This window comes from Bubalus kerabau, chromosome X (assembly GCF_029407905.1).
Source record: "Bubalus kerabau isolate K-KA32 ecotype Philippines breed swamp buffalo chromosome X, PCC_UOA_SB_1v2, whole genome shotgun sequence".
In the NCBI taxonomy this organism is placed as follows: Eukaryota; Metazoa; Chordata; class Mammalia; order Artiodactyla; family Bovidae; genus Bubalus; species Bubalus kerabau.
The window spans coordinates 60,512,267-60,584,355 of record NC_073647.1 but is presented as its reverse complement, the minus strand read 5'-3'; the positions used below and the strand labels follow the sequence as shown (position 1 = coordinate 60,584,355).

Sequence of the window (72,089 nt, the reverse complement as noted above, 5' to 3'; positions counted from 1 at the left end):
TAGAATTACAATACTGTGTTGAATATAAGTGGCAAAAATGAGCATCTATACCTTGTTACTGATATAAAAGGAAAAGTTTTCACCCTTTAACCATTCAGTATTATGTTAACTGTGGGGAATTTCATATATGGCCTTTATTATGTTGAGGTCGCTTCTTTCAATTTCTAGTATACTGAGCGTTTTTGTCATGAAAAGTTCTTAAAATTTGCAGTGTTTTTTTTTTTTAATTAACTAAGATAATCATGATTTTTTTCCTCCATTCTGTAAACATCTTATATTGCAGAGGTTTATTATCTTATGTCCCTTTGGTATCTCTAATTTTCTTGAAGAGATCTCTAGTCTTTCCCATTCTATTGTTTTCCTATATTTCTTTGCTTTGATCGCTGAGGAAGGCTTTCTTATCTCTCCTTGCTATTCTTTGGGACTCTGCATTCGGATGCTTATATCTTTCCTTTTCTCCTTTGCTTTTCTCTTCTCTTCTTTTCATAGCTATTTATAAGGCCTCCTCAGACAGCCATTTTGATTTTCTTCATTTCTTTTTCTTGGGAATGGTCTTGCTCCCTCTCTCCTGTACAATGTCACAAACCTCTGTCCATAGTGCATCAGGCACTCTGTCTATCAGATCTAGTCCCTTAAATCTGTTTCTCACTTCCATTGTATAGTCATAAAGGATTTGATTTAAGTCATACCAGAATGGTCTAGTGGTTTTTCCTACTTTCTTCAATTTAAGTCTGAATTTGACAATAAGGAGTTCATGATCTGAGCCACAATCAGCTTCTGGTCTTGTTTTTGCTGACTGTACAAAGCTTCTCCATCATTGACTGCAAAGGATATAATCAATCTGATTTCAGTGTTGAACATCTGGTGATGTCCATATGTAGAGTCTTCTCCAGTGTTGTTGAAAGAGGATGTTTGCTATGACCAGTGTGTTCTCTTGAAAAAACTCTGTTAGCCTTTGTCCTGCTTCATTCTGTACTCCAAGGCCAAATTTGCCTGTTACCCCAGGTGTTTCTTGGCTTCCTACTTCTGCATGCCAGTCCCCTATAATGAAAAGGACATCATTTTGGGGTGTTAGTTCTAGCAGGTCTTGTAGGTCTTCATAGAACTGCTCCACTTCAGCTTCTTCAGCATTACTGGTTGGGGCATAGGCTTGGATTACTGTGATAATGAATGGTTTGCCTTGGAAATGAGCAGAGATCGTTCTGTCGTTTTTGAGATTGCATCCAAGTACTGAATTTCAGACTCTTTTCTTGACTATGTTGGCTACTCCATTTCTTCTAAGAAATTCCTGCCCACAGTAGGAGATATAATGGTCATCTGAGTTAAATTCACCCATTCCAGGCCATCTTAGTTCGCTGATTCCTAGAATGTCGATGTTCAATCTTGCCATCTCCTGTTTGACCACTTCCAATTTGCCTTGAATCATGGACCTAACATTCTAGGTTCCTATGCAATATTGCAAAAGAAAACAGTGATCAACACAAAGATATAGAGGAGAACAATAGAATGGGAAAGACTAGAGGTCACTTCAAGAAAATTAGAGACAGCAAGGGAACATTTCATGCAAAGATGGGCTCAATAAAGGACAGAAATGGTATGGACCTAACAGAAGCAGAAGATATTAAGAAGTGGCAAAAATACACTGGAGAACTGTACAAAAAAGATCTTCACGACCCATATAATCACGAAAGTGTGATCACTCACAGTCACCTAGAGCCAGATATCCTGAAATGTGAAGTCAGGTGGGCCTTAGGAAACATCACTACAAGCAAAGTTAGTGGAGGTGATGGAATTCCAGTTGAGCTATTTCAAATTCTAAAAGATACTACTGTGAAAGGGCTGCACTCAATATGTCAGCAAATTTGAAAAACTCAACAGTGGCCACAGGACTGGAAAAGGTCAGTTTTCATTCCAATCCAAAGAAAGGTAATGCCAAAGAATGCTCAAACTACCACACAATTGCACTCAATTCACAGGCTAATAAAGTAATGCTCAAAATTATCCAAGCCAGGCTTCAGCAATATGTGAACCATGAACATCCAGATGTTCAAACTGGTTTTAGAAAAGGCAGAGGAACCAGAGATCAAATTGCCAACATCCTCTGGATCATGGAAAAAGCAAAAGACTTCAAGAAAAACATCTACTTTTGCTTTATTGACTATGCCAAAGCCTTTGACTGTGTGGATCACAATAAACAGTGGAAAATTCTGTTTTTTAAGGAATCTCCACACTGTTCTCCATAGTGGCTGTACTAGTCTGCATTCTCACCAACAGTGTAAGAGGATTCCCTTTTCTCCACACCCTCTCCAGCATTTATTGCTTGTAGACTTTCAGATTGCAGCCATTCTGACTGGTGTGAAATTGTACCTCGTTGTGGTTTTTATTTGCATTTCTCTGATAATGAGTGATGTTTCATATGTTTGTTAGCCATCTGTATGTCTTCTTTGGAGAAATATCTATTTAGTTCTTTGGCCCATTTTTTGATTGGGTCGTTTATTTTTCTGGAATTGAGCTGCAGGAGTTGCTTGTATATTTTTGAGATTAGTTATACATGTTTTAAAAATACATTTTCTCTATCCATCTCTTGAAATAATTAAAGTGATCTCGTTTTCTTTTGTATTTACAAGCATCTAGCACAACAGTTGGTATTAAATAAATATTTTCTGAAGGAATAAATGAGTAGGCAGATATTTATTAATATCTGTATTATTTGCACTTATGTTTTTTATTTCTTCTTCTTCCCCAACTTGAAGTTGAGCAATGAATCATCTCAGATCACTACAAAGCACTAGAGGATTCAGACTGACATTTATTTCTGCTTGCTTTATCTTTGATTAATCTTTCTATCTACTGAAAGTATTTGTAAAAGGAATTTATTAACTTCAACATTTTCTTCAAGCAATATTTTTAATTAAAGCAAGTGCCATTTTCTGCCATTATGCACTAAGCGTTATACTCTAGGGGCAATATTATTGCTCTCTAGATCTTGGTTTAAATTTTATGTAAGATTTCACATGTATGATATAATAAATAATAGCTAAGTAATGTACACATAATATGATCCTAAATTGGTAGACAGGGGAATTAGAAAGAAAGTACATATCTGAGAAAACCTTCCTTCCTTCTTCTGTCCTTTCTTTCTTTTTTTCCTTCCCTTATTTTATGCCTACTAATCCCCAAACTCTAGATGCACAACTAAGAATAAGAAACACTCTTTTCTTTGGAGAATTTCACGTTTTATGGAGGGAGGGATACATATAAATACAAATAATTTCAATGCATTCTGATGTGTTTTTCTATGGAATTATAAAGATAGAGTGATTATTCCGCCTAAGGCAGTAGCAGAATTGCTCACAGAGGAAATAAAATTTGGGATAAAACTTCAATAATGACACAGATGTTTAAGATTTATTGGAAAGGTAGACAAGAAAAAGGGTTTTCTGTTAGGAGAACAGTGAGTAATTCAGTATTACTAGATTAGATTTGCTTTGGAGGTAATGGTGAGATATAATGGTGGAGAGGAAGTTAGGGACCTTGTGAAGCAATTTGGATCTTAGCGATAAAGATAAATTAATTGTGATTTGATGGAATTTGAACAGAAAGATGATAAAGTACAATTTCTGCTTTAGGAATGTAATTCTGGAGAAAATGTGGAAAGTGAATTAAAGGGTCCAAAATACAAATTAAAATGCAAGTTGTAACTGTTGAAGTTAGGGATTAATTAGGTCCTCAATTTAGACACAGTGTTAGTGATAGTGAATTGTAACTGAATGCCAGTCAGACACATTTCTGATGCAAAGTTAAAAATTATTGTGGCCTATTATAAATGATTTATACACAGACACGAATGAGAGAAGGAATAAGCTAGGGTTAAAGACTGGGTAGCATACTAGTCAGTTAATTGAGTTAGGAAGAGAAGGAAAAGTTTTGTGTAGGAAATTTAGGGTGCTTCTATAAACCAAATTTATAATTCAGTAAGAGGTCTCTTTTGGAGATAGATTTGGAATCATCAGAATATAAGCTTTTTGAAGTTGGTATTCTTGGATAAGTTTACTAAATGAGAGAGTTTTAAAAAAGACTAAGATCAAAGATATAAAGAATATTGAGCATTTAGGAGACTAACAAAAACAGAGACATCTAGAAAGCCATTTGAGAAAAATTAAAGTGAGAGGAAAGAGGAGAACCAATAGAAATGTTGTGAAATCCCAGTGAATCTGAGAGTGAAGAATATGAAAGACATTTTATTGAGGATAGATAAAGGGTTAAGATGTGGGAAATCCAAGAGACTTACAGTTTATGAAACTCATATGCTGGAGTAATTGTGTAACCACTGACCAGAACAGAAAAATTAGAAAGGAGAAAAGGTCTTGAAAGAAAGTTAGTGGTGTTTTACATAAAGAGAATTGAAGTGACATGCAAACAATCTATTCTGGTTGACAGTGATAGATGCAGGACAGACTAAAAAAGGACCTATTACTTGAGGAGTTCTGGGGATGGGTGCTAGTGCTAATTGGATTAAATAATGAGTCTTTGTTACATCTGATTTAAGCTTAGGGACATAGCCAGGGATGGTAATTAGGCTTTTTGTGAATAACTTCTATTACTGTGCTTTTACACTTTCTGATTTAGCCTATGGTTAAAACTCCGAAGTGTGTAAATACAAAAATGAAAATAAGTGTGTGTTATAGATAAACTTGAATTTATAGCTGAGTATATAATTATTGCTGTGCATATACCAAATAATAAATTATAAATATATGCATATGTAGTTGCAGATGGAAGTGAAAATGTTAGTCTCTTAGTTGTGTCCGACTCTTTGCAACCCCATGGACTATAGATCGCTAGACTCCTCTGTCCATGGGATTTTCCAGGCATGAATACTTGAGTGGGTAGCCATTGCCTTCTCCAAGGGATCTTTCTGACCCAGGGATCAAGCCCAGGTCTCCTGTATTTTAGACAGATTCTTTACTGTCTGAGCCACCAGGGAAGACCTAGGGGCATATATAAGTGAGTTTTGAAAATATTGGGACTTCCTGGTAGTCCAGTGGTTAAGACTCTCTGCTTCCACTGTAGGGCATGGGTTCAATCCCTGGTTGAGGAACTAAAGTCCCACATGCTTTGCAGTGTGGCCAAAAAAAAAAAAAAAATAGTGCAATAATAATTTGCAATTATTTGAGACTTTGAGAATATTTTCTCTGAAATGGTTCATTCACACAAAGGTACCCTTGATCTTAAAGGTAACTACAGAGCCATGCAATGTAGAGATCAATAGTTATTGATTCACGGATATTTGCAAACAAACTGTCCTATATCTACAATGTTCATGACCCAGATTGTCAACTTTTGTTTTATGTTTTATGTCACAAATCAACTAAACTCAACGTCCCTTACATTTCTTGTTACCCAGAAGACTTAAAGGTCCTTAAAGCTGTTTGGGGATTCATAAAATTCTCTTCTAAAAAAGCATATATTTTATATGTCAAGTTTCTCTCTACTATACCCATAAACTTTAGAATGTGAGAATATTCTAAATAAGACACTTTGTGTGTGTGTGTTGAGGGGTTATGTGGAATGAGGAGGGGTATTTATCTTCTTCCTTATCAAAAAAAATATATATCTTAACAATATCCAAATTGAATTTCACTTAATTTCTGCTTTAGCCCTCAAAATGGTACCATTAGGGATTTCCTATAGAATATATTAGCTGGACAATGTAGTTTAACCTTTGATCTTATTTTGGCATTATAATTTATTTTACTTGTATTTTTTGTCTTCTCAATGAAGACTATATCATTTTTATGTAAAAGATAATGTAATTAACTTTTTCATCTGTTCTATAAACACATTTTAATGAATATCTTAGATGAGAAATTAATATGTCAACAAGTAATGTGTTCAGTTGTTCACTTTGTCTTTTTTTTTATTGAAATGTAGCTGGTTTATAGTGTTATATTAGTTTTAGGAGTACAGCATAGTGATCCAATTTTTTTCAGATTATAATATGTTATTAGAAGATAATGTCTATAATTCCCCATGCTATAAAATAGATCTTTGTTGCTTTTCCATTTCACACATAGTAGTATGTATCTGTTAATCCCGTATTCCCAATTTTTCACTCCCACCATTCTTTTCTCATTTGGTAACTACAGGTTTGTTTTTTATGTCTGGGAATCTGTTTCGTGTTTTTTTTTTTTTTTTTTTTTTTTTAAACTTTACATAATTGTATTAGTTTTGCCAAATATCAAAATGAATCCACCACAGGTATACATGTGTTCCCCATCACACACATTCATTTGTATCATTTTTAGATTCCACATGTAAGTGAAATCATAGAGTATTTGTCATTGTCTCTCTAACTTATTTCACTAAGTATAATATTCTCTTACGTCCATCCATGTTGTTATAAATGGTAGAATTACTTTTGTTTTTATGGCTGAGTAATACTCCATTGTATATATAAACCACATCTTCTTTAACCATTTGTCCTTTGGTGGGCACTTGAGTTTCTTCCATGTCTCAGATATTGAAAATAATGCTCCTATGAACATTGGGGTACACATATCTTTTCAAATTAGTGTTTTCATTTTTTACAGCTATATTCCCTGGAGTGGAATTGCTGGATCATGCGATAGTTCTATTTTTTGAGGAAACTCCATACAGTTTTTGAGTAACCTCCATACATTTTTCTATTGTGACTGCACGAACTTACATTCCCATCAGCAGTGTACAAGAGCTGCCTTTTCACCACATCCTGCTCAAAATTTGTGATTTCTAGGCCTTTTGATGACAACCATTCTGACAATTGTGATGTTATATCTGATTTTTTTTAATGTTTTTCTAACAATTAACAATGTTGAGAATCTTTTCATGTGTTTGTTAACCATCTGTGTGCCTTCTTTGGAAAAATACCTATTCAAGTCTTCTGCAGGAAATGGCAACCCACTCCAGTATTATTGCCTGGAGAGTCCCAGGGACAGGGAAGCCTGGTGGGCTGCTGTCTATGGAGTCGCACAGAGTTGGACACGACTGAAGTGACTTAGCAGCAGCAGCAGCAAGTCTTCTGCACATTTTGTAATTGAATTATTTCATTTTTGATATTGAATTTTAAGAGCTGTTTATATGATTTGGACGTTAACTACTTTTTGGTAACATCATTTGCAAATATTTTCTCCCATTATGTAAATTGTCTTATTTTGTCTGTGCTATGCATTACTTTTCTATGCAAATACTTCAAGTTTAATTAAGCCCTATTAGCTTATTTTGTTTTTATTTCTTTTGCCTAAGAGATAGATCCAAACAATATTGCTACAATTTATATCAAGTATTGTAATGTCTATGTTCCCTTCTAGGAATTTTTTATGGTTTCAGGGCTTACACTTAGGTCTTGAATCATTTTAAGTTTATTTTTGTATATTGTATGAAAGGATGTTCTAATCTCATTATTTTATATGTAGCTTTCCAGTTTTTCCAGTAGCACTTGTTGAAGATATTGTCATTTCTCGACTGTATATTCTTCTGTAGTTTGCCATAGATTAACTAATCATATTTATATAAGATTATTTCTGGGTTCTATACTGTTTTGCATGATCTATGACCTTTTTTTGTTTGTTTGTTTTTGAGAAGCATAATATTTTGGCTACTGTAGCTTTTTAGTATAGTCTGAAGCCTGAGATTTTATACTTCTAGTTTTCCTATTTTTTCCCACAGTATTTCTTTTCCAATTTGGGATCTTTTGTAGTTTTATATGAATTTTATGAATATTTTTTCTACTTATGTGAAAAGTGTCATTGGTATTTTGATAGAAGCTGCATTAAATCTATATAGAATGCTTTGGATAGTATGCTGCTACTGCTGCTAAGTCACTTCAGTTATGTCCGACTCTGTGCGACCCCATAGATGGCAGCCCACCGGGCTCCCCCGTCCTTGGGATTCTCCAGGCAAGAACACTGGAGTGGGTTGCCATTTCCTTCTCCAATGCGTGAAAGTGAAAAATGAAAGTGAAGTCACTCAGTCGTGTCCGACCCTCAGTGATCCCATGGAGTGCATCCTTCCAGGGTCCTCCTTTCATGGGATTTTCCAGGCAAGAGGACTGGAGTGGGGTACCATTGCCTTCTCTGTAGTATGCTGCTGCTGTTGCTAAGTTGCTTCAGTCGTGTCCGACTTTGTGTGACCCCATAGATGGCAGCCCACCAGGCTCCCCCGTCCCTGGGATTCTCCAGGCAAGAACACTGGAGTGGGTTGCCATTTCCTTCTCCAATGCATGAAAGTGAAAAGTGAAAGTGAAGTCACTGAATCGTGCCCAACCCTCAGCGACCCCATGGACTGCGGCCTTCCAGGCTCCTCCATCCATGGGATTTTCCAGGCAAGAGGACTGGAGTGGGGGGCCATTGCCTTCTCTGTCTCCATAGTATAGACACTTAAAAATATTCATTCTTTCAGATCAGAAACAGAAATTCAAGGAGCAATTCCATTTACCATCACATCAAAAAGAATAAAACACTTAGGAATAAACTTGCCTAAGGAGACAAAATACCTATACTCTGAAAACTATAAAATACCAAAGAAAGAAACAAAAAAAAAGGATGTAAACAAATATAAAGATATACCATGTTTTTGAATTGGAAGCATCAATATTGTCAAAATGACTATACTCTCCAAGGCAGTCTACAGATTCAGTGCAATCCCTATCAAATTACCAATGGCATTTTTCACAGAACTAGAACAAAAAAATCTCAAAATTTGTATGGAGACACAAAAGATCCAGAATAGCCAAAGCAATCTTGAAAGAGAAAAACGGAGCTGGAGGAATCAACCTCCCTGACTTCGAACTATACTACAAAGCTACAGTCATCAAAACAGTATGATATTGACACAAAAATAGAAATATAGATCAATAAAACAGGATAGAAAACCCAGAAAGAAGCCCATGCACCTATGATCAATCAATCTATGACAAAGGAGACAAGATTACACAATGTTGGAAAGACAGTCTCTTCATTAAATGGCATGGGGAAAACTGAACAGTGACATGTAAAAAAATAGAATCAGATCATTCTTTAGCTCCGTGTACAAAATAGACCCAAAATCCATTAAAGACTTACATGTGAGACCAGATACTATAAGACTCCTAGAAGTAAATATTGGCAGAACACTATCTGATATAAATCACAGCAGCATCTTTTACAGTCCATCTCCCAGAATAATGGAAATAAAAACAAACACAAATGGGATTTACTAAAACTCAAAAGCCTTTGTAAAGCAAAATAAACAATAAACAAAATGAAAAGACAACCCACAGATTGGGAGAATATATTTGCAAATGATGTGACAGATATGGGATTAGTCTCCAAAATTTAAAAACAGCCTATGATGCATCAAAACAAACAGCCCACTCAAAAAATAGGCAGAAGACCTGAACGGACATTTCTCCAAAGAGGACATACAGATGACCAAAAGGCATGTGAAAAGTTGTTCACCATCGCTAGTTATTAGAGAAATGCAAATCAAAACTACAATGAGGTATCACTTCACACTGGTCAGAAAGGATATCATCAAAAAATCCATAAACAGCAAATGCTGGAGAGGGTGTGGAGAGAGGGGAACCTCTTACACTATTGGTGGGAATGTAAATTGGCACAGCCACTAAGGAGAACAGTATGGAGGTTCCTTAAAAATCTAAAACTAGAGCTACCATATGACTCTGCAATCTCACTCCTGGGCATATATCCAGAGAAAAACATCCAAAAGTATACAAGTGCCTTGATATTCATTGCAGCACTGTTTACCATAGCTAAGTCTTGGAATCAACATAAATGTCCATTGACAGAGGAATGGATAAAGAAGATGTGGTACATATATACAATGGAATATTACTCATCCATTAAAAAGAATGAAACAATGCCATTTGAAACAATATGGATGGACAGAGAGACCATCATCCTGAGTGAAGTATGTCAGACAGAGGAGAAATATTTTATGACATCCCTTACATGTGGAATGTAAAATGAAATGATACAAGTGAACTTACAAAACAGAAAGAGCCTCACAGACAGAAAATTAATTTATGGTTGCCGGGGGAAGGGACAGTTAGGGAATTTGAGAAGTTCATGTACACATTGCTATATTCAAAATTGATAACTGTAAGGACCTATTGTATAGCACATGGATTTCTACTCAAAGCTATGTTCCTGCCTGGATGAGAGGGGAGTTTGGGAGAGAATGGATTCATGTATATGTATGACTGAGTCACTTTGCTGTTCACCTGAAACTACCACAATCTTGTTAATTGGCTCTATGCCTATACAAAATAAAAGGTTTAGTTTGAAAAAATAAAAATAACAAATATTCATTCTTTCAACCCAAAAGCACAGTTTATCTTTCTGTTACTTTGTATCAGATTTAATTTCCCTCATCAATGCTTTATACTTTTCAGAGCACAAGTCTTTCACCTCCTTGGTTAAGTTTATTCCTAGTTGCTAATTTTACTCTTTTGATGTGATTTTAAATGGGATTTTTTTAAGCATTCTCTTTGTGATAGTTCATTATTCATGCACAGAAGAACAGACTTCTGTATATTTACATTATATCCTGAAGCTTTAGGAGAAGGCAATGGCACCCCACTCCAGTACTCTTGCCTGGAAAATCCCATGGACAGAGGAGCCTGGTGGGCTGCAGTGCATGGGGTCGCGAAGAGTCGGACACGACTGAGCGATTTCACTTTCACTTTTCACTTTCACGCATTGGAGAAGGAAATGGCAACCCACTCCAGTGTTCTTGCCTGGAGAATCCCAGGGATGGGGGAGTCTGGTGGGCTGCCCTCTATGGGGTCGCACAGAGTCGGACACTACTGAAGCGACTTAGCAGCAGCAGCAACTGCAGCTTTACTTAATTCATTTTAGCTCCAAGAGTATAGGGAGACTTTAAAGTTTTCTATAAAAAGTATGTCACTTGCCCATAGTGACAGTTTTACTCCTTCACTTGCAATTTGTATGCCTTCTCTTTGTATTTATTTATATTTTTGGGGGGTGGGGGTTGGGAGTTTGATTGCTGTGGCTAGGTCTTCCAAAACTGTGTTAAATAGAAGTGATGAGAGGGGATATCCTTATTTCTGAATTTAGAAGAAAATCTTTCAGCTTTTTATCAGTGAGCATGATGTTAGCTGTTTTTTTTTTTTTTGTCATAAATGGCCTTTATTATGTTGAGATATATTCCTTCTATATCTTCTAAGAGTTTTTATCATGAATTGTTGACTTTTGTCAAATGCATTTTCTGTATCTATTTAGATGACTTTTATTCTTATTTTTGTTAATGTGATGTACCACATTGATTTTTTGGTGAATGTTGTACCATCCTTGGGTCTCTGTAATAAATTCAACCTGATAATGGTGTGTGGTTCCTTTTATATATTATTGGATTTGGTTTGCACATATTTTGTTTATTAGTGATATTGGCCTGCAATTTTCCTTTCTGTGATCTTTTTTGAGTTTTGATATCAGTGTGATGCTGTCCTTGTAGGATGATTTCAGATATGTTCCTTCCTCTGCAATTTTTTGGAGTAGTCTGAAAAAGACTAGTATTTGACTTTTGTTTACATTTTTGGTAGAATTCACCTATGAAGTTCCTGGACTTTTGTTCATTGGGAGTTTGCTTTTATGATGTTTGTTGTAGTTTTTGACTGATTCAACTTCATTACAGTTAGCTGGTCAGTTCATATTTTCTCCTTCTTGGGTCATTTTTGGAAATAGTCTATTTCTAGGAAGTTGTCTATTTCTTGTGGATTGTCCATTTTATTGGTGTATAATTGTTCATAGTAATTTTTTATGATCATTTGTATTTCTGTGGTGTCATTTGTAACTTTTTTTTTCATTTCTAATTTTATTGATTTGAGCCTTCTTTTTTATTGATGAGTCTGGCTATTTATCAATAGTGTTTATTTTTTCAAAGAATAAACTCAATTTCATTGATTTTTTTCTATTAATTTTTTTGGTCTCCATTTCATTTATATATGCTCTTTATGACTTCTTTTCTTCTATTAACTTTGGGAATTTTTTTCTTCTTTTCTAGTTCTTCTAGGTTTAAGGTTAGATTGTTTATTTGGTATTTCTTGTTTGCTAAGTTAAGCTTGTATCACTTGCCTCTTAGAACTACTTTTGCTTCATCTCATAGATTTTGGATTGTTGTGTGCATGTGTTTTTTTTTTTTTTTTTTTTTTTTTTTGTCTCCAGGTATTTTTAAAATTTCTTTTTTGATTTCTCAGTGATCATTTGTCATTCAGTAGCTTATGTATTAGCTGTTACATCCTTGTGTTTTTAGCGGTTTTTCTCTTGTAATTGATTTCTAGTCTCATAGTGCTGTAGTAGGAAAACATTATATGGTTTCAGTTTTCTTAAATTTACTGAGGCTTGTTTTGTGGCTTAGCAGATAAACTATCTTGGAGAATGTTACCTGTGAGCCTGAATAGAATGTGTATTCTACTTTTGAGTGGAATGTTATATATATGCATATATCTATTAAGTTCATCAGGTGTAATGTGTCTTTCAAGGCTAGTGTTTCTTTTCTCATTATCTGCCTAGATGATACATCTTCCGGTATAAGTGGGGTGTTAGAGTCCAGTACTATTATTGTGTTGCTGTCAATTTACCCCTTTATATCTGCTAATATTTGCTATATATATATATATATATATATATCCCTTTGTTGGACATGTGCATATTTGCAATTGTATTTTTTTTTTGGATTGATCCCTTGAGCATTATTTAATATCTTTGTTTATTGCTATACTTTCTTTGCTTTAAGTCTATTTTGTCTGATGTAAACATTGCTATCTCACTGTTCTTTTGATTTCTATTTGCATAGAATATCTTTTCGGATCACCCTACATCCAATCTGTGTGTGTATTTAGCTCTGAATTGACTCTCTTGTTGTGTGGCATATAGATCGGCCTTGTGTTTGTACACATTCAGACACTCTGTCTTTTGATTGCAGCATTTACTTCATTTCTATTTAAAGTAATTACCAATAGTTGGGTACTTATTGTCATTTTGTTAATTGGCTTTGGGTTATTTTGTAATTCTTTTTTGTTCCTTAGTCCTTTTGTTCTGTTTCCTTGTGATTTGCTGTCTATCTGTTGTGTTATTTTGAATTACTCTCTCTTATCCATTCGTCTGCTGATGGACATCTAGGTTGCTTCCATGTCCTGGCTATTATAAACAGTGCTGCGATGAACATTGGGGTACTCGTGTCTCTTTCCCTTCTGGTTTTCTCAGTGTGTATGCCCAGCAGTGGGATTGCTGGATCATAAGGCATGTCTATTTCCAGTTTTTTAAGGAATCTCCACACTGTTCTCCATAGTGGCTGTACTAGTTTGCATTCCCACCAACAGTGTAAGAGATACAGTTATGTAAAGTTTAAAAATAAAATAAAATTAAAAAAAAAAAAAAAAAAAAAAAATGAATTACTCTCTCTTTTTTTGAGGGTGAATCTATTATAGATTTTTGGTTTTTGGTTGTCATAAGCTTTATATGTAGTTATCTATCTATCTGGGTATTTTAAGGTACTGATCTTTTAATTTCAAGTACATTTTAGCAAACTTGTATTTTTACTCCCTTCCCTCTTGTGTATGTTAGTCACTCAGTCACATCTGACTCTAGTCACTCAGTCACATCTGACTCTTTGCAACCCCATGGACTGTAGCCTACTAGACTCCTCTACCCATGAAATTCTCCAGCAAGAATACTGAAGTGGGTTTGGTTGCCATTCCCTTCTCCAGGGGATCTTCCTGACCCAGGGATCAAACCTGGCTCTCCTGCATTGCAGTCAAATTCTCTAACATCTGAGCCATCAGGGAAGCCCTCTTCCCCCTTACAATTACTGTTTTTGACTTCATAATTAATATCTTTTTATTTTGTGTATCACTTTATTAATTGTGGATACAGATGATTTTACTACTTTTGTGTTTTAACTTTCTTACTAGCTTTCTGTGTGGGTGATTTATCATCTTACTGTATCTTTGCCTTTACTGATGAGTTTTTTCCTTCAGTAACTTTTATATTTCTAATACTGAAATTTTTTTCTCTTGGAGATATCCCTTTATTATTTATTATAAAGCAGTTTTGGTGGTGTTGAACTATTTTGGCTTTTTGTTGTCTGTAAAACTTTTGATCTCTTCATCAAACCTTCATGAAAGTATTACTGGGTTGAATATTCTTTGTTGTATGTTTTCACCTTTCATCAATTTAGATATATCACACCACTCTCTTCTGGCCTGCAGAGTTTCTGTTGAAAAGCCAGTTCATAGCTTTATGAGAGTTTCCTTTTATGTAATTTGTTGTCTATCCCATAATGCTTTTAATATTCTTTATCTTTAATGTTTTCCATTTAAATTACAATGCATCTTGGCATGGTTATCTTTTAGTTGATCCTGTTTTGGACTTTCTAGGATTCCTGGACCATGATTTCTGTTTTCTTTCCCAAGTTAGGAAAATTTTCAGGTATTATGTCTTCAAATATTTTTTCTGACCTCCTCTCTCTCCTATTTCTGGAACCCTTATAATGTTATATTAGAATGCTTGATGTTGACTCAGAGGTCCTTTAAAGTATACTCACTTATTTTTATTCATTTTTTTTTCTGTTCAGCTTCAGTGTTTTCCATTACTCTGTCTTTTAACTCCCTGATCCATTCCTCTGTATCATTTAATCTCCTGTTGATTGTTTCTAGTGTATTTTTCATTTCATTTCATTGTATGCTTCATCTCAGGTTCTTTATATTTTCTAATTTTTGTTAAAAAACTTCAAACTTCTTACTCTTTTAATCCATTCTTCTGAGAAATTTGCTCATTTTTGTGATCATTACCTTAAGATGTTTCTTGTATAAATTGCCTATCTCCATTTCACTTAGTTTTTTTGGGTATTTATCTTGTTCCTTCATTTGGAAAAGGTTCATGTTTTTATTTCTTTGTATCTCACAGATTGGTTATGTTTATTGAGCTTGGAGAAGTGGCCTTTTATAGGAAACATTTTACACGTCCTGTCAGTGCACTCCCCTCTGGTAACCAGAGATATATGTTCTAGTGATGTCCTCTATGTATGGTCATGGACCCTTCTGCTGTAGTAACTTGACTACTGTGGGTGGTCCAAAAGGCCTGACTGGTCCATGCTCTGGCATGTTGCCAAGCTCTGCCTTGGGAAAAGGCTATTACCTGCTCTTTTCAGGTTGAACTCAGTAATCATGAGACTGGCTGAAGAACCACATGTGTCCTGGACCTAGTTCTGATCAACTAGCAAACAGAGTTGGGTTCTAGTATGGGTGATTATGGGGCCAGTGGTCTTGGATATAGTGTTGTTCTGTTGATGATTGGGTTCTTGGGTGTTCTAAAGCTGGTTGTGGCATTTTGATGAGTGGGGCTAGATCCTGGGACAGTTGGCTGAGGGGTACAAAGGATATGAGTTGACATTGGTCTGCTAGTGGGCAGGTCTGGAGCTCAGGTGGTCCCAGGCCTGATGCTGAACTTCTACTCGGTGAACTGTGTACTTCTTTAGCTAGCTGCAGTGGCCCTAGAGCTTGTGCCTGTCCACTGGTGTGTGAGAATGGCCCTGGGAATTGTGTTAGCCTTCTGCTGGGTAAAATGAGGTCCTGGGGTCTCTGCCTCCAAGACCCAGAAGTTTGGGATCTGGTGTTGGTCATCTAGTGGGTGGAATGCAGCTTAGGTTCTCCTGGGGTTAATGGTGCATCACAGGAGAGCAGAGTTGGGTCTCAGAGTCTGGCCTGTTGGTTGGTGGGGCTTGGGCCCAGATAATCCTGGAGCTGTTGACTGTTCACACATGGTTGAGACTGGTTCTTAAGTTAGCGCTGGCTCACTAGAGCCCAAGGAGTCCTGGGGCTTGTTCCTGCCTACTAGTGGGTAAAGCTGGATCCTCAGGTTTCTGAGTGCATGGCCTTTGGGGTCCTGGTATTAGTGTCTGCACACTAGTGTGTGGGACCAGGTCCCAGGCCCTCTGGTAGACATTGCTATGCCCATGGGTGGGTTTGCTCTCAGGGAATCTTAAGGCAGCTTGCTTGCTGGTGGGTGCAGCTGTGTCTCTGCCTGGCTAGTTGCTTGGCCTGAGTTATCTGTCCCAGGACTTGTATTAAAAGGATGTTGGGAATAGCCAGGTTCCAGTTCCAATAATCTAGAAGAGGGTTTCAAAATGAGCTTGTTAGCACCAGTGTCCAGGTAGTAGAAGGAGATTACAGAAATAGTTGCCACAAATATATTTGCTCCCAGGTTGAGCTCCAGTTTCCTATTGCTTCTTTGGGAGGCTCTCCAACATCAACAAGTGGTCTGGCCAGACTCCTTTCAAATGACTTGTTCTACCTTGGATCACAGAGCATGTGAGCTTTTGTGTGTGCTCATCAAGAATGGAGTCTCACAGAAGCAGAGAATGGATTTATGGACCGACCAGGGGAAGGAGAGAGTGGTATGAATTGACAGAGTAGCATTGAAATATATCTAACCATATGTAAAATAGCTAGAGGGAAGTTGTTGTATAACACAGAGAGCTCAACCCAGTGCTCTGTGACAACCTGGAGGGGTTAGATTGGGTGAGTGGTGGAAGGGAAGTTCAAGAAGGGAGGGGATATATGTATACTTATGGCTGATTAAAATTGTATGGTAGAAACCAAGACAGCATTGTAAAGCAATTATCCTTTAATTAAGAAAAAAAAAAAAAAAAAGAATGGAGTCTCTAAATCTCGCAGCCCTCTATGTCTCCCAAATAAAGCCCCATGGCCTTCAAAGCCAAACATTCTGGGGGCTTACCGTCCTGGTGTAGAACTACCAGGCTAAGGAACCTGATATCAGACTCAGATCCATTGTTCTCTAAGGAGAACCTCTGTAATTATAATTTTTCTCCCATTTGTGGGTTGCCCACTTGGGGATAATGGTCTTAACTACATCTCAATTCTACCCCCTCTTGTACTCCTGGTTGTCTTCCTTCCTTTCATTCTTTCTTTAATTAATAAATTTATTTATTTATTGGCTGTACCATGTGGCTCACAGGATCTTAGTTCCCTGAATAGTGATTTAATCCTGGGCCTTCAACACTGAGTACATTAAGTCCTTACCACTGGACCACCAGGGAATTCCCTGTGGTTCTTTCTTTATATCCTTAGTCTTAGAAAATACTTTATGTTAGATTCCTATCTTTCTCATTAACAATTTCTTGTAAATAGCTGTAATTTTGATGTGCTTATGTAGAGGTAAACTCCAAGTCTTTCTACTTTTGTCATCTTGGCCAAAGTCTCTGGAGCTTACCTTCACTAAAATTATTTAAGGTTTAGGTTTGACATATCCGACTTTAGTGCCTAGCATAGTGGTTCCCATATAATGGTCTATCATTAAATATTTATTACAAAATACAATTCTGAGTTTATTTTAAAAAGCTGAAGTTTTATAATTTTACACAAGCTCATATTTTGGGTCAGGACACTGGATGATCACTTCTCTTAACTCTCTGTGTTATCCTTTCCTTCAATTTCCAAACTCTCCCATTTTTAAGAGAATGTAAGTGCTCTAATAGATCCTCCCCCCCAAAAAAAGCAGTATTTAGCAATTACAAAGTTTTAGTGACTGAAGAGCTGTCACTTTTGTCATTCTTAAATGAGAGTTACATATCTTTTCATAAATTGCAAGTGGTGGGGAATATCAGTCATGGAACTGAGTCTTATGATTTTCCATCTATTTTTAAAAAATATTGCTTAATGACACAAGGACATGTGAAAAAAATTAAATAAGATTAAAGAGCATATTACAAAAAAGGAGTCTTCCCATCCCAGGCAACTCCTGTTACTCCTGCAACAATTTCTTAGATATTCTTACAGAAATATCCCATGTATGCATGCAATCATCCTGTATGTGTTGATCTGTAAATCAATATGTTCACTTAACAATGTCAGAGGTCTTTCCATGGCAATACAGAGCAACTTCATTCTTTTTACTGACTGATTACCATTTCACTGTAAATGTGTCTCTGTGTGTATTTTAAAAGCAATCTATTGATGAATAGGAATCTGAGAAGGGGAGGTGATATATCATTGCTGTTTTGACACATTGTATTCTTTTAAAAAAGGGAGGCTTCCCTGGTGGCTCATATGTTAAAGAATATGCCTGCAATGTGGGAGAACTGGGTTCAATCCCTGCGTTGGGAAAGTCCCCTGGAGGAGGGCATGGCAAGCCATTCCAGTATTCCCGCCTGGGGAATCCCCATGGACAGAGGAGCCTGGTAGGCTACAGTCCATGTGGTCACAAAGAGCTGGAGATGACTGAGCGACTAAGCACAGCACAGCAAAACACATTCTTTAAAGAAAAGTTTTAAACCAGTCTAAGTCTTGTAATAAGCCATAGTTTATTGTAATGAAATTGGAGATCACCTTACCTACTATAACTTTGGCAGAAAAGAGTGCATAATGGTATAGTACTTCACCAACATTACTTAAAGTCAGGTTTGACACACATAGCTTTAGTATCTAACAGGGTGCCTGGCATATAGTAGACCATCAGTAAATACTTACTGCATAAATGAACTTGAAGCGTATTTTTAAATGGCAGTTTTAAAACCTGTGGTGGATTCATGTTGATGTATGGCAAAACCAATACAATAATGTAAAGTAATTAGCCTCCAATTAAAATAAATACATTAAAAAAAAACAAAAAAATAAAATATTATTTTATTTTTTTTTTAATGTATTTATTTTAATTGGATAAAATTCAACATAAAATTATAGTTTAAACCTAGATAGTTGGTTGACTGCATATATGGTTAGTGTAGTGTTTAGGAGTCAGAGAAGGCCTTGAAAGTATTTTGTTTTGTGTGCTTATAAGCTTTGTATTATAAGAAGTGTCTTACTCATCATGCAAAACAAGTCAGGAAAGAGTAGTCCCTTTGTTTACAATATGAAATATTTTCAGCAGTTTAAGTTCATTTTCAATCGATTTCCTTTCTTTGTCTTTTTGTTTCATTAACATAGTTTTACTAAAATAAGATAACCAAAAAAGACCTACTGTCATACTGTATAGAACAAGGAACTATACTCAATATTCTATGATAAGCGATAATGAAAAATAAACTGAAAAACAATATATATATGTAACTGTGCTGTACTCCAGAAACATTGTAAATCTGCTATACTACAAATAAAAATAAAATAAAACAAAAATAATTTCTTTTTATTTTTATTTTAAATAAATATCCATATCCATAGTGAGGTTCCACACAGGTGTCAGTCTACTAACTGTAATTAGTGTTCAATGAACTAAGTATAGAATTTGAAAATTTTAGAAAGTTTTGTGGATATTTGATGGGACAAATTTATGTTCATTGAATCAATAATGTAAAAAATGTGAGCATGTATTTTGTATATCTTTATTATTTCTCTTTCATTTTCTTAATTATTTTTATTGTACTTCACAAAATGATCTGGAACAAATTGATGATTTAGAAAATCAACTGCTCTTGTACCATAGGTAGTTTGAGAAATGCTGATTTAGATGATGTTTACAAAATGCTCTAGCTGTCTTCATATTTTGTAGCTGATTTTCTGATAAAATTCCCATTTCCTTTACTCTCCCAGAGATGCATATTCAAAGAAACAAAAGTTACAAGTAATTTTTTTCTGATCATGTTAATTTATTAGTGGATCTTAACTTTTGACAAGATTTAATGCTTAAAGTTCCTGTGATGTTGCTATTTCAGTTTTATTTAACATCAGGTCCTCTTAAATTCGAAACACTCTATGTAAGACAAAAATATTTAAAGATAATTATAATTTTTAATTGCAGAATGATGATCCAACTTAAACATCAATCTGTTTAAAAATAACATAAATTCTCAAAGTGCTTGACACTCATGTTAGCGCTATCATATTTAAGTACAGTGATTTCCATCATTTGTACCACTTACTTTTCAAAACACCTAAAAGTAGTTTTAACTTTCCTTCTATTTTTTTGCATTGAAATGCCTGAATGCCTTACTTTAATCTCTTTCTTCTTTATTACTCTTCTTCTATCAGCTACATTGTTGTTGTTGTTTTAATATCAAGTTTTTCCATGTATCCTTTTTTTTCTTTTTGTAGTTTGGCAAGAGTAAGGCTTTATTGTATGTATTTATTGTCCTTTCCCCTCTCTTTCCATAAACAGGCACTCTGGAACCATTGGATAACTTGTTCTGTGTTAAAAACTGAGCATATTAATCAGGTGTTTTTTTGTTTTTTTTTTTTTTGCCATTTTAATGGTGTTCATCTTAAAGTATGAATGACAGTTTGACACTAAGCTTCTCTTATAATAAAAATAAGTTTTAGTTAGGTAGTAGCTCTTGACCAAAGATCTCAAACTTTGATAGAGAATTAAATTTTAATTGCCCAGCACTGATGTAATAGTTAAGGTTTATTATGGCCATATGTGCATTGCTACTCAATGGAAGAGCTGCCAAAACAATCCTGGGGTATTTATTTCCAGGCTAAGTACCAAGCTCTGTCTTCTTTAAGGATTCATTTTATCCTTTAAAACATAAATCTAGACTTAGATTTTAAATTATTCCATGACTTAGGAAATTAAAACTTAGTAGGTATTTATTGAATATTGTTTATATTTCAGTCATTGTAATAGGTATGGCATAATGGCAGAAAATTCAAATCTGAATAAGTTACTTTGCAAAGGTACTCGCTTTTAATGCTCAGGAAAAAACAACCCATAACATACCAAAAATTGACCACATGTTTTTATTTGTAAACCAAATGCTGAGCCTGTTTTAAAACTTTTGGTCATAAGTTAAATATAGTTAGATATAGAAAAATAAACTCTAAAAAAACTAAAGATTACATGCTATTGTTCCTGAGCATTCTAGTTGGCAGAATTTATTGGGAGAAATGAACTGACTCACACAGTGTGAAGTGAAATAAAGAGGTAAGAAATCTGTTCTTATTACCAGGAAATTATATATGGAAAAAAATGTAAGAGGTAGAATGCTAGTTTCTATATTTTGTTGTATTGAATGATATTTTAAATATAATATTTGGGAAAAGAAAGAAAAAAGTAAGATTTATAAGAAGCTTGCAGAACTATGAATAATAGAGAACAGTGATTAGAGCAATATTTTTCAAAATATTTTTGAAATAAATAAATTTATCTGCAACAAAGTGTTGTAGATAGAAATTAGATAAATATTAATTTTAGTCATGAAAAACGTGTTAAATGCAAGTGCAGTCTAAAATTTATTTGTTTTCAAAATTCCCAATTAGTTATTTTGTTTCAATGATGACTATTTAAACATGAGCACTTAGGGCTTTTCTGGTGGCTCAGTGGTAAAGAATGTGGCTGCCAATGCAGAAGACATGGGTTTGATCCCTGGTCTGAGAAGATCCCACATGCCTCGGAGCAACTAAGCCCATGCACCACAACTACTGAGCCTGTGCTCTGGATCCAGGGAGCTGCAACTACTGAGCCCATATGCCACAATTACTGAAGAACCTAAAGCCCATGCTCAACAATAAAAGAAGTTACTACAATAAGAAGCCCATGTACCACAGCCAGAGAGCAGCCCTCACTTGCCACAACTAGAGAAAAGCACATACAGCAACAAAGACCCAGAACAGCCAAATATTAACAAATAAATTATTGTAAAAAATGAACTCTTAAAATATATTATGTTTAATTATAATTATAAGGCATATAAAAGTGTTTTGTAAACTATAAGGTACTATATAAACATGTGACATTTTGTATATTAAGTCCTATAAATTTATGAGAGGTATATTATTGGACATTCAACAAAATCAAACATAAATAATGAGAGAGAGAATGATTTGTAACCACCAGCTTGATTTTTGTAGACATCTTATGAAAATAATAAAGTGAAAAAAATATTATTTTCTGTAATGGCTAGATATTAGTAAAATCTTACTGAGCCAGGGTCACTAGGTTTAAATCAGATTAAACATTAAGGTTCAATTGATCATTTTTTATTTTGAATCTATAGAATTACACAATCTGTATTTTATAATGGCAATAAAACATATTTTCATTCTTCATTATTTCAAGATTTGCTTTAGGAGAAATAGCTGTGCCTGAAAAAAAGGGAGTTTCAATGCTTTAGAAATTCTATATAGCAATGGTTCAAAGATGTTGTTGTTGTTGTTGTTCAGTTCTTCAGTTGTGTCTGACTCTTTACAACCCATGGGCTGCAGTACAGCAGGCTTCAATGTCCATCACTATTTTCCAGAGTTTGTTCAAACTCATGTCCATTGAGACGATGATGCCATCCAGCCATCTCATTCTGTGTTGCCCCCTTCTCCACCTGCCCTCACTCTTTCCCAGGATCAGGGTCTTTTCCAATGAGTCATGTCTTTGCATCAGGGGGTCAAAGTATTGGAATTTCAGGTTCATCATCAGTCCTTTCAATGAATATTCAGGGTTGATTTCCCTGAGGATTTGCTGGTATGATCTCCTTGCAGTCCAAGGGACTCTCAAGAGTCTTCTCCAACACCACAGTTCAAAGGCATCAATTCTTCAGTGCTCAGTCTTCTTTATGGTCCAACTGTCACATCCATACATGACCTTGGGTAAAACCATAACTTTGACTAAACAGATCTTTATTGGAAAAGTGATGTCTCTGCTTTTTAATATGCTGCCTAGGTTGGTCATAGTTTTTCCTCCAAGGAGCAAGTATCTTTTAATTTCATGGCTGAGGTCACCATCCACAGTGACTTTGGAGCTCAAGAAAATAAAATCTGTCACTGTTTATATTGTTTCCCCATCTATTTGCCACGAAGTGATAGGACAGGATGCCATAATCTTAGTTTTTTGAATGTTGAGTTTTAAGCCAGCTTTTTCACTCTTCTCTTTCACCTTCATCAAAAGGCTCTTTAGTTCCTCTTCACTCTCTGCCATTAGGGTGCTGTCATCTCATATCTGAGGTTATTGATATTTCTCAAAGATGTTAATTCTACATTTTGGGTTTTAATAGTACAGGAAAAGTAATTTTTTTCTCCTATTTTCCTTGGATCATATTATCCTTTTTCTATTAACAGAACATTACCAAAATGAATATTCTCATTTCATTGGGCATGTTTCTAATGTCTATGGGGTTACATTAAAGCAATTCAATGGCTTCAAAGGAAGAGAAAGGATTAGAATCACTAATTCTCTGGCCTTCAGACTTCTCCATTATAACCTGCTTTATATTTGAAAATTTAGAAGCAGGAAGAGGATGGAAGTCTTTTTCCTTAGGAATAAAAGATGACTGACTTTTCTCTATGTGATATATAATAAAAAACAGGGAGGATAAAAGTAGCTTTGACACACAAATATTAAAATTAGACTCTGTTACACTTAGGGCTAATCAATATGATTTTCTTTGTTTTCAGGCGTGTTTCATATGAACATTTGTGACTTAGAGTTCGAGGTTTACTAGTTTATTTTTGTGTATCATGAAGCATGATAAACATTATTATAGACAATTATAGCTCTCTAAGCTGTTGGAATCAGTATAAATATGATGCTTTACCTTCATATTGTGCTTCAGAGTATGCAGAACAGTTTCTTACAATTGTTATATCCAGAATCTTTGCAAAAGTAATGGGAGGCATAGTACAGTCAAATAGTATTAATAGTCCTTTGAAATCATAGATCACTCACCTAGAGCAAGACATCCTGGGATGTGAAGGCAAGAGGGTTGTAGAAAGCATCACTATGAACAAAGCTAGTGGAGGTGATGGAATTCCAGTTGAGCTCTTTCAAATCCTGAAAGATGATGCTGTGAAAGTGCTGCACTCAATATGCCAGCAAATTTGGAAAACTCAGCAGTGGCCACAGGACTGGAAAAGGTCAGTTTTCATTCCAATCCCAAAGAAAGGCAATGCCAAAGAATGCTCAAACTAATGCACAATTGCACTCATCTCACATGCTAGTAAAGTAATGCTCAAAATTTTCCAAGACAGGCTTCAGCAATACATGAACTGTGAACTTCCAAATGTTCAAGCTGGTTTTAGAAAAGGCAGGGGAACCAGAGATCAAATTGCCAACATCTGCTGAATGACTGAAAAAGCAAGAGAGTTCAAGAAAAAAACCTATTTCTACTTTATTGACTATGACAAAACCTTTGACTGTGTGGATCACAATAAACTGTGGAAAATTCTTCAAGAGATGGGACTACCAGACCACCTGACCTGACTCTTTAGAAACCTATATGCAGGTCAGGAAGCAACAGTTAGAACTAGAAATGAAACAACAGACTGGTTCCAAATAGGAAAAGGAGTACATCAAGGCTGTATATTGTCACCCTGCTTATTTAACTTATATGCAGAGTACATCATGAGAAATGCTGGGCTGGAAGAAGCACAAGCTGGAATCAAGATTGCTGGGAGAAATATCAATAACCTCAGATATGCAGATGACACCACCCTTATGGCAGAAAGTGAAGAGGAACTAAAGAGCCTCTTGATGAAAGTGAAAGAGGAGAGTGAAAAAGTTTGCTTAAAGCTCAACATTCAGAAGACGAAGATCATGGCATCTGGTCCCATCACTTCATGGGAAATAGATGGGGAAACAGTACAAACTTTATTTTTTTGGGCTCCAAAACCACTGCAGATGGTGACTACAGCCATGAAATTAAAAGACGCTTACTCCTTGGAAGAAAAGTTACAACCAATCTAGATAGCATATTGAAAAGCAAAGACATTACTTTGCCAACAGAGGTCCATCTAGTCAAGGCTATGGTTTTTCCAGTGGTCATGTATGGATGTGAGAGTTGGACTGTGAAGAAAGCTGAGCACTGAAGAATTGATGCTTTTGAACTTGAGAGTCCCTCGGACTGCAAAGAGATCCAACCAGTCCATTCTGAAGCAGATCAGCCCTGGGATTTCCTTGGAAGGAATGATGCTAAAGCTGAAACTCCAATACTTTGGCCACCTCATGCGAAGTGTTGACTCATTGGAAAATACTCTGATGCTGGGAGGGATTGAGGGCAGGAGGAGAAGGGGATGACAGAGGATGGGATGGCTGGATGGTATCACTGACTCGATGGACTTGAGTCTGAGTGAACTCCGGGAGTTGGTGATGGACAGTGCTGCAATTCATGGGGTCACAAAGAGTTGGACATGACTGAGCGCCTGAACTGAACTGAACTGAAATCATAGATCTAGTAATGAACATTTGTTCTACTACTTACTTGTTTTAGGTTTGAGCAAGTTATTTAATCTCTTTGAAACGTAGTTTATTTTGTAAAAATAGGAATGATAATTAAAAATACATCTAGCACAATTATGAGGAACCCATGATTACATATGATTATAGAAGTTGATTCCAAGGAGTTGAGATGTATTGTTGTGTAACCAGAGTGAATTTTATTTAATTTCCATCTACAAATGAAGCACTAGAGCTTCTCAGAGCCTAATGTTCAAGCAGGACTTAAAATTATATTTGTAATTTAATTCCAAAACTTTACATTATACCATCCTCCTGTAGAGGCTCTGCAGTTGAGAATATAGTCCAATATAGTCAATATAGCCCAATATCATCAATGAAACATTGAAATTAATTCATTTAATGTGATTTGCATTTTTAATACTACATTGTATGGTTAAAGTCAGCTGTCTGTGAGGTTTTTCTTATACTTTGTGTATCATGGTGGAATATCTTACAGTCCTAAACAGCCAGTAGAATGTGCTGGAAGTGGTACCATCTGCTTTCTGAGCATGGGTGGTAAAAGGCAATGAGGTTTTAGCTTTATTTGCTGGAATACTTGTACTTAGATCCCTGAGCTGCCATCTAAGTTATTTGGTTAGTCTCATATCCCATGTTGTATGGCTTATGCCACATACAAATGTATGTGGTAGTTTTGTTGAAAGCTACTGTTGAGGCCAACATTTCAGCCATTTCTGCCAAGGTACTAAACATGTTAGTTAAGCCATCTTGAATCCTCCAGGCCAGACCATCTGCCCTCTGGAGTATAAGTGAACAACTAAGGTTGAGGTCAAAAAAGGGCAGAAAAATTGTTCAACTGGGCCTTTCCAGAATTTCTGACTCAGAATATCTGTGAGATATAATAAAATGTTTGTTGTTTAAGCCACTTGATTTGGGGGTAGTTACAAAGAAATAGATCACTGGAGCAGTCTGTTTACATAAGCAAATTTATCTTCATAATCAAATTTATCTTCACTTTTCCTGTCTTTCTGTCACTTTGACCACTTTCCTTTTCTCTCTTTTACAGTGATAAAAGATAAATTCATAGTCAGATACATATTATCTTAAAGGAAAACAAAACAGATGAAGAAATGTTTAATCAGAAGTGTAAAGGAATGGGGATATTGTTGTAGGACATGACAGATGCTATAAATGTTGTATTATATAACAGGAGGAAATAAAATATGACAAGTAAAGAAAAGGTTTGAATTACACATTTAGTTGGAAGCAATACTCCGATAAAAATTGGAAATGATACATTAAAACAGTAGGTTAAGTAAAACTGTATTTTATTTATTATTATTATTATTTTTACTTTACAATATTGTATTGGTTTTGCCATACATCAACATGCATCCGCCACGGGTGTACACGTGTTCCCCATCCAGAATCCCCCTCCCGCCTCCCTCCCCATACCATCCCTCTGGGTCATCTCAGTGCACCAGCCCCTAACTTCCTGTATCCTGCATTGAAATTGGACTGGCGATTCATTTCTTATATGATATTCAGTCAGTTCAGTTCAGTCGCTCAGTCATGGCCGACTCCTTGCAACCCCATGAACCGCAGCACACCAGGCCTCCCTGTGCATCACCAACACCCGGAGTTCACTCAGACTCAAATCCATCGAGTCAGTGATGTCATCCAGCCATCTCATCCTCTGTCGTCCCCTTCTCCTCCTGCCCTCAATCCCTCCCAGCATCAGAGTCTTTTCCAATGAGTCAACTCTTCGCATGAGGTGGCCAAAGTATTGGAGTTTCAGCGTTAGCATCATTCCTTCCAAAATAATCACAGGGCTGATCTCCTTCAGAATGGACTGGTTGGATTTCCTTGTAGTCCAAGGGACTCTCAAGAGTCTTCTCCAACACCACAGTTCAAAAGCATCAATTCTTCAGTGCTCAGCCTTCTTCACAGTCCAACTCTCACATCCATACATGACCACAGGAAAAACCATAGCCTTGACTAGACGGACCTTTGTTGGCAAAGTAATGTCTCTGGTTTTGAATATGCTATCTAGGTTGGTCATAACTTTCCTTCCAAGGAGTAAGCATCTTTTAATTTCATGGCTGCAGTCACCATCCACAGTGATTTTGGAGACCCCAAAAATAAAGTCTGACACTGTTTCCCTATCTATTTCCCATGAAGTAATGGGACCAGATGCCATGATCTTCGTCTTCTGAATGTTGAGCTTTAAGCTAACTTTTTTTACTCTCCACTTTCACTTTCATCAGGAGGCTTTTGAGTTCCTCTTCACTTTCTGCCATAAGGGTGGTTTCATCTGCATATCTGAGGTTATTGATATTTCTCCCAGCAATCTTGATTCTACCTTGTGTTTGTTCCAGTCCAGAGTTTTTCATGATGTACACTGCGTATAAGTTAAATAAGCAGGGTGACTATATACAGCCTTGACATACTCCTTTTCCTATTTGGAACCAGTCTGTTGTTCCATGTCCAGTTCTAAGTGTTGCTTCCTGACCTGCATACAGATTTCTCAAGAGGCAAGTCAGGTGGTCTGATATTCCCATCTCTTTCAGAATTTTCCAGTTTATTGTGATCCGCGTAGTCAAAGGCTTTTACGTAGTCAATAAAGCAGAAATAGATGTTTTTCTTGAACTCGCTTGCTTTTTCCATGATCCAGCAGATGTTGGCAATTTGATCTATGGTTCTTCTGCCTTTTCTAAAACCAGCTTGAACATCAGGAAGTTCATGGTTCACGTATTGCTGAAGTCTGGCTTGGAGAATTTTGAGCATTACTTTACTAGCGTTTGAGATGAGTGCAATTGTGCGGTTGTTTGAGCATTCTTTGCCATCGCCTTTCTTTGGGATTTGAATGAAAACTGACCTTTTCCAGTCCTGTGGCCACTGCTGAGTTTTCCAAATTTGCTGGCATACTGAGTGCAGCACTTTCACAGCATGATCTTTCAGGATTTGGAATAGCTCAACTGGAATTCCATCACCTCTACTAGCTTTGTTCGTAGTGATGCTTTCTAAGGCCAACTTGCCTTCACATTCCAGGATGTCTGGCTATAGGTCAGTGATATTATATTATACATGTTTTAATGCAATTATCCCAAATCATCACCCCCCCCCACAGAGTCCAAAAGACTGTTCTATACATCTGTGTCTGTTTTGCTGTCTTGCATACAGGGTTGTCATTACCATCTTTCTAAATTCCATATATATGTGTTAGTATACTGTATTGGTGTTTTTCTTTCTGGCTTACTTCAATCTGTATAATAGGCTCCAGTTTCATCCACCTCATTAGAACTGATTCAAAAGTATTCTTTTTATTGGCTGAGTAATATTCCATTGTGTATATGTACCACTGCTTTCTTATCCATTCGTCTGCTGATGGACATCTAGGTTTCTTCCATATCTTGGCTATTATAAACAGTGCTGCGATGAACATTGGGGTACTCATCAGTCTCTTTCAATTCTCGTTTCCTTGGTGTGTATGCCCAGCAGTGGGATTGCTGGGTCGTATGGCAGTTCTATTTCCAGTTTTTTAAGGAATCTCCTCACTGTTCTCCATAGTGGCTGTACTAGTTTGCATTCCCAACAACAGTGTAAGAGGGTTCCCTTTTCTCCACATCCTCTCCACCATTTATTGCTTGTAGACTTTTGGATCGCAGCCATTCTGACTGGTGTGAAATGGTACCTCACTGTGGTTTTGATTTGCATTTCTCTGATAATGAGTGATGTTGAGCATCTTTTCATGTGTATGTAAGCCATATGTATGTCTTCTTTGGAGAAATGTCTATTTAGTTCTTTGTCCCATTTTTTGATTGGGTCGTTTATTTTTCTGGAATTGAGCTGCAGGAGTTGCTTGTATATTTTTGAGATTAGTTGTTTGTCAGTTGCTTCATTTGCTATTATTTTCTCCCGTTCTGAAGGCTGTCTTTTCACCTTGCTCATAGTTTCTTTTGTTGTGCAGGAGCTTTTAATTTTAATTAGATCTCATTTGTTTATTTTTGCTTTTATTTCCAATATTCTGGGAGGTGGGTCATAGAGGATCCTGCTGTGATGTATGTCAGAGAGTGTTTTGCCTATGTTCTCCTCTAAGAGTTTTATAGTTTCTGGTCTTATGTTTAGAATTTTAATCCATTTTGAGTTTATTTTTGTGTATGGTGTTAGAAAGTGTTCTAGTTTCATTCTTTTACAAGTGGTTGACCAGTTTTCCAAGCACCACTTGTTAAAGAGATTGTCCTTTCTCCATTGTATATTCTTGCCTCCTTTGTCAAAGATAAGGTGTCCGTAGGTGCATGGATTTATCTCTGGGCTTTCTATTTTGTTCCATTGATCTATATTTCTGTCTTTGTGCCAGTACCATACTGTCTTGATAACTTTGGCTTTGTAGTAGAGCCTGAAGTCAGGCAGGTTGATTCCTCCAGTTCCATTCTTTTTTCTCAAGATTTCTTTGGCTATTTGAGGTTTTTTTGTATTTCCATACAAATTGTGAAGTTATTTGTTCTAGCTCTGTGAAAAATACCGTTGGTGGCTGACAGCGATTACATTGAATCTATAGATTGCTTTGGGTAGTATACTCATTTTCACTATATTGATTCTTCCAATCCATGAACATGGTATATTTCTCCATCTCTTAGTGTCCTCTTTGATTTCTTTCATCAGTGTTTTATAGTTTTCTATATATAGGTCTTTATTTTCTTTAGGTAGATATATTCCAAAGTATTTTATTCTTTTCATTGCAATGGTGAATGGAATTGTTTCCTTAATTTCTCTATTTTCTCATTATTAGTGTATAGGAATTCAAGGGATTTCTGTGTGTTGATTTTATATCCTGCCACTTTACTATATTCATTGATTAGCTCTAGTAATTTTCTGGTGGAGTCTTTAGGGTTTTCTATGTAGAGGATCATGTCATCTGCAAACAGTGAGAGTTTTACTTCTTCTTTTGCAATTTAGATTTATTTTATTTCTTTTTCTGCTCTGATTGCTGTGGCCAAAACTTCCAAAACTATGTTGAATAGTAGTGGTGAGAGTGGGCACCCTTGTCTTGTTCCTGACTTTAGGGGAAATGCTTTCAATTTTTCACCATTGAGGATAATGTTTGCTGTGGGTTTGTCATATATAGCTTTTACTATGTTGAGGTATGTTCCTTCTATTCCTGCTTTCTGGAGAGTTTTTATCATAAATGGATGTTGAATTTTATCAAAGGCTTTCTCTGCATCTATTGAGATAATCATATGGCTTTTATTTTTCAATTTGTTAATGTGGTGTATTACATTGATTGATTTGTGGTAATTGAAGAATCCTTGCATCCCTGGGATAAAGCCCACTTGGTCATGGTATATGATCTTTTTAATGTGTTGTTGGATTCTAATTGCTAGAATTTTATTAAGGATTTTTGCCTCTATGTTCATCAGTGATATTGGCCTGTAGTTTTCTTTTTTTGTGGGATCTTTGTCAGGTTTTGGTATTAGGGTGATGGTGGCCTCATAGAATGAGTTTGGAAGTTTACCTTCCTCTGCTATTTTCTGGAAGAGTTTGAGTAAAATAGGTGTAAGCTCTTTTCTAAATTTTTGGTGGAATTCAGCTGTGAAGCGGTCTAGACCTGGGCTTTTATTTGCTGGAAGATTTCTGATTACAGTTTCGATTTCCATGCTTGTGATGGGTCTGTTAAGATTTTCTATTTCTTCCTGGTCGAGTTTTGGAAAGTTGTACTTTTCTAAGGATTTGTCCATTTCTTCCACGTTTTCCATTTTATAGGCATATATTGCTGATAGTAGTCTCTTATGATCTTTTGTATTTGTGTGTTGTTGTTGTGATCTCTCCATTTTCATTTCGAATTTTATTGATTTGATTTTTCTCCCTTTGTTTCTTGTTGAGTCTGGCTAATGGTTTGTCATTTTTATTTATCCTTTCAAATAACCAGCTTTTGGTTTTGTTGATTTTTGCTATGATCTCTTTTGTTTCTTTTGCATTTGTTTCTGCCCTAATTTTTAAGATTTTTTTCCTTCTACTAACCCTGGGGTTCTTCCTTTCTTCCTTTTCTAGTTGCTTTAGGCGTCGAGTTAGGTTATTTATTTGACTTTTTTCTTGTTTCTTGAGGTATGCCTGTATGAACTTTCCCCTTAGCACTGCTTTTACAGTGTCCCATAGGTTTTGGGTTGTTGTGTTTTAATTTTCATTCGTTTCTATGCATATTTTGATTTCTTTTTTGATTTCTTCTGTGATTTGTTTGTTATTCAGAAGCGTGTTGTTCAGCCTCCATATGTTGGAATTTTTAATATTTTTTCTCCTGTAATGGAGATCTAATCTTACTGCACTGTGGTCAGAAAAGATGCTTGGAATGATTTCAATTTTTTTGAATTTACCAAGGCTATATTTATGGCCCAGGATGTGATCTATCCTGGAGAAGGTTCCATGTGTGCTTGAGAAAATGGTGAAATTCATTGTTTTTGGGTGAAATGGCCTACAGATATCAATTAGGTCTAACTGGTCTATTGTATCATTTTAAGTTTGCATTTCTTTGTTAACTTTCTGTTTAGTTGATCTATCCATAGGTGTGAGAGGGGTATTAAAGTCTCCGACTATTAATGTGTTATTGTTAATTTCCCCTTTTATACTTGTTAGCATTTTTCTTATATATTGTGGTGCTCCTATGTTGGATGTGTATATATTTATAATTGTTATATCTTCTTCTTGGATTGATCCTTTGATCATTATGTAGTGCCGTTCTTTGTCTCCTTTCACAGCCTTTGTTTTAAAGCCTATTTTATCTGATATGAGTATCGCTACTCCTGCTTTCTTTTGATCTCTGTTTGCATGGAATATCTTTTTCCAGCCCTTCACTTTCAGTCTGTATGTGTCCCCTGTTTTGAGGTGGGTCTCTTGTAGACAACATATATAGGGGTCTTGTTTTTGTATTCATTCAGTCCGTCTTTGTCTTTTGATTGGGGCATTCAACCCATTTATGTTTAATGTAATTATTGATAAGTATGATCCCATTGCCATTTTTTATTTATTTTTTTATTTTTTTAAATTTTATTTTATTTTCAAACTTTATATAATTGTATTAGTTTTGCCAAATAACAAAATGACTTTATTGTTTTGGGTTCGAGTTTATACACCGTTTTTGTGTCTCCTGTCTAGAGAATATCCTTTAGCATTTGTTGGAGAGCTGATTTGGTGGTGCTGAATTCTCTCAGCTTTTGCTTGTCTGTAAAGCTTTTGATTTCTCCTTCATATTTGAATGAGATCCTTGCTGCTGCTGCTAAGTCGCTTCAGTCGTGTCCGACTCTGTGCAACCCCATAGACGGCAGCCCACCAGGATCCTCTGTCCCTGGGATTCTCCAGGCAAGAATACTGGAGTGGGTTGCCATTTCCTTCTCCAATGCATGAAAGTGAAAAGTGAAAGAGAAGTCGCTCAGTCGTGTCCGACTCCTAGCGACCCCATGGACTGCAGCCTACCAGGCTCCTCCATTCATGGGATTTTCCAAGCAAGAGTACTGGAGTGGGGTGCCATTGCATTCTCCGAGATCCTTTCTAGGTACAGTAATCTGGGCTGTAGTTATTTTCTTTCGTCACTTAGTATGTCTTGCCATTCCCTCCTGGCCGAAGAGTTTCTATTGAAAGATCAGCTGTTATCCTTATGGGAATCCCCATGTGTGTTATTTGTTGTTTTTCCCTTGCTGCTTTTAATATTTGTTCTTTGTGTTTGATCTTTGTTAATTTGATTAATTTGTGCCTTGGGGTGTTTCACCTTGAGTTTATTCTGTTTGGGACTCTCTGGGTTTCTTGGACTTGAGTGATTATTTCATTCCCCATTTTAGGGAAGTTTTCAACTATTATCTCCTCAAGTATTTTCTCATGGTCTTTCGTTTTGTCTTCTTCTTCTTTGACTCCTATGATTCGAATGTTGTGGCATTTAATATTGTCCTGGAGGTCTCTGAGGTTGTCCTCATTTCTTTTAATTCGTTTTTCTTTTTTCCTCTCTGATTCATTTATTTCTGCCATTCTATTTCACTAATCCTATCTTCTGCCTCCATTATTCTACTATTTGTTGCCTCCAGAGTGTTTTTGAACTCATTTATTGCATTATTCATTATATATTGACTATTTTTTATTTCTTCTAGGTCCTTGTTAAAACTTTCTTGCATTTTCTCAATCCTTGACTCCAGGCTATTTATCTGTGATTCCACTTTTATTTCAAGATTTTGGATCATTTTCACTATCATGATTTGGAATTTTTATCAGGTATATTCCCTATCTCTTCCTCTTTTGTTTGGTTTGGTGGGCATTTATCCTGTTCCTTTACCTACTGGGTATTTCCCTGTCTCTTCATCTTGTTTATATTGCTGAGTTTGGGGTGTCCTTTCTGTATTCTGGTAGTTTGTGGAGTTCTCTTTATTATGGAGTTTCCTCGCTGTGGGTGGGATTGTATTGGTAGCTTGTCAAGGTTTCTTGGTTAGGGAAACTTGTGTCAGTGTTCTGGTGGGTGGAGCTGGATTTCTTCTCTCTGGAGTGCAATGAAGTGTCTAGTAATGAGTTATGAGATTTCAATGGATTTGGAGTAACTTTGGGCAGCCTGTATATTGAAGCTCAGGGCTGTGTTCCTGTGTTGCTGGAGAATTTATGTGGTATGTGTTGCTCTGGAACTTGTTGGCCCTTGGGTGGTGCTTGGTTTCATTGTAGGTATGGAGGCGTTTGATGAGCTCCTATCACTTAATCTTCCCTGGAGTCAGGTGTTCTATGATGTTCTCAGGATTTGGACTTAAGCCTCCTGCTTCTGGTTTTCAGTCTTATTTCTACAGTAGTCTCAAGACTTCTCTTTCTATACAGCACTGTTGATAAAACATCTAGGTTAAAGATGAAAAGTTTCTCCACAGTGAGGGACACCCGGAGAGGTTCACAGAGTTACATGGAGAAGAGAAGAGGGAGGAGGGAGTTAGAGGTGACCCGAATGGGACGAGGTGGAATCAAAAGAGGAGAGAGCAAGCTAGCCAGTAATCACTTCCTTATGTGCACTCCACAGTCTGGACCACTCAGAGATGTTCATGGAGTTATACAGAAAAGAGAAGAGGGAGGATGGAGACAGATGTGGCCAGGAGGATAAAAGGGGGGAATGAAAAGGAAAGAGACAGATCAAGCCAGTAATCAGTTCCCTAAGTGTCCTCCACCGTCTGGAATACACAGAGATTCAGAGAGTTGGATAGAGACGAGAAGGGGGTGGGAGGAGACGGCAGGGACCTAATGGAGAGAAAGAAGAGTCCAAAGGGGGAGAGAGCAGTCAAGCCAGTAATCTCGCTCCCAAGTAATAATAGGTACTGAAGATTGGATTCTTAAAGGTACAAAATTGATAACAAATACCAAAAAGCAAAGATTAAAATTCTAGAGTAGCGGTTGGATTTTCAAAAATACAATATTAAAGAAAATAAGAAGAAGAAGAAAAAAAACAAAGTCACAAAAGCTATTCTATATATATATATATATATATATATATATATATAGAGAGAGAGAGAGAGAGAGAGAGAGAGAGAGTTTGCTTTAAAAATAGTCTTTTTTTGAAAAGTAATAGTAGGTTATAAAAATGAAAATTAAAGGAGTAATAGAGGACTTAAAAATTAAAAAAAAAAGTTTAAAAAGAAAAAAAAAAGAAAAGAAAAAAAAGAAGAAAAAAAAGGAAAAGAATGATTGTAAAAATGGTAAAAATATATCTAGGACTTTCTCTGGTGTTGTTGTGGGCAGTGTGGGGTCAGTTCATTTTCGGATAGTTTCTTGTTCCGGCTTATATTTCTCAAGATCTATAGGCCCCTTCCTATGTAGTCGGTATTAACTACAGGGTTTTAATCTATTGCACCTGTCACTTCCAAGGCGATTCCCTCGGTTTTAGCTTCTGTTTGCTGGTCTCTTCAGTGTCTGATTTCCACCCTGACACAAGGGGGCAGTGGTGGACACTTTTTTAGGCTCACTTGTTCAGTCGCGCTGTGGGGAGGGAGGGACGCTGCAGACAAATAACAATGGTGTGTGCTCGCAGTGTCTCAGCCACACTGGGCCTGCCCCTGCTCACGGAGCGTGCACCCTCCCTGCCCACACAGCTCAGGCTCTAGGTTGCTCTGCTGGGAACCCTCCAAGGCTGGCCCTGGGCTGCATGCACCTCGCAGGTCTAAGCCGCTCAGGTTCAGGCACTTGGGTAGTCCTCAGAGGCGCAGACTCCGTTGGGCCTGCGTTTTGTGCCCTTCCCAGCTCCGAACAGCTCAGGTGATGAGGTGTTTGGCGAGCGCAGTCACTGTGACTTATTGCCTCTCCTGTCCCTGCCGCTAGGTTTTCTGGGTGTACAACCAGCGCACCTTCTCAGGCGGATGACTGTCCAGAACCCCAAGAAGCCTTAGTAAGCAAAGAAGCCTGCTTGCAGTTTGGTAGATAATGTCTCTCTGGGGCTGCGATTGCCCCCTTCTGGCTCTGGCTGCCTGTCACCTGAGGGGGATGGTCTGCTGCCAGCTAGTTCTGTTCTGCCCTTTGTTCTGTGCACGTGGTGTCTTAGGGCTTTTCGCATGGTAGCTATCCCACAGTCTGGTTCGCTAGTCCAAATTTGTTCTCTCTGATTACCCTCCGGTGCATTAAGGCCTGATCCTTACTCTAAGCAATGCAGCCCACGCCTCCCTTCCCAGCCCCCACTTGCTAGTGGTGGGTGCAGGCATATGCGCTGCTTCTCTGCTGGGGGAGTTACTGTTGGGCTCGTAATCTGTGGGTTTTAATTACTTACTTATTTTTCCTTCCTATTATGTTGCCCTCTGTGCTTCCAAGGCTCGGCACAGACTCGGCAATGAGAGTGTTTCTTGGTGTTTGGAAACCTCTCTTTTTAAGACTCCCTTCCCAGGATGGAGCTCCGTCCCTACCTCTTTTGTCTCATTTTTTGTCTTTTATATTTTTCCTACCTCCTTTTGAAGACAATGGACTGCTTTTCTGGCTGCCTGATATCCTCTGCCAGCATTCAGAAGTTGTTTTGTGGATTTTACTCAGCGTTTAAATGTTCTTTTGATGAATTTGTGGGGGAGAAATTGGTCTCCCCGTTCTATTCCTCTGCCATCTTCAAGCCAACAAACTATTTTATTTGTTTTTTAATTAGAGGGTGGGATAGAATTTTGGTTGATGCATGGTCCTGTGACAGTGATATAGGTTCTTCCATGTTCTTCCAAGGCACAATTAGATAACTTCTGTTGAGCATTAACAAACAATGGTGACTAATATTTATTGAGGATACCTAATGCATCATCTTATTTAATTTCCATGCAAAGCCTGCAGGATAGATATACTATTGCTTCTATCCTCAAATTAAATACAAGGAAAGTAAAATTCAAGTAGATTAAGGGACATAGCTAAAGTTTCAAGCCTGACTCCAAAAGCTTTAGCCTTTTCCACTCAAGCTTCCAACTGCCACAGCTATATAATAGGCCAGTTACCGTTATTGACACAGGTAGTAACACTAAGGTACAATGACAATTTTCAATATCATGTTCATATTACCAATAATCAGAGAGGGGAATAAAGAGAACAGCTGAGAGAATGTGAGTAGCTGAATGCAGACTTAACCACACTACTAGAAATAAGAAGAGTCATAAATATTTATCTTTCTATTTCAGAACTATAAAAAGTCTTCTCTAAAATTCTATTAACATAATTAAGCTCTCAATGCTTTTGAAAATTAAAGCTCCTTAGCATGCTACATAAAAGGAAAAAAAGGATTGCTTACTTCTAGGGAATTGCTGTTGTGATTTTCAGTCTGAGGTCTTTAAGTTTTCTATGCTGATGTTTTCAATTTGTTGTCTATACATTTGAAAGTTTCTGTTGGATATGTTTGCGTTTATAGTCTACTAGATAGCAGGATGTAGACTGAAGTCTAAGTTTGCCATGTGTATATTTCCAAATAGTGTACGTTTACAAATTTACTAGTTTGCTGGATCAAAGTCTATAACTATAGTTAGCTTGCAGACTGAAGGAGGAGTTTACTAATGGAGGAGTTTGAAATTAGGGATTGATGAAAATGTGGTATGTAGCACACTTCCTTTGAAAGCCCACTGCTTGAATCTTCAGTCATGTTTGGTTTTTTATAAAAATGTAAGCAACAGGGAAGAGAACTACCTCCAAATGAAATGCCATATCTTTAGTAGCAGCAAAGTTTTTATTTTTATAGCAGAGCTAGGAAAACCTTTAGTTTGGTTGGCCAAAACAGTCATCCTTTTAGTATAGTGGTTTTTCAAGCATTTTAAATCATGAACCATATTAAGGAATTAATTTAGCTCATGACTCAGTACACACATACATATATATACCCAAAAAAAAAAGGAACAACTGAAATTATGGGGAACAATAATTACCTTACTAACATGTTTTGTTCTCTTCTGTTCTACTCTATGCTACATTCTATTCTTTTAGTCTAGTCTAGTTTGTTTCATTTCAATAGTAAAGTGTGACACAATTCACCAAAATAATTAGATGATTTTAATTTATGAGCTTCCTTCTGCCCATAGTCCTAGAATACAGTGATTTATCGATGAGAGAGTGAAGGCTCCAGATTCTGAGTTATAGTAGAAGATGGGCCACAACAAGATGTGAGCAGTAGAAGGACACACATAAATTCTCTCTTTAAAATGAGAAAAGAAGATGAGATATTCAATAGAGATGACTAATCGTTTGCCAGTATTAGTAACACAATAATATGTAGAAGAAATCATTTGTGTATTTTATAAATTTTTACCTTGGAGTAGGTTAAAAAAAATTGGAATACATATAATAAAGGCATAACTCTGAGATTTCAGTTGACCATGATAGAGAATATAGAGCAGTGAAATGAGTCAAACTTTTGTTTTTTGGTTTTCCAGTGCATTTAAAAGTTATATGTAACTATACAGTAGTCTATTAATTGTGCAATAACATTATGTCTAAAATAAACAATATATATACCTTAACTAAAAAAATACTTTGTTCCTAAAAAATGATAACCATCAATTGAGCCCTCAGTGAGTTGTTATCTTTTTTCTGGTGGAGAGTCTTACCTTGATGTTCATGGCTGCTGAAAGATCAGACTGATGATTGATGAAGGTTGGAGTAGCTGTGGCAATTTCTTAAAATTTAAGACAACAATGAAGTTTTATGCACTGATTGGGTCTTCCTTTTACTAATTATTTATCTATAGCTTACAATGCTGTTTGAGAGCATTTTATCAACAGTAGAAAATTCAAAGCTGGAGTCAGTTCTCTCAAGCACTGCTGCTCCTATATAAGCAAAGTGTATGCAATATTCTAAATCATTTGTTGTCATTTCAACAATCTTCACAGCATCTTCCTCGGAAGTAGAGTCCATCTCAGGCAACTACTTTTTTAACTCATCCATAAGAAGCAACTCCTCATCTGTTAGTTTTTTCTTGAGATTGCAGAAATTCAGATCTTCAGGTTCCACATCTAATTTGATTTCTCTTACTATTTCTCCCACATCTGCAGTGACTTCCTCCACTGAAACCTTAAACTCCTTGAAATCATCCATGAGAGTTGGAATAAACTTCCAAATTCCTGTGAATGTTGATATTTTTAATTCTTCCCATGGATCAATAATGTTCTTAATGGTATCTAGGATGGTGAATCCTTTCCAGAGGGTTTTCAACTTACTTTGTACAGATCCATCAGAGGAACCACTCTCCATGGCAGCTACAAACATTGCAAAATGTATTTATTAAATAGCAAGACTTGAAAGGAAAATTCACTCCTTGTTCCATGGTTGACTTAATGGAAATTGTGTTAACAGGCATAAAAGCATTAATATCATTTTCCATGTCCATTTGAGCTCTTGACTGATGTGGTGCATTATTAAGGAGCAGTAACATTTTGAAAGGAATTTTTTTTTTCCTGAATAATTGGTCTCAGCAGTGGCTTAAACTCTTCAGTACACCATATTGTAAACAGATGTCCTGTCATCTAGTCTTTGTTGTTTCATTTGTAGAGCACAAGCAGAGTAGATTTAACATAATTTTCAAGGACCCTAAGCGTTTTGGAATGGTACATGAGCATTTCTTCAACTTAAATCACCATCTGTATTAGTCCCTAACAAGAAAGTCAACCTGTTCTTTGACACTTTGAAGCCAGGCATTGACTTCTCCTTTCTAGCTGTGAAAGTCTTAGATGGCACCTTCTACCACTCTAAGGCTGTTTTGTTTACATTGAAAATCTATTGTTTAATGTAGCTACTTTCATTAATTATCTTAGCTAGGTCTTCTGGATAACTTGCTGCAGCTTCTACATGAGTCTTGCTGCCTCATCTTACACTCTTATGTTGTAGAAACAGCTTATAGAGGTAAAGTTTTCTTCTGATGCTACCTCATCTCTTCCAGTTTTTATAGGATGGAAAAGAGTTTGGTGGTCTTTTGGACTCTGTGGAATTGATGCTTTTGAACTGTGGTGTTGGAGAAGACTCTTGAGAGTCCCTTGGAAAGCAAGGAAATAAAACCATTCAATCCTAAATGAAATCAATCCTGAATATTCATTGGATAAACTGATGTTGAAGCTGAAACTCCAATATTTTGGCCTCCTTATGCAAAGAACTAACTCACTGGAAAAGACCGTGATGCTAGGAAAGATTGAAGGCAGAAGGATAAGGGGATGACAGAGGATGGGATGGTTGGATGGCATCACTGATTCGATGGGCACAAGTTTGAGCAAGCTCTGGGAGTTGGCAATGGACAGGGAGGCCTGGTGTGCTGCAGTCCATGGAATCTCAAAGAGTCAGACATGACTGAGCAACTGAACTGAACTGAGACAATTTTCATGGGCTAAATAAGCTTAGATGTTAAGTGCAAAAGAAAGAAAACTTTCTATCAGTAATATCTGGCCAACTTCCATCAAATTTGCAAATGCTGGCTTTTAGGCATCATAATGGAAACTGTTTCTATGAAGTACTATAGCATATTCAAAAGCAGAGACATTACTTTGCCAACAAAGGTTCGTCTAGTCAAGGCTATGGTTTTTCCTGTGGTCATGTATGGATGTGAGAGTTGGACTATGAAGAAGGCTGAGCGCCGAAGAATTGATGTTTTTGAATTGTGGTGTTGGAAAAGACTCTTGAGAGTCCCTTGGACTGCCAGGAGATCCAACCAGTCCATTCTGAAGGAGATCAGCCCTGGGATTTCTTTGGAAGGAATGATGCTAAAGCTGAAACTCCAGTACTTTGGCCACCTCATGCAAAGATTTGACTCATTGGAAAAGACTCTCCTGCTTGGGGGCAGGAGGAGAAGGGGACGACAGAGGATGAGATGGCTGGATGGCATCACTGACTCGATGGACGTGAGTCTGAGTGAACTCCGTGAGTTGGTGATGGACAGGGAGGCCTGGCGTGCTGCGATTCATGGGGTTGCAAAGAGTCAAACATGACTGAGTGACTGATCTGATCTGAACTTTAAAAAATTAAACCAAACTCGGCAGTTAGTGCAAAACTTTCTAAATTGTAGTGAACAATTTACCTCTCTTTTCCTTTAACACCTCATTAAAAGTAGCAATGAGAAAAAGCTAAATGGGAAATAAATCAATAATGAAAAGATAATGGAAAGGATGAGACAACAGAAAAAAAAATTGAAACTAGAAGTCATACCATTTAGCAAACGAGGGAAAGCTGAACCCTAAGCCAGGAAGTAATAGGGTGAATGGAAACAATCCAGGTGGTCTTTTTAGAAATCTACCAGAGGTTGTGCTGCTCCTCCAAAATGAAAGAACAATCTAAGAAAGAGTAAAACATAGGATAGAAGAAACAAGGAAGAGAGAACAAGATGGTGGAGGAGTAGGTGGATGGGGAGTACATCTCTCTCCATGGATACATTGGGAACACACTTTCAGACACAGAAGTACATTCAGAACATCAGTTCAGAGTGGACAGGAGTACTGACCAGAGGAAAAGAATATATAGTACCACGCAAAACTCAGTAGAACAAAGGAACTTGGGGGAAAAACAGAAGTATTAGTAGGACTGGACCTGCCCTGGGCTGGTGGAGGAACTGAAGCAGGGATCTGATCCCACATCGGGGCAATTGTCTGAATCAGAGGAGAAACATTTAAGGCTGAGAGTGAAGCAGCTGATCTGTGGCACCTAAATGGAATGAGAATCAGACAGTCCTTGCCACAGCCATACATAGCCTGGACAGGGATAAGGGTCCCCCGGAAGGTGCAGTGGCTGGGAGCTGGAGTTTGGGGAATGTGGAACGATTCCAGAGTGAGGAGTGCTGTTGACTGCAGAGGGACAGATTGAGAAAGGAGACTGTGATAGGAAATGCCTGTGGAGGAAAGCCAGGCAGCCATGGAAGCAAGGTGATACAGCCGGGTCATGCATAGGGGGTGGAGCCATCACCATAGCCTCTCTCTCCCCACAGGCCAGCATTGGCAGCTGAACAATAGAGAGGCTGGCCCATCAAATGCCTGACACACTGAACTGCAGAGCAGGATCCCACCCAGGGTGCCCCTTTAAGTGCCTGACGTGCCAATCTACAGAGTAGGACCTGAGCCAGGGGGGTCCCTCTATGTGCCTGATGCTCTGAACAGAGAAAGACCTCAGGCAAGGGAGCCCTCTAAGTGCCTGAATGGGTGGAGCTAAGGAGAAAGACTGGCCAAAAAGGCCTTCTGATCGTCAGCTACAAAAGGGTTGAAAAACGACTCTGATAGGGCCATAACTCCTTCAGTGAAGTCAGTCTGTGTCCCTGCACACTTGGCATCACCAGGGTTCCCACAAGCCAAGCAGGTGCAATACTTTCACACTCAACTCTCACTAAGGCAGAGCTGGAACAGGAAAAAAAGTCTTGTGTATATGTGCACAAGGTCACTTTGATCATGTCTGGCTCTGTGACCCTGCAGACTGTGGCCTTTCAGGCTTATTTGTCAGGGAAGGGGGGTTCTCCAGGCAAGAATACTGCAGTATACTGGCCAATATTGTTTGCCATACCCTTCTAGAGCACTATATTTTCTGCTGCCCTAGCTGCCAACTCCTCTGTGTGCCTGGTGCTGCCAGAACCATGTGACCCAAGCAACTGCATTACCTCTACACCTGGCCCTCACAGAGGCAAGCCCAAGTCCTACAGGGAAGCCTCAGGAGCAAACCCCAGAGGATGATCCACATGCAGAGGTGGAAAGAAAACCACAATTGAAACCCAGGGGCAGTGTGGCTAAAGGAGAAAACCCAAAACCTTTCCACCAGCTGTACACGCTGCTGATTAAATGCACACCATTAACTAGGCAGACTCTGTGTCAATGGAATATATAAAAGATCATTGAGAGCTACCACAAAAGAAAACAGTAGTTCTTATAGCTGTGAACATTGGAAGCAAGAACACACAGGAGTAGGACCAGATTAGAATCTGAGCTGCACCCACAGCAGGTCCAGAGATCAACACAGTGTTGGAGGGCATCCTAGGGAGGTGAGGTGGACTATGACTCACAGCAAAGGAAAGGACTCTGACAGCAGTGACTCAAGAAAAACATTTATTATTCTTATATTTTGACTTGTTCTGTAGATTCTTTTGGATTTTTTTCTTTTTTTTTTCCTTTTATTTCTCCACCTGTTGTAGTTGTCTATTTTATTGGCCCTATGAAATCTAATTAAGCTTCTGAGCTTTTTTATTTTTTTTCCTCAGTCACAAGTTTTATTGTTGTTATAAACCTCTACATTGGGATTTTTCAGTCCTGTGGAGTTTTCCTTTTCTTTCTCTCTCTCTTTTTTTTTATTTTAATTTTTTAGCATATATATATATATATATATATATATATATATATATATATATACATTTATTCCCTTGTTTGCTTTTCCTACTGTTTTTCTCCCTTGCAGTTAATCTTTAATGTATATAGATCTTCTTTATCTGCCTCTATTTAACTTTGCATATTTATTCTTTCTTTTCTTTCTTCTCAACAAATTGGTTAGTTTTATTTTCATTGCTTTATTCCCCAGTTGGCACCTTGCTTTAGTTTCTTATTTTTTTCCCCAGTTTTAATCTGGTAGATATAATTTTTCGATTCCTTTGTTTGCTGGGTCAATATATTGTACTGTATTTTTGTTGGACTGTTTTGATTTTGCTTATCAGTATATATGTTTAGGTGTATATTCAGTCATGATTTTTATTGTTGTTATAAATCTCTGGCTCTAAGTTGGGCTTTTGCAGTTTTATGGAGCTTTCCTCTTTTTTTTCTTTATTCTTTCTCCTTTCTTTTTTTTTCTTTTCTCTTTTTTATAATTTTAATTTTTAAAAACCTATTACATTTTTTCTACATTTATTCATTTGTTTGCCTTTTCTACTGTTCTTTTCCACTTGAAGTTAATCTTTAATGTATATAAATCTTCATCTAACTCTATTTAATGTTACATATCTATTCTTTCTTTTTTTACTTTCCTCTCAACATATTTGTTATTGTTTCCATTGCTTTATTCCCCACTTGGCCCCTTGTTTTAATTTTGTTTTCCAGTTTGTGCTTTAGTCAGTTTTGTTCTTAACTGGTAAGTATAATTTTTCATTTCCTTTGTTCACTGGGTCAATCTACTGTGCCTTGTTTTTGTTGGACTGTTTTCACTTTGCTCATGGATGTATATTCATGTATGTATATTTCATTATTTTAATTATTACTTGTCTGATTTTGTAACTGCCATTTGTCTGGGGTTCGTATTTGCTTTCTAGTTTTGGATATTTGTTTTAATCTCACTTAATACCATAGCAAACCACTTGTGGAATCTTGATTCCTGACCAGAGATCAAGCCCTGAGCCTGTGGAGTGGGACCGCTGACTCCAAGACCTTAGACTACCAGAGAACTAACCCTAGGGAGTATCAAATAGTGAGAACTCACACAAAGGAAACTGCTTGAAAACAAGACCCAGCAACACCCAACCACCAGTAGCACCCTATGCAGGATACCTCACCTAAACAACAAACAAAACAAAAATACAAACCCAATCATCAGCAGGCAAGATTACTATATCATTCAGCCTTGCCAATCAGAGGAAAAACAAACAAAAAAAACTCAGCACAAATCTCACCCTATACGAAGCTTACACAAGCCACTGGACCAACCTTAGGAGGGAAGAAAAAAAAAAGGAAGAAAGAATTCAACCTTGAAGCCTGGGAAAAGGAGACCTCAAACACAATAAGTTAAAAAAAAATAATGAAAAGGCAGAGAAATATTACACAAATGAGGGAACAAACTAGAAACACAGAAGACCAAATAAATACAGAGAAAATAGGCAAACTCCCTGAAAAAGAATTCAGAATAATGATAGTAAAGATGATCAAAAACCTTGAAAACAAAACGGAGAAAAGGCAAGAATCAATTAACAAAGACCTAGAAGAATTACCAGACCACCTGACCTGCCTCTTGAGAAACCTATATGCAGGTCAGGAAGCAACAGTTAGAACTGGACATGGAACAACAGACTTGTTCCAAATAGGAAAAGGAGTATGTCAAGGCTGTATACTGTCACCCTGCTTATTTAACTTATATGCAGCATACATCATAAGAAATGCTGGGCTGGAAGAAGCACAAGCTGGAATCAAGACTGCCGTAAAAAATATCAATAACCTCAGATATGCAGATGACACCACCCTTATGGCAGAAAGTGAAGAGGAACTAAAAAGCCTCTTGATGAAAGTGAAAGTGGAGAGTGAAAAAGTTGGCTTAAAGCTCAACATTCAGAAAACGAAGATCATGGCATCTGGCCCCATCACTTCATGGGAAATAGATGGGGAAACAGTGGAAACAGTGTCAGACTTTATTTTGGGGGGCTCCAAAATCACTGCAGATGGTGACTGCAGCCATGAAATTAAAAGACGCTTACTCCTTGAAAGAAAGTTTATGACCAACCTAGAGAGCATATTGAAAAGCAGAGATATTACTTTGCCACCAAAGATCCGTCTAGTCAAGTCTATGGTTTTTCCTGTGGTCATGTATGGATGTGAGAGTTGGACTGTGAAGAAGGCTGAGTGCTGAAGAATTGATACTTTTGAACTGTGGTGTTGGAGAAGACTCTTGAGAGTCCCTTGGACTGCAAGGAGATCCAACCAGTCCATTCTGAAGATCAGCCCTGGGATTTCTTTGGAGGGAATGATGCTGAAGCTGAAACTTGAGTACTTTGGCAAAAGTCTCTGCTTTTGAATATGCTCTCTAGGCTGGTCATAATTTTCCTTCCAAGGAGTAAGGGTCTTTTAATTTCATGGCTGCAGTCACCATCTGCAGTGATTTTGGAGCCCAGAAAAAGAAAGTCTGACACTGTTTCCACTGTTTCCCCATCTATTTCCCAGGAAGTGATGGGACCGGACGCCATGATCTTCGTTTTCTGAATGTTGAGCTTTAAGCCAACTTTCTCAATCTCCTCTTTCACCTACATCAAGAGGTTTTTAGTTCCTCTTCACTTTCTGCCATAAGGGTGGTGTCATCTGCATATCTGAGGTTATTGATATTTCTTCTGGCAATCTTGATTCCAGCTTGTGCTTCTTCCAGTCCAGCGTTTCTCATGATGTACTCTGCATAAAAATTAAATAAACAGGGTGACAATATACAGCCTTGAAGTACTCATTTTCCTATTTGGAACCAGTCTGTTGTTCCATGTCCAGTTCTAACTGTTGCTTCCTGACCTGCATACAAATTTCTCAAGAGTCAGGTCAGGTGGTCTGGTATTCCCATCTCTTTCAGAATTTTCCACAGTTTATTGTGATCCACACAGTCAAAGGCTTTGGCATAGTCGATAAAGCAGAAATAGATGTTTTTCTGGAACTCTCTTGCTTTTTTCATGATCCAGTGGATGTTTGCAGTTTGATCTCTGGTTCCTCTGCCTTTACTAAAACCAGTTTGAACATCAGGAAGTTCACGGTTCACATATTGCTGAAGCCTGGCTTGGAGAATTTTGAGCATTACTTTCCTAGGGTGTGAGATGAGTGCAATTGTGTGGTAGTTTGAGCATTCTTTGGCATTGCCTTTCTTTGGGATTGGAATGAAAACTGACCTTTTCCAGTCCTGTGGCCACTGCTGAGTTTTCCAAATTTGCTGGCATAGTGAGTGCAGCACTTTCACAGCATCATCTTTCAGGATTTGGAATAGCTCAACTGGAATTCTATCACCTCCACTAGCTTTGTTTAGTAGATACTAAACAGAAAAAAAAATCACTGCAGATAATGACTAGGCATGAAATTAAAAGACACTAGCTCCTTGAAAGAAAAGATATGACCAACCTAGACAGCATATTAAAAAGCAGAGACATTACCTTGCTGACAAAATTCCATATAGTCAAAGCTATGTTTTTTTTTTCAAATAGTCATGTATGAAAATGAGATTTGGACTACAAAGGAAGCTGAGGGCCAAACAATTGCTGCTTTTGAACTGTGGTGTTGGAGAAGACTCTTGAGAGTCCCTTGGACTGCAAAGAGATCAAACCAGTCAATCCTAAAGGAAATCAGTCCTGAATATTCATTGAAAGGACTGATGCTGAAGCTGAAGCTCCAATACTTTGGCCACCTGATGGGATGACCTGATTCACTGGGGAAAGACCCTAATGCTGGGAAAGATTGAAGGCAGGGGAAAGATTGAAGGCAGGAAGAGAAGCGGACGACAGAGGATGAAATGTTGGATGGCATCACACACTCCATGGACATGAGTTTGAAAAAGCTCTAGGAGTTGGTAATGGATGAGGAAGCCTGGCGTGCTCCAGTCTATGGTGTTCACTGATGCTTTCTATGGCCTACTTGACTTCACATTCCAGGATGTCTGGCTCTAAGTCAGTGATCACACCATCATTATCATCTGGATCCTGAAGATCTTTTTTGTACAGTTCTTCTGTGTATTCTTGCCATCTCTTCTTAATATCTTCTGCTTCTGTTAGGTCCATACCATTTCTGTCCTTTATCGAGCCCATCTTTGCATGAAATGTTCCTTTGGTATCTCTGATTTTCTTGAAGAGATCTCTAGTCTTTCCCATTCTGTTGTTTTCCTCTATTTCTTTGCATTGATCGCTGAAGAAGGCTTTCTTATCTCTTCTTGCTATTCTTTGGAAATCTGCATTCAGATGCTTATATCTTTCCTTTTCTCTTTTGTTTATCGCTTCTTTTCTTTTCACAGCTATTTCTAAGGCCTCCCCAGACAGCCATTTTGCTTTTTTGCATTTCTTTTCCACGGGGATGGTCTTGATCCCAGTCTCCTGTACAATGTCAGGAACCTCATTCCATAGCTCATCAGGCAGTCTATCAGATCTAGGCCCTTAAATCTATTTCTCACTTCCACTGTATAATCATAAGGGATGGGATTTGATTTAGGTCATACCTGAATGGTCTAGTGGTTTTCCCTACTTTCTTCAATTTAAGTCTGAATTTGGCAATAAGGAGTTCGTGATCTGAGCCACAGTCAGCTCCTGGTCTTGTTTTTGCTGACTGTATAGAGCTTCTCCATCTTTGGCTGCAAAGAATATAATCAATCTGATTTTGGTGTTGACCATCTGGTGATGTCCATGTATAGAGTCTTCTCTTGACCATCTGGTGATGTCCATGTATAGAGTCTTCTCTTGTGTTGTTGGAAGAGGGTGTTTGTTATGACCAGTGCATTTTCTTGGCAAAACTCTATTAGTCTTTGCCCTGCTTCATTCCCTATTCCAAGGACAAGTTTGCTTGTTACTCCAGGTGTTTCTTGACTTCCTACTTTTGCATTCCAGTCCCCTATAATGAAAAGGACATCTTTTTTGGGTGTTAGTTGTAAAAGGTCTTATAGGTCTTCCATAGAACCGTTCAACTTCAGCTTCTTCAGCCTTACTGGTTGGGGCATAGACTTGGATTACTGTGATATTGAATGGTTTGCCTTGGAAACAAACAGAGATCATTCTGTCGTTTTTGAGATTGCATCCATGTACTGCATTTCAGACTCTTTTGTTGACCATGATGGCTACTCCATTTCTTCTGAGGGATTCCTGCCCACAGTAGTAGATATAATGATCATCTGAGTTGAATTCACCCATTCCAGTCCATTTCAGTTAGCTGATTCCTAGAATGTCAACATTCACTCTTGCCATCTCTTGTTTGACCACTTCCAATTTGCCTTGATTCATGGACCTGACATTCCAGGTTCCTATGCAATATTGCTCTTTACAGCATCAGACCTTGCTTGTATCACCAGTCACATCCACAGCTGGGTATTCTTTTTGCTTTGACTCCATCCCTTCATTCTTTCCAGAGTTATTTCTCCACTGATCTCCAGTAGCATATTGGGTACCTACTGACCTGGGGAGTTTCTCTTTCAGTATCCTATCATTTTGCCTTTTCATACTGTTCATGGGGTTCTCAAGGCAAGAATACTGAAGTGGTTTGCCATTCCCTTCTCCAGTGGACCACATTCTGTCAGATCTCTCCACCATGACCCGCCCATCTTGGGTTGCCCCATGGGCATGGCTTAGTTTCATTGAGTTATAATAAGATATCATATTATTCTCACTAGGTTGAGTACTATTGAAAGAAAACAGAAAATATTAAGCATTGACAAGGATGTGGAAAAATGAGAACTTATATGTACTGTGGATGGGATCGTAAAACGGTTCAACTACTAGGGAAAAGAGTGATGTTGGCATGTGTACTTAGTCGAGTCCAACACCCTGCTACCCCATGGACTATAGGCTGCCAGGCTCCTCTGCTCATGGGATTTTCCAGGCAAGAGTACTAGAGTGGGTTTCCATTCCCTTCTCCAGGGGATCTTTCCAACCCAGAGACTGAACCCGGTCTCCAGGGAAGCCCTCATGGAAAACAGTATAGACATTCAAAGAAAAAAACCTTCATATGATCCAGCATTCTTATTTCTGGATATATACACCAAGAACCGAAAGCTGTGTCTCAGAGAGATATTTACACATCCCTGCCTGTTCATAGCAGCAGTATTACAATTGCCAAACAAGAAAAATGTGCATTCATTTGGATGAATGGATTTAAAAAAAATGTGAGGTATATATAATGAGATACTGAACAGACTTAACTAGCAAGTTAAGTTGTCACATGCTGTAACATGCATGAACCTTGAGGTCATTATGCTAGTGAAATAAGCCTGTTGCAAAAAGACAAATACTATATAATTCCACTAAACGTGACTTATGTAAAGTAGTCAGTTTTATGGAAACAGAGGTAGAATGTTGGTTACCAGGGACTGGGGGAGGGGGAAGTTAAGAGTTGTTTATTGGGGATACATTTTCAGGTTGACAAGATGAAAAACTTTGGAGACCTGTTTCACCACAGTGTGAATATACTTAACACTGCTAAATTGCTTATGAAACAGTCAAAACATCTAAATATTAAAAATAAAGCTGCTTCAAAAACAGTTAAGATTGTAAATTTTATGTTGTATATTTTTTACTGCAATAAAAATAACTTAGCTAAAATGTTTTTCATAGTTCCAAAACTGAGAACAGTTGAATTTTCCATAAGCTTTTCTTATGCCATTCCATAAGCTGGCTGTGTATATATGCATGTTCACAGTTTCCTTGTGTTGAATATATTTACCCTTGGTTAAGAGAAAAAAAAAATTGTCCTTATGAAACTTTTGTGTTATCTGGAGTTTTACAATAAAGCTGTTAGTGAATATTCAAGCAAATGTGCATGGTTTGCTTGCTATTCTAGTAGCTGAGTGGTTAAGATGAGCTGAAAGAGTTCTGGTAGGATCTTGAATTATAAAAAAGAACTTCCTCAGGTACTCAGGAAACCTAATGGGAATTTTGCCTGTTGATTTCATGGTCAATAAAAGGTGGCGATTTCCTCAGAGAACTGGCTTGGATTCAGTATCATCCTTCTCTCCTCCAAAGATGGCTCTGTCTTCAAAATATATAATATTCAAGCATCACATATTCACGCCTGTATTTGAATCCTTTTCACTGCCTCATACATCAAAGTTGCCCGATATATATTTATTTCATACATGAATGCATGGATCATTCATTTCTTAAATGCTGAAGAAGTTTTATTCTAAGGGGAGAACTGTATTAGAAGTCAATCATGACAGTAGTCCAGGTTGTCTAATGATCCAGTCATGACAGTCATTTATATTTTGGCAAATCACAGCCTTATAAGTGGGACAGTCTTCATCTGTAAAATAATGAGAGTTATGAATAAAAATGACAATACTTGGATCAAATTAGAGAAGGTTTTTTTAAAATGCATTTGTAAACTGTATGGCAATATAAAATGTAGCATTTCATTTATTTTCAGAATTACTATATGTCTTGTTCTTTGCTAGATACAGGGGAGATAAAAAGGAAACATGATCCTTCACCATTCCTTCAGGAAGCAATGTACTCATCTATCTAATTTTGAAGGACTACCTTGTTGCTTTTTAAAGAGATTTAAGACAGGAAATTAGATAGATGGACACAGTTATATATTAAATAGCAAGCTCTGATGATAAGTTTGGCTGACAATTCAAGTAGATAGATTACTGACAGAGACTTTCAGACAATGACAAATCTTTTGGGAAATTTTGTTTGTTTTGTTTAAGCAAATACAAAGTTCTGTGAATGTCTACTGGCTTTTATAAGATGATCGTTCTAAACACCTGATAATTATGAGATCTGACCACGCTACTCCATAAAAAATAGGTAAGACCAGAAATAGGTAATATTAGAAACTGAAATTCTGAGTTGTACATCATACATCTTTAAACTGTGAATACAGTATATGCTGCAAGACTTATATGCTTGCAACTTTTAAATGTATTTTTGTCATATTGAAGTGTAACTTTGAATTATACCCTGCTTCATTTCAGTTCCTCAGCAAGATAGAATTGCATAGCTTATAGCTTTTGTGTTAGCTCAAGTTGACCAATAGTGAGTTGGGCTCTGCATGGACATATTGCATGATGTAAAGATCTTGAAGCACATGAGTGGGAATAAGACTTAAATTGCAAAGTTGTGGGAAACTATTGTAGGCTAATGAGAAGAACATAAATGCATGGTGGAAGTGATGATGGTGTATCACTTCACTCATTATTATTCTTATTGTTTAACAGTAGCCAAGTTCTTTGAGATCATTTTGAAAAATGTCTTGGTTAGTACTCAAAGATTTGTAAGCTACTCTTGACCAAACAAAACAAACAAAAAACAAAAGTAAATATTAACAAGATAAAGAATACTTTACTTTTGGGGAACATGGTTACTTTTAAAAAATGACTCATATCTTTGCTTTATAAAACATTTTTCTGTAGTAACTTATCTACTAATTGAGTTGTTGTGTAAAAATGCTGTCATCAACAAATCATCTGCAATTAGAGGTCATATGTAGTACCAGGATCTTAGTAGTTATCAAGCTGATTAACAGGTTGAAAGTTGCAGAGGACAGCTAGCAAGTACATGATGAAACAAATACAAAAATCCCACAGTCACAAACCAAGCTAAATACTGAAGTATTTATCTTCATAAATACTGAAATATTATATTTATGGAGATCAGGTGCAAGACTGTGAGATACAAGTAGTATATAAAGAATATTCAGTCAGTTTAATATTTTCAGCATTCAGTAAGGTCTGAATTTAGATCAAGTTGGAAGACTATCATAAATTTTGCATATGTTGACCATGTTATTGTAGTTCTTCACAGACATGTGAAGTATGCTGTGTTTTAATATTATCTGTACAGATTTTCTCCAAACAAAACTGCCACTCTTGTTCTAAAATTCCTCCCACTTGATATAAACAAAATCCATCCATACCCACTTAGGGGCTTTTCTGGTGGCTCAGTGGTAAAGAATTCATCTGCCAAGGCAAGAGCCATGGGTTCAGTCTATGGTCCAGGAACATTCCCTGGAGAAGGAAATGGCAACCCACTCCAGTATTCTTGCCTGAAAAACCCCCCATGGACAGAGGGCCTGGCAGGCTACAGTCTATGGGATCGCAAAGAGCCAGACATGACTTAGCGACTGAGCCATTATTTCATGGCAAATAGAAGAAGGAAAATCGGAAGCAGTTGGCAGATTTTATTTTCTTAGGCTCGAAAATCACTGCTAACATTCACTGCAGTCATGAAATTAAAAGACACTGGCTCCTTGGAAGGAAAGTGATGACAAACCTAGATAATGTACATCACTTTGTCAACAAATGTACAAATACTGAAAGCTATGGCTTTTCCAGTAGTCATGTGCAGGTGTGAGAGTTGGACCATAAAGAAGGCTGAGTTCTAAAGAACTGATGCTTTAAAACTGTAGTGCTGGAGAAGACTATTGAGAATCCCGTTGACTGCAAGGAGATTGAACCAATCAATCCAAAAAGAAATCAACCCTGAATATTCATTGGAAGGACAGTTGCTGAAGCTGAAGCTCCAATACTTTGGCCACCTTATGAGAAATGCTAACTCATTGGAAAATACCTTAATGATGGGAAAGATTGAAGGCAAAAGGAGAAGAGGGCAGCAGAGGATGAGATGGTTAGATAGCATCAGCAGCTCAATGGACATGAATTTGAACAAACCCTGGGAGATAGTGCAGGACAGAGAGGCCTTGTGTGCAGTCCATGGGGTTGCAAAGAGTTGGATAGGACAACATATCCACTTAAGCATCTGCCCCAGCAATACTTTTGAAGGGAATCCCATATATAAGCCTCGTTGTTCTCCTATGAAAACCCAATGAAAAATGTCTTTAAGAAGTTATTCTATGAAGAACTGTTTTCTTTTTTCTGATAAATACCAAGAACTCAGTTTTCACTTTGACTCCTGGGAAGTTTAAAACTTAAGCTGAGACTCCATATAGCAATAATGTAGGTCTCTATGACCTGAATATTTATTTTTCTGTTTTGTATCCGGGCTGAAACTTTCCTATTATTTAAAATATTTGTTTCTCTTTTTCTTCGTGTAAAATTGATCTTTTAGAACATTTTATTGTATATGTTCATATTATAAGAAACCTTGAATGCTTTTAAAATGAGGTAGAGGTACAAGTAAATACTTTTTAAAATGTCAGGTGACATAATCATTTGGCAAGAGAATTACATTCATTCACAGGAGAAGGATTAAACACAGCAGATTGTGGTAGAATGTAATATTCAACAAATCAATGCATTATTCCTCTCAAAACACAAAACAAAACCCACACAGTCTTGTAGCCTAAACCATACATGAAAAGACATAACTTTGTTTTTCTAGTTTTACTTTTTCAACTTTGATATTTATGATAAAGTTATGTATTGATGTACAATTATGTTATAGAAATTTAGGAATGTGGAAATAACAAATTGTATTGGGATATATACATATATAGCAACTTATCCATTACTTTTTGGTTATCTAATTTGTCAATGTATACATTTTAATTATTTTTAATTACATTACTTTGCCAACAAAGGACCATCTAGTCAAGGCTATGGTTTTTTCCAGTAGTCATGTATGAATGTGAGAGTTGGACTATAAAGAAAGCTGAGTGCCTAAGAATTGATGCTTTTGAACTGTGGTGTTGGAGAAGACTCTTGAGAGTCCATTGGACTGCAAGGAGATCCAACCAGTCCATGCTAAAGGAAATCAGTCTTGAATGTTCATTGAAAGGACTGATGTTGAAGCTGAAACCCCAATACTTTGGCCACCTGATGGGAAGAACTGACTCACTGGCAAAGACCCTAATGCTGGGAAAGATTGAAGGCAGGAGGAGAAGGGGTCAACCAAGGATGAGATGGTTGGATGGCATCACCGACTCAATGGACATGAGTTTGAGTAAACTCTGGGAGGTGGTGATGGACATGGAGGCCTGGTGTGCTGCAGTCCATGGGGTCTCAAAGAGTAGGACATGACTGATTGACTGAACTGAACTGACTGACATTTTTAATAGTCTCTTATGATCCTTTTTATTTCTGTGGCATCAGCTGTAATGTCTCCTTTTTCATTTACAATTTTATGTTTGAGTCTTTTCTCTTTCATTCTTAGATTAGCTAAAGTTTTGTCAATTTTGTTTATATTTTCAAAAAGCCAGCTCTTTGTCCTAGTGCTATTTTTTTCTAATTTTACAGTTATCTATATTATTTATTTCTGTTCTAGCAAAGATATGACCAACCTAGATAGCATGTTCAAAAGCAGAGACATTACTTTGCCAACAAAGGTTCGTCTAGTCAAGTCTACGGTTTTTCCTGTGGTCATGTGTGGATGTGAGAGTTGAACTGTGAAGAAGGCTGAGCACCGAAGAATTGATGCTTTTGAACTGTGGTGTTGGAGAAGACTCTTGAGAGTCCCTTGGACTGCAAGGAGATCCAACCAGTCCATTCTGAAGGAGATCAGCCCTGGGATTTCTTTGGAAGGAATGATGCTAAAGCTGAAACTCCAGTACTTTGGCCACCTCCTGCGAAGAGTTGACTCATTGGAAAAGACTCTGATGCTGGGAGGGATTGGGGGCAGGAGGAGAAGGGGACGACAGAGGATGAGATGGCTGGATGGCATCACTGACTCGATGCATGTGAGTCTGAGTGAACTCCAGGAGTTGTTGATGGACAGGGAGGCCTGGCATGCTGCGATTCATGGGGTCACAAGGAGTCGGACACGACTGAGCGACTGATCTGATCTGATTTATTATTTATTTTCATCTGCTAATTTTGGGCTTAGTTATTTTTGAACCGTGGTGTTGGAGAAGACTCGTGAGAGTCCCTTGGTCTGCAAGGAGATCCAAACAGTCCATTCTGAAGGAGATCAGCCCTGGGATTTCTTTGGAAGTATTGATGCTAAAGCTGAAATTCCAGTACTTTGGCCACTTCATGTGAAGAGCTGATTCATTGGAAAAAACCCTGATGCTGGGAGGGATTGGGGGCAGGAGGAGAAGGGGATGACAGAGGATGAGATGACTGGATGGCATCACTGACTCGATAGACGTGAGTCTCAATGAACTCCGAGAGTTGGTGATGGACAGGGAAGCCTGGCATGCTGCGATTCATGGGGTCACAAAGAGTAGGACACGACTGAGTGACTGATCTGATCTGATCTGATTCTCTTTTCTTAGCTACTTGAGGTATACAGTAAAATTGTTTTTGATCTTTCATCTTATTTTAATCTAGGCTTTTATCTTCATGAACTTTCCTTTTAATGCTTCTTTAGCCACTTACATAAATTTGGTATATTTGTTTTCATTTTCATTTTTTTTGCAGTGCAAAAATTTTATTGCTGCAAAACATTGCAGAGTAGGTTTGTTTTCATTCTTTATCTTTGTGTTATAGGGGCCCTGTCTCTCCATTGACACAGGGTAACATAATCATCAGTACCCTTGTCCTTCCTTTCTTTTATAAGATAATTAAAATCCTCTTCTTATAGCCATTCATTATTTACTTTTCAAATGGAGAATAACTACTTTACAATATCATGATAGCCTCTATCATGAATAAACATGAATTGACCATAAGCATACATGTGTCTCCTCCTGAACCTTCTTTCCCACCCCATCCAGGTTGTCAGAGAGCACAGGCTTTGGGTTCCTTTTATCCTACATCAAAGTCCTGCTGGCTATCTAATTTACATATGGTAATGTATATATTTCAATGCTATTCTCTCAAATCATCCCACCCTCTCCTTTCATTCTTTTACATGTAGCTGTCCAGTTTGCCCAGCACCACTTATTGATGAGGCTGTTTTTGCCCCCTTATATATTCTTCCCTCCTTTGCCAAAAACAAGGTACCCATATGTGCATGGGTTTAATTCTGGGCTTTCTATCTTGTTCCATTGGTCTATGTTTCTGTTTCTGTGCCAGTACCATACTGTCTTGATGACTGTAGCTTGGTAGTATAATCTGAAGTCAGGAAGGTTTATCCCTCCAGCTCCATTCTTCTTTCTCAAGACTGCTTTGGCTATTTAGGGTCTTTTGTGTTTCCATGTGAATTGTGAAAATTTTTGTTCTAGTTCTATGAAAAATACCATTGGTAACTTGATAGGGATTGCACTGAATCTGTAGATTACATTTGGTAGTATAGTCATTTTCAAATATTGATTCTTCCTACCCAGGAACATGAGATATCTCTCCATCTGTTTATGCCATCTGCTTTTTCTCATCAGTGTCTTATAATTTTCTGTGGACAGTTATTTTGTCTCCTTAGGTACGTTTATTTCTAGATATTTAATTATTTTTGTTGCAATGGTAAATGTGATTGATTCCTTAATATGTTTCCGATTTTTCATTGTTAGTATATAAGAATGCAAGAGATTTATGTATATTGATTTTCTATCCTGCGACTTTGCTCAATTCACTGGTTAGCTCCAGTAATTTTCTGATACCAACTTTAGGGTTTTTCTATGTATAGTATCGTGTCATCTGCAAACAGTGAGAGCTTTACTTCTTTTTTGATCTGGATTCCTTTTATTTCTTTTTCTTCTCTGATTGCTGTAGCTAGGACTTACAAAACTATGTTGAGTAATAGTGGTAAAAGTGAACACCCTTGCTTGTTCCTGATCTTAGGGGGAATATTTTCAGTTTTTCATCATTGAGAATAATGTTTATTGTGGACTTATTATATATGGTCTTCATTTATGTTGAGGTGGGTTCCTTCTATGCCCATTTTTTGAAGAGTTTTAATCATAAATGGGTGATGAATTTTGTCAAAGGCTTTTTCTGAATATATTGAAATTATCACATGGCTTTTATCTTCCAATTTGTTAATATGGTGTAGCACATTGAGTGATTTGCATATATTGAAGAATCCTTAAATCCCTGAAATAAACCCAACTTGATCACGGTGTATGAGCTTTTTAATGTGTTGTTGAATTCTGTTTGCTAAAATTTTGTTGAAGATTTTTGCATCTATGTTCATCAGTGATATTGGCCTGTAGTTTTCTTTTTGTGGGTTGTCTTTGTCTGGTTTTGGTATCAGGGTGATGGTGTCCTCATTGAATCTATTTGAAAGTATTCCTTTCTCTGCAATTTTTTTTTGGAAGAGTTATAGAGAGCTAGGCATTAGCCCTTCTCTAAATGTTTCATAGAATTCACCTGTGAAGACTTCTGGTCCTGGGCTTTTGTTTTTTGGGAGATTTTTGATCAGAGCTTGTAATTGGGTTGTTCATAATTTCTATTTCTTCCTGGTTCAGTCTTGGAAGATTGAACAATTCTAAGAATCTGTCCAATTATTCATTTTATTGTCATATAGTTGCTCATAATAGTCTCTTGTAATCTTTTGTACTTCTGCATTGTCTATTGTACCTCTCCTTTTTCATTTATAATTTTGTTTATTTGATTCTTCTCTCTTCTTTTCTTGGTGAGTCTGGCTAAAGTTTATCAATTTTGTTTATCTTCACAAAGAACCAGCTTTGAGCTTTATTAATCTTTGCTATTGTTTCTTTCATATCTTTTTTCATTTATTTCTGCTCTGATCTTTATGATTTCTTTCCTTCTGCTAATTTTGGGGTTTCTTTTTCTTCTTTTTCCAGTTGTTTTAGGTGTAAAATTTGGTTGTCTATTCAATGTTTTTCTTTTTTCTTGACGTAGGATGGTACTGCTATAAACCTCCCTTTTAGAACTACTTTTGCTGCATCCCATGGTTTTTGAGTTGTGTTTTCATTGTCATTTGTTTTGAGGATTTTTTTTAATTTATTATTATTATTTCCTTTTGGATTTCTTCAGTAACCTGCTCGTTATTTAGGAATGTATTAATCTCCAGTGTTTGTTGTCTTTAGGTTTTTTTTTTTTTTTTTTCCCTTGTAATTGATGTCTAGTCTTATAGCTTTGTGGTAAGAAAAGGTGCTTGATTCTATTTCAGTTTTCTTAAATTTACTGAGATTTGATTTGTGACCCAAGATGTGTCCCATCCTGGAGAATGTTCCATGTACACTTGAAAATAAGGTGCACTCTTTGCATTTGGATGGACTGTCCTGAAGATATCAATGAGAGCTAATCATTCCATATGTTCAGAAAATATACTTGCTATGATTTCAATTTTATAAAATTCATTAAGACTTGTTTTGTGACCTAATACATGATCTATCCTAGATACTGTTTCATCTGTGCTGGAGAAGAATGTGTACTTTCCTGCCCTTGGGGGACTATTTAGTATATATTCCTTAAGGTCATGTGTCTCTAGTGTTGTTCCAGTTCTCCATTTCCTTACTGATCTCCTATCTGGATGTTCTATTCATTATTTAAAATGGACTATCGAAATCTCCTACTGCTAGTGGATTTTGTATTGTTGAATTGGTTTCTCCATGGGAGGAAGGAGAGTCTCAGGCTTCTTATTCTATTATCTTATATTTTACCCTTGTAACTAGCTTTTAAAACTAGTAACAGAGTGATAATATGTGACACTATAATTAAGGCTTTATGAGTATTATTTTATACTTTTTATATTTTTCAGATTTTGCTTTAAAATTTTTGATCCTATGTTTTCTAAAATAGTAAAATTTATCATTATGAATCAATCTTTTATATAAAATGACACCCTTTGCCCTATTTAGTTTTACCTTCATTTCCACTTTGTCAATTAGTAATATTATAAGTATTTTTATTTTTGTCGTTGCCTGGCATATATTTGTCTATCTGTTGATTTTTAATCAGTTTGCCTCATTTAATCTTTCAGCATATATCTTATAAGTGCAAAAAGTAATAATATGTTTTTATTATCTCACAAAACTTACTTCTAAATAAAGTTTTCATCTCTTTACATTTATTTTCACAATTGATAAGCTTGACCTGACTTTTATTTTGCAATCAAAATAAATTTTTTATAAAAAAAATTTTGTAATTTGTATTCCACGGATTTTATTTCTTCTAGTTGCCTATTGTTCATCTTTGAGATATTTCTCATAATTTCTCTTAAACATAGTATGACAAAATAATTTTGATTGTCATTTCACATTTGACTTAATGCAGTGTTATTTTTTATTTATGTTTCTACTCAAAACTTTGAAAACAAAAGTCTCTTACAGTGTAATGCATGGACTCTAGGGAACCACAGACAGACTTAAAGGATTGCATCAACCACTTGAAAATTTAGGCCAATATTTTATTTATTGAAAGGGAATTTTCTTTAATTTTATTTTTTAACTTTACAATATTGTATTGATTTTGCCATATATCAACATGAATCCACCACAGGTATACACGTGTTCCCCATCCTGAACCCTCCTCCCTCCTCCCTCCCCATACCATCCCTCTGGGTCGACTCAGTGCACCAGCCCCAAGCATCTAATGTCATGCATCGAACCTGGACTGGTGACTCATTTCATATATGATATTATACATGTTTCAATGCCATTCTCCCAAATCATCCCACCCTCTCCCTCTCCCACAGAGTCCAAAAGACTGTTCTATACATCAGTGTCTCTTTTGCTGTCTCATATACAGGGTTATTGTTACCATCTTTCTAAATTCCATATATATGCATTAGTATACTGTATTGGTGTTTTTCTTTCCAGCTTATTTTGATAAAAAGTAATTTTTAAAATCCTTCAAAGTGATCATGATCCCTAAAATGTTAAGTACCACTGATTGAGGTATTATGCCATTGTCTTCTAGCTTATTCTTTGGAGAAGAATGTCCTTCACGTTACTGGTTTGATATTCTGCTGTGTCTATTATGCTCTTATTTTATCAATTTATTGTCTATATATTTAAAAATATAATGTGTGTTTGTTTGCATTTTTCTTAGATTTCTTGGTCTTCTTTAATTTCAGTCTGCTGTTTTCCTAGGGCTCTCTGGTACTGTTTCATGCAAACTGTTCTATTTTCTACTTTTGAAGATAATAGCATATATATTCTAGAAATTTCATGTGCATCTTAACACAAAACTATTTTAAGAGATTTTTTTTTCTGAGTTGTCATGGCAATTTTCCCTTTCTCTCTTCCTTCAGAGTCTTTTTAAAAGCTTCATACCAGTTTTACAAGTTCATGACTGTTTCAATAGCTATGTACCTATGCATGCTATTTTCTAGAAAACAGGAGGAATATAGTTTCTATAATTTTCTCAACTGTCTATTTAGATATTGGCATTTTTTTTCCTTTTCACAGCTACATCTGAAGTTCAGTTCATATGGATCCTACCTCAATTTGCAATACTTTTATTTTTGGGGGCTCTATTTAAACTATTTTAGATATTATCTAGTTACAGCTCTCATATATATTTACTAGACTTGGAAATGAGATGCAGTTTGAAATAGTTATTTAGACAGTATGAAGTGTACATCTACCATATACACTCTCCCAATATTCATTCTTGTTTATATTATTCACTCTCCCTTAGATGTTTACATATCAGGATACTGCATGTATTCATTCATCTCTTCTCTTCCTTCCAAGCAACATTCTGACGTGGTTACTAGGTGAAAGCAAAAACTAATTTGTACTGGATATAGCCAAACTCTGTCTCTGTTTGGCTCAAAATATATGTGCCATACATTTGGAAGATAACACTTTTTTTTTTTTTTTTTTTTGGTCCTGTTTTTCTGATCAGGACAGTACTTCTGTTCCAGACTTAGGTGAAAACAGTAAAACTGAGTGAACTTTTCTTTTTATCAGTATGTCCATGTGTGTAATCTTTAGTGTTTTGTTTTAGATGGTTGAGAATGAAGCATTTTTTTTTTAGGTTATCCCTATAAATAATACTGTATATAGAATGTAGTGCTTTCTTGATGGCTCAGTGGGCAAATAATCTGCCTTCAATGCAGGAGACACAGGAGATGGATGTTTGATCCTTGGGTTGTGATGATCCCTTGGAGAAGAAAATGGCAACCCACTTCAGTATTCTTGCCTGAAAAATCCCATGGATAGAGGAGCCTGGTAGACTACAGTCGAAAGGGTCTCAAAGAGTCAGACACAACTGGGAAAATAAGCACATGGAAAAGTATGCAGAGACTCAGACCAAAGATCTTTGTTTTTCTCCTTATCATTTGGTTTTCTTACATTTATCTTAGAGATGTTTTGTGTAACCAATCATGACTACCTTGTTTTCATGCTAAAATTAAATTTGCTTCCTGAAATATTTATACCTATTATTTAATTTCTATTACATTTAATTTCTCTGTCTTTTTGTTTTGAATGAATATTAAGTCTCAGGTCTTTATGTTAGATCCCATTTTAGTCATTAATCCTGTTCTGAAGTGTGTAAAACCTCTTATTCTAAAAAATTACACCATATAAAAAATTGTCCTAATTTTTCTGAAATGTTTCAAAGTATTTGTGTTCCTATGTAAAATTACACTTGGCTCTCCCTATTACTTAAATCTCCAGGACTTTATTTTTGAAGACATTGCAGAATGAGTTTGTCTATTTATGAATCATTAGTTGACTTGTTTGTTCATGTGAACCATTTCACTCCACTTCACAATAAAAACAAATGAAGTCTACAAATCAGTCATAAAATAGCAACAATAAAATATCAAATTAAGTTTAATTAAAATTTTTATAACGGCAACTTAGTTCAGATTTGCCTATGCCAGATTATGAAACTTATTTGATCATCATGGGCAAACTATGATGTAGATACTATTATTGTATCCTTTATTGTTAAAAGGGAAGTATGACAAGATTAAGTATCTTGCCTCAGTTCATGTAGCTTGTAAGTGGCAGACCAGGATTCAAACTCAGGTTGCCTATCTCTTTAATGCCCTCATAACCACTAAATTATACAGAATCTCATTACGTTTCATTTCCTTATGGACTTCAGAGGCCAACAATCTCAATATTATAAGATAATTAGCTATATAGAATATGTATAGAATATGATTTTATACATTTTGTCATTTGAGTATTCATAGAAATAGGCTTGTTAAACAGTGGTATGCGTGTTTGCTGATATGACTTTATATGGGAGCAAAGAATGGTTGACACTATTTGGTATAAGTAGCAATAATACTCGGTTTACTGTAGGAGTTCTCTGGTATTCATATGAAATAGACTAGTTAATATGATGTCAGATACTTAGCTAGACACTGGGAATACACTGATTAACCCAACAGGTCCTATGGAGATATGGACATTAAATAAATCACTTTGCATATTTCTTAAACTGAGTTTATGGGCACAGACTAATTTGAAAAGAAGTACTGGGTCTAATTAAGACTATTGAGAGTGCCTTGTCAATGTCCTTGTCACTGAAAAAAAGAATAGTGTACTCAAAAGACTGTAAGAAGTGTTCTATTGCTGAAGTGGAGAAAAAAGGTGGAGAGAATCCTGAAATAAAACACTAAAGATAGGAATCAGAATATTATGGGCCTTGTATCTTATGTTAAAGAATTTTATTTCATCCAGATGAGAATACTAATAGGATTTTAGGGAGAGAAATGGCTTGTTAACATGAGTACATTAGAAAAATGATCCAATGAGATATTACAACTGTCACTAGTGAGAGGAAAGATAGACAAGTAGCCCTAGTAATATTTGGGTTGAAGATAAATTTTAGAAAACGCTATATAACCACAGGCCATTTCTAAAGAAGACTGACAAAATACTCATGTCAGATAAAATTATTCTAAGAGAATTGTGGTTTTGTACTTTGATTTCAGGTAAGGATGCAAGTAGCATGCATCAGTACAAAGGTAATGAAGACCTTTCCAGGGATTTAAGTAGATGCAAGATATAGTTGGCAACTGGATGTAGAAGGCAATGGCAACCCACTCCAGTACTCTTGCCGGGAAGGTCCCATGGATGGAGGAGCCTGGTAGGCTGCAGTCCACGGGATTGCTAGGAGTAGGACACGACTGAGAGACTTCACTTTCACTTTTCACTTTTCACTTTCATGCTTTGGAGAAGGAAATGGCAACCCACTCCAGTATTCTTGCCTGGAGAATCCCAGGGACGGGAGAACCGGGTGGGCTGCTGTCTATGGGGTCACACAGAGTCGGACATGACTGAAGCGACTTAGCAGCAAGATATATTATTGTTCATAGGGAAGTAATATCTCTTTAGGACTGCCAAGTGGATATTGAAAAGAACTTTTGATACACCTTGAGGCATCATTTATACATCATTTATTTGGATGTAGTGGAGTTAAAAGTCAAAATGAAAATACCTACTAGAAACTGACTGCTCCCAGGACATATGTAGACATTATTGCTAACCCTCTATGACTTTATTCTTGTACCAACCAAATCAGAAGATCAGTGCCTTAAAATTAGTTTTCTGACTAGCAATATCTTGAATAGTTAAACCTTAAAATGCTGCCTTCTTCTAGAGGTCCTCAACGAACTTCATTACTAGAACGATGCAATCATTCAGTCAAGCCCTATGGGTCTCAGAGTAATTGGGGAAAAATATCCAACTAACCCACTGAGTCCTTCGGCTGCCATTCATAGACTGGCACCATGTAATATTCCAGGTAGAGCAACTGCTCTACTATCACAGAAACCTTACCATATTAATACTGTGGACTCAGCCATTTTGAAGACTAAAGGAAGTGATTGTGTTTAATGTATAGCAGCTGACTCTTTCAATTTTCCTCTTGAAATTCCTCAATAATAATATTCATGAAAGGAAAAAGTGTATTTTATATATATATATATATATATATATATATATATATATATATTTCCTTCTGAACAAAACTACAGATTTGTGTAGAATTATTCTACTAAATTTTTGACCATGTGCATGTGTAAGACAGAAATGTTTGACTATAAAGATTTCATATTGATGTAATGACAGCTTTCAGCTAAGCACTTACAATACGTGTTTCCCCAATGGTTTCCTTACATACTGTCAATTGAAATGCACATTCAAACAGTCAATCCCAGTTTTTCAGCATCAGTGCAGAGTAATTGGCTGCATTTATATTTAAAAAGAGTATCTAGTGGAACTTAGACTATGTTGAATATGTCTCATTAAAATATGCATTGCAGTTAAAATAATTGGGCACAGGCAGATACATGTATTGAACTTTAAATGCAGGAGATTTGAAGTTGTCTGGGCAGTGATTACATTTTCAAAATTTATCTTTGTATTTTTAGCACCTAAAATATAGGCAAATAGAAGGTATTCAAAAATTTTTTGATGGCAGAATGAAGGAAAAATTGAATAAATAAATGAATAGACAATAAAATAATGATTAAATTACCCAAAATAATTTTAAATTTTTGTATTATCATTTTTATGCAAACATATAAGGAAAGATGTTGGAATTTATTTGTGTTTAGACTGAACCTAAAAATATTTTGACTTCTTTTGTTTCGTTCAGCCCAATTCAGTTACTCGGTAGTGTCCAACTCTTTGTGACCCCCATAGACTGGAGCACACCAGGCTTTCCCATCCATAACCAACTCCTGGAGCTTTTTCAAACTCATGTCCATGGAGTATGTGATGCCATCCAACATTTCATCCTCTATTGTCTGCTTCTCCTCTTGCCTTCAATCTTTCCCCTGCCTTCAATCTTTCCCAGCATTAGGGTCTTTCCCAATGAATCAGGTCATCCCATCAAGTGGCCAAAGTATTGGAGCTTCAGCTTCAGCATCAGTCCTTCCAATGAATATTCAGGACTGATTTCCTTTAGGATTGACTGGTTTGATCTCTTTGCAGTCCAAGGGACTCTCAAGAGTCTTCTCCAACACCACAGTTCAAAAGCAGCAATTGTTTGGCCCTCAGCTTCCTTTGTAGTCCAAATCTCATTTTCATACATGACTATTTGAAAAAAAAAACATAGCTTTGACTATATGGAATTTTGTCAGCAAGGTAATGTCTCTGCTTTTTAATATGCTGTCTAGGTTGGTCATATCTTTTCTTTCAAGGAGCTAGTGTCTTTTAATTTCATGCCTAGTCATTATCTGCAGTAATTTTTTTTTTCTGTTTAGTATCTACTAAACAAAGCTAGTGGAGGTGATAGAATTCCAGTTGAGCTATTCCAAATCCTGAAAAATGATGCTGTGAAAGTGCTGCACTCACTATGCCAACAAATTTGGAAAACTCAGCAATGGCCACAGGACTGGAAAAGGTCAGTTTCCATTCCAATCCCAAAGAAAGGCAATGCCAAAGAATGCTCAAACTACTGCACAATTGCACTCATCTCACACACTAGTAAAGTAATGCTTAAAATTCTCCAAGCCAGGCTTCAGCAATATGTGAACCGTGAACTTCCTGATGTTCAAACTGGTTTTAGAAAAGGCAGAAGAACCAGAGATCAAATTGCCAACATCTGCTGGATCATGTAAAAAGCAAGAGAGTTCCAGAAAAAACATCTATTTCTGCTTTACTGACTATGCCAAAGCCTTTGACTGTGTGGATCACAATAAACTGTGGAAAATTCTGAAAGAGATGGGAATATCAGACCACCTGACCTGCCTCTTGAGAAATTTGTATGCAGGTCAGGAGGCAACAGTTAGAACTGGACATGGAACAACAGACTGGTTCCAAATAGAAAAAGGAGTACGTCAAGGCTGTATATTGTCACCCTGCTTATTTAACTTATATGCAGAGTACATCATGAGAAACGCTGGACTGGAAGAAACACAAGCTGGAATCAAGATTGCCAGAAGAAATATCAATAACCTCAGATATGCAGGTGACACCACCCACATGGCAGAAAGTGAAGAAGAACTAAAAAGCCTCTTGATGAAGGTGAAAGTGGAGAGTGAAAAAGTTGGCTTAAAGCTCAACATTCAGAAAATGAAGATCATGGCATCTGGTCCCACCACTTCCTGGGAAACAGATGGGGAACAGTGGAAACAGTGTCAGACTTTATTTTGGGGGGCTCCAAAATCACTGCAGATGGTGACTGCAGCCATGAAATTAAAAGATGCTTACTTCTTGGAAGGAAAGTTATGACCAACCTAGATAGCATATTCAAAAGCAGAGACATTACTTTGCCAACAAAGGTCCGTCTAGTCAAGGCTATGGTTTTTCCTGTGGTCATGTATGGATGTGAGAGTTGGACTGTGAAGAAAGCTGAGCACTGAAGAATTGATGCTTTTGAACTGTGGTGTTGGAGAAGACTCTTGAGAGTGCCTTGGACTGCAAGGAGATCCAACCAGTCCATTCTGAAGGAGATCAGCCCTGTGATTTCTTTGGAAGGAATGATGCTAAAGCTGAAACTCCAGTACTTTGGCCACCTCCTGCGAAGAGTTGACTCACTGGAAAAGACTCTGATGCTGGGAGGGATTGGAGGCAGGAGGAGAAGGGGACGACAGAGGATGAGATGACTGGATGGCATTACTGACTTGATGGACATGAGTCTCAGTGAACTCCGGGAGTTGGTGATGGACAGGGAGGCCTTGCATGCTGTGATTCATGGGGTCGCAAAGAGTCGGACACGACTGAATGACTGATCTGATCTGATCTGAATCTAAGAGATTAGATTTGAGGCACTCAAGCACTTAAAGGAAAGTCTGGTTCAATCTCTTATAGGGTTCCTGTGTCCTGATGTGCATAAGGTTTTGTTTAAGCTCTCCACGCATTTCTCACGGGTATGGGGTTTGATTTTAAACATGCTATCCTCACTCCTGCCATTTTTTTTTAGGGCTTCCCCTTTGCACTTGATCGTGGGGTATCTTTTTTTTTTTTTTTTTTTTTGTGGCATCCGACATTCTACTGTCGATGGTTGCTCAGCAGTTTGTCGTATTTTCAGAGTTCTCACAGAAGATGAGCACACGTTCTAAAAATGTCATGCCAGTGCTCATTTGCCACCATAAAGGAGGCTATGTGCATAACAGGGACTTCAGTATTTTTGCCTTGAGAATCCATGAACAGTATTAAAAGGCAAAAAGATAATACACTGAAAGATGAACTCCCCAGGTCAGTAGGTGCCCAATATGCTACTGGAGAAGAGTGGAGGAATATATCCAGAAGGAATGAAGAGGCTGAGCCAAAGTGAAAACAACATTCAGTTGTGGATGTGACTGGTGATGGAAGAAAAGTGCAATGCTATAAAGAACAATATTGCATAGGAACTGGAATGTTAGTTCATAAATCAAGGTAAATTGGAAGTGGTCAAACCAGAGATGACAAGAGTGAACATCGACATTTTAGGAATCAGTCAACTAAAATAGACCAGAATGGGCAAATTTCATTCATATGACCATTTCATCTACTACTGTGAACAAGAATCCTGTAAAAGAAATGGAATAGCTCTCATAGTCAACAAAAGAGCCCAAAATGCAGTAATTACGTGTAATCTCAAAAAAGAACAGAATGATCTATGTTGGTTTACAAGGCAAACAATTCAATATCAGAGTAATCCAAGTCTATACCCCAACCACTAATGCCAAAGAAGCTGAAGTTGAATGGTTCTATGAAGACCTACAAGACCTTCTAGAACTAGAACAACAACAACAAAAAAATCCTTTTCATTATAGAGGACTGGAATGCAAAAGTAGGAAGTCAAGAGACACCTGGAGTAGCAGGCAAGTTTGGCCTTGGAGTACAAAATGAAGTAGGGCAAAGGCTAACAGAGTTTTGCCAAGAGAATGCACTGGTCATAGCAAACACCTTCTTCCAAAAACACAAGAGATGACTTTACACATGGACACCACCAGATAGTTAATACTGAAATCAGACTGATTATATTCTTTGCAGCCAAATATGGAGAAGCTCTATAGAGTCAGCAAAAATAAGACTGGAAGATGATATGGGTCAGACCCTGAACTCCTTATTGCAAAATTGAGACTTAACTTGAAGAATGTAGGGAAAACAACTAGACCATTCAGGTATGGCCTAAACCCTTATGATTATACAATGGAAGTGACAGATAGACTAAAGGGATTAGATCTGATAGAGTGCCTGAAGAAATATAGGCAGAGGTTCATAGCATTCTATAGGAGATGGTGATCAAAACAATCCGCAAGAAGAAGAAATGCAAAAAGGCAAAATGGTTGTCTGAGAAGGCCTTACAAACAGCTGAGAAAAGAAGAGAAGCAAAAGGCAAAGGAGAAAAGGAAAGATATATCCATCTGAATTCAGAATTCCAAGGAATAGCAAGGAGAGATAAGAAAGTCTTCTAAGTGATCAATGCAAAGAAACAGAGGAAAACAATAGAATGGGAAAGACTAGAGATCTCCTCAAGAAAATTAGAGATATCAAGGGAACATTTCATGCAAAAATGGGCACAAGAAAGGACAAAAATGATATGGATCTAACAGAAGCTGAAGCTATTAAGAAAAAGTGGCAAGAAAACACAGAAGACCTACATAAAAAAACCTCAAGAACCTGGATAACCACAATATTGTGATCACTCACCTAGAGCCAGACATCCTGGAATGTGAAGTCAAGTGGGCCTTAGGAAGCATAACTATGCACAAAGCTAATGGAGGTGATGGATTTCCAGTTGAGCTATTTCAAATCCTAAAAGATGATGCTGTCAAAGTGCTGCACTCAATAGCCAGCAAATTTAGAAAACTCAGCAGTGGCCACAGGACTGGAAAAGGTCAGTTTTCATCCCAATCCCAAAGAAAGGCAATGCCAAAGAATGCTCAAACTACCACACAATTACACTCATCTCACATGCTAGCAAAGTAATGCTCAAAATTCTCCAAGCCAGGCTTCAACAGTACATGAACTGTGAACTTTGAGATGTTCAAGCTGGATTTAGAAAAGGTAGAGGAACCAGAGATCAAATATCCAACATCCATTGGATCTAGAAAAAAACAAGAGAATTCCAGAAAAAGAAAAAAAAAGAAAAAAAAAAAAAAACTTCTAAACATCTACTTCTATTTCATTGACAACACGATAACCTTTGACTGTGTGGATCACAACAAACTGTGGAAAATTCTTAAATAGATGGGAATACAGACCACTTTACCTGCTTCCTGAGAAATCTGCATGCAGGTTGAGAAGAAACAGAACCAGACATGAAACAATGGACTGGTTCCAGATTGGGACAGGATTATGTCAAGGTTGTATATTGTCACCATGCTTATTTAATGTATATACAGAGTATATCATGCAAAATGCAGGACTGGATGAAGCACACACTGGAATGAAGATTACATGGAGCAATATCAATAATATCAGATATACAGATGACACCACCCTTATGGCAGAAAGCAAAAAGGAACTATGGAGCCTCTTGATGAAAGTGAAAGAGGCGAGTTAAAAAGCTGGCTTAAAACTCAACATTCAAAAACTAAGATCATGTCACTCAGTCCCATCACTTCATGGCAAATAGATGGGGAAACAATTGAAACAGTGACAGACTTTATTTTCTTGGGCTCAAAATCACTGCAGATGATTATTGCAGTCATGAAATTAAAAGACACTTGCCCCTTGGAAGAAAAGCTATGACAAACCTAGAAAGCATGTGAAAAAGCAGAGACATTAACATTACTTTATCAACAAAGGTCTTTATAGTCAAGGCTATGTTTTTTTCCAGTAGTCATAAATGGATGTGAGATGGGACCATAAAGAAAGGTGAGCACTGAAGAATTGATGCTTTTGAACTATGGCGTTGGAGAAGACTCTTGAGAGTCCTTTGTAAAGCAAGGGGATCAAACCAGTCAATCTTAAAGGAAATTAGTCCTGAATATTCATTAGAAGGACTGATGCTGAAGCTGAAGCTCCTTTGGCCATCTAATACAAAGAACTTACTCTTTGGAAAACACCCTAATGTTGGAAAAGATTGAAGGCAGGAAGAGAAAGGGACAACAGAAGATCAAATGGTTGGATGCCATCATTGACTTAATGGATATGATTTTGAGCAAGCTCCAGGAGTTGTTGATGGATGGGGAAGCCTGTTGTGCTGCAGTCCATGGGGTCACAAAGAGTTGTACATGACTGAGCCAGTAAACTGAATCTAAGAGACACTGCTGCAACATAAAATGATGTGAAGGTTAGGGATTTGTTTGGGTCTAGCAGATAGGCAGGGACTTCGTGATATTTTTCTATCTTTTGACATTACTGGCCACAGTGATATGTGAATTAATTCTAATTTTTGTTACATTGGCTAAAGCATGTTTTCGAGAATTGGAATGCAGCCTTAGTTCTCTCCCCTCCAAAAAATCTACTTAGTTATATGGTATGATCTCAGTATCACTTCTGTAAACTTGTTTTCATCATACGTGAGTCTTGCCAGATTCATTTTCAGGCAGGCATTCCCCTTTGGGGCTTCCCTGGTGGCTCAGACAGTAAAGCATCTGTCTACAATGCGGGTGACCCGGGTTCAGTCTCTGGGTTGGGAAGATCTCCTGAAGAAAGAAATGTCAACCCACTCCCGTATTCTTGCCTGGAAAATCCCATGGCCGGGGGAGCCTGGTAGGCTACAGTCCATGGGGTCACAAAGAGTCGGACACGACTGAGAGACTTCACTTTCACTTTTATTCCTTTGGATTAAGCAGTCACTTCTAAAAACGTTAAAATTATTTTATCTAATATAACTATTTGACATCAGCAAATAGACAAAGTTTAAAATGTTTGTAGATTATTATGGAACACATACTTAAAAGTGTGACTTCTTAGCCAAAACTTATTAATGTCTCGATGGTTGTTCCCATTACCATATTTTGCACACGTTTGACCTCAGTCAATATTTGTTGTTTAAAACAATGTTCTCTGTAGAAAATGTGGTGGGAGAGCATTCAGAAATGACAGAATTTTAGACCTTAGAAAATAACTGAACTGTACAAAGAGGATATGGTCCAATACATTCCAGAAATTGCTATCTAGGGAGTAAATAGTCTGTCTTCCCATTCCCAATTTTCTTAGTTGACCTATGGATGACTATGACAGGTCCCACAAATTATATCTCTGGGTGACTGTTAACGAGACAGAATGTGAAGACTATCAAAAAAACTAGTTAGAGACTTTATTGAGGAAGCAGATTAGATTCTTCAAGGTTCATGTACTGAATCAGATTAAAAATACATGAATAGATATCTGCAACACCAATTTACCACAGAATGTTGATAATTCAGGAACTTCATGTAAAATCTTGCACCAACAGCAACAGATGTCTGATTAAGATGATTGACATAACAGCAAGAACAAACTTTTACTCAGTATTTAATGTCAGAAACTATACTAAGAACTCCATGCATATTATCTAATTAATTCACATTGATGTTTAAGTATACATATATTCTTACTATCTTTGGCCACTTGATGTGAAGAGCATGCTCATTGGAAAATACCCTGATTCTAGGAAAGTTTGAGGGCAGGAGGAGAAGGGGTCAACAGAAGATGAGATGGTTGAATAGGTTCACTGACTCAATGAATATGAATTTGAGCAAATTCCAGGAGATAGTGAAGGACAGGGAAACCTGGTGTACTGCAATCCATGGGGTTGCATAGAATCAGACATGACTTAGTGACTGAACAACAACAAATTATTATTATCTCCAATGATACACTGATTGACAACATGTCCCTAACTGTTCCCTGCTTCCTATTTCCACACCCTATTTAATTAATTTTGTTGTTATTCCCATCAAGAGGAATCTGTTTCCTCACTACTTTTTATTTTAATTGAAGTATAGTTGATTGATTGGAAATGTCATGCCAATCTCTGCTATTCAGCAAAGCAACTCAGTTATATACATATGTACATTTTAAAATAGACTTTTTCTTTATGGTTTATCTCAGCAGATCAGATATAGCTCCCAGTAGGACCGTGTTGCTTATCCATACTAAATGTATTAGTTTGTATCTACAAATCCCAAACTCCCATTTCATCCTTCTGCCTTCCCCTCATCTCCTTTGGCCACCATAAATCCAATCTCGATGTCTGTGAGTCTGCTTCTTATTTGTGCCATTTTTTCTGATTCAACCTATCAGTGATATCAGGATTCCCTCTTGGCTCAGTCAGTAAATAATCTGCCTGCAATGCAGGAGACACAGGTTCAATCCCTGGCTCATGAAGATCCCCTGTAGAAGGGCATGGCAACACACTCCAATATTCTTGCCTGGACTGGCATACTGCAGTCTATGGAGTTGCAAAGACTTGAACATGACTTAGGGACTGAACAACAACAAGTATTCCATTATATATATGTACCACATCTTTATCCATTAATCTGTTGGTGAGCATTTAGTTTGCCTTCATGTCTTGGTTACTGTA

General features: G+C 37.0%; 1 pseudogene; it reads right to left on the bottom strand.

Annotated features, from left to right (window-relative positions):
• Positions 1-38,133: 38,133 nt before the first annotated feature.
• Positions 38,134-41,230, bottom strand: LOC129640034 (tigger transposable element-derived protein 1-like; annotated as a pseudogene).
• Between the last annotated feature and the right edge of the window lie 30,859 nt (positions 41,231-72,089).